This window comes from Erigeron canadensis, chromosome 6 (assembly GCF_010389155.1).
Source record: "Erigeron canadensis isolate Cc75 chromosome 6, C_canadensis_v1, whole genome shotgun sequence".
Classification (NCBI taxonomy): domain Eukaryota; kingdom Viridiplantae; phylum Streptophyta; class Magnoliopsida; order Asterales; family Asteraceae; genus Erigeron; species Erigeron canadensis.
The window spans coordinates 26,918,691-26,990,779 of record NC_057766.1 but is presented as its reverse complement, the minus strand read 5'-3'; the positions used below and the strand labels follow the sequence as shown (position 1 = coordinate 26,990,779).

General features: G+C 34.7%; 5 protein-coding genes and 2 pseudogenes across 5 annotated transcripts in view; 3 read left to right on the top strand and 4 right to left on the bottom strand.

Moving 5' to 3' along the window:
- The window catches only part of LOC122604594, a 6,218-nt gene extending 5,806 nt beyond the window's left edge, over positions 1-412 (top strand). Inside the window, exon 3 of the mRNA XM_043777473.1 lies at positions 1-412. This exon is cut by the window's left edge and continues 10 nt beyond it. Coding sequence (XP_043633408.1) covers positions 1-393 — 393 coding nt within the window. The 3' untranslated portion in view covers positions 394-412.
- An 11,591-nt stretch (positions 413-12,003) lies between these two features.
- Positions 12,004-14,262, bottom strand: LOC122604593 (annotated as a pseudogene).
- A 9,045-nt stretch (positions 14,263-23,307) lies between these two features.
- On the top strand, positions 23,308-32,591 carry LOC122604592 (annotated as a pseudogene).
- A 119-nt stretch (positions 32,592-32,710) lies between these two features.
- On the top strand, positions 32,711-42,658 carry LOC122604591 (disease resistance protein Roq1-like). Its single transcript, XM_043777472.1, has 8 exons — positions 32,711-32,895; positions 33,031-33,139; positions 34,334-35,313; positions 36,741-37,848; positions 37,966-38,256; positions 41,124-41,500; positions 41,651-42,002; positions 42,113-42,658. Exons 1-8 carry the CDS (start codon positions 32,711-32,713, stop codon positions 42,656-42,658), a joined length of 3,948 nt encoding a protein of 1,315 aa, XP_043633407.1.
- An 11,332-nt stretch (positions 42,659-53,990) lies between these two features.
- Positions 53,991-55,489, bottom strand: LOC122604590 (UDP-glycosyltransferase 91D2-like). The gene has a single exon (XM_043777471.1). It carries the CDS (start codon positions 55,425-55,427, stop codon positions 53,991-53,993), a length of 1,437 nt encoding a protein of 478 aa, XP_043633406.1. The 5' UTR covers positions 55,428-55,489.
- A 688-nt stretch (positions 55,490-56,177) lies between these two features.
- Positions 56,178-61,357, bottom strand: LOC122604072 (probable glycosyltransferase At5g03795). The gene is made up of 6 exons (XM_043776973.1): positions 61,002-61,357; positions 60,620-60,901; positions 59,463-59,749; positions 58,752-58,984; positions 56,602-56,759; positions 56,178-56,456 (listed from the first exon to the last, which is right to left on the bottom strand). Exons 1-6 carry the CDS (start codon positions 61,167-61,169, stop codon positions 56,355-56,357), a joined length of 1,230 nt encoding a protein of 409 aa, XP_043632908.1. The 5' UTR covers positions 61,170-61,357; the 3' UTR covers positions 56,178-56,354.
- A 1,205-nt stretch (positions 61,358-62,562) lies between these two features.
- On the bottom strand, positions 62,563-70,602 carry LOC122605702 (dynamin-related protein 3A-like). The gene is made up of 20 exons (XM_043778660.1): positions 69,987-70,602; positions 68,826-69,108; positions 68,723-68,751; positions 68,539-68,640; positions 68,317-68,385; positions 68,161-68,220; positions 67,971-68,081; positions 67,647-67,695; positions 67,417-67,526; positions 67,228-67,320; positions 67,028-67,120; positions 66,809-66,946; positions 66,543-66,656; positions 66,342-66,440; positions 66,206-66,248; positions 65,965-66,113; positions 65,716-65,862; positions 65,568-65,620; positions 65,275-65,374; positions 62,563-63,007 (listed from the first exon to the last, which is right to left on the bottom strand). The coding sequence occupies exons 1-20, from the start codon at positions 70,317-70,319 to the stop codon at positions 62,954-62,956; spliced, it is 2,229 nt and encodes a 742-aa protein (XP_043634595.1). The 5' UTR covers positions 70,320-70,602; the 3' UTR covers positions 62,563-62,953.
- Between the last annotated feature and the right edge of the window lie 1,487 nt (positions 70,603-72,089).

Below are 72,089 nucleotides of genomic sequence, written 5' to 3'. Positions count from 1 at the left end.
ATAGTCATAAAACAAATTGCCGATACAATTTTGGATAGATTGCTCCAGCCGTCTATTTCAGATGATGGCCAGCTAATTGTCGGAATGAGGACTCGATCGCAAGAAATGATAGCTCGTTTACAAATGGGATGGGTGATGTCCAGATGGTTGGATTATGGGGAGTTGGTGGCGGTGGCAAGACTGATATCTCTCATCAGTTTGAGGGTACCTACATTATTCCAGAGGAGTCAAGCCATTAAATTTTTTTTTTTTATAAAAATTATTAGATTTCGGCGCCTCACCTCAAACATAGCCACTAAGCCTTGTCGGGTGTCCCACTTTTATTTTGTAGTTTTCCAAGGATTTTCTTACCAAGTGCAGTGGATGATTTTTTCTTCTTTTTTAATAAAATGATTTAAGTATTGATTCCTAACGTATCATTTTTTTACAAAGGCTATCTCTAATATTAAGGACGTTCTTAAACATCCTTGAGTTGTCACATCATATCTTTACAAATTTTTATATATTTATATAAATCTTTAAAATCCTATAAATTTATCTTCAACCATACAAACATCCTTACATATCCTTTAACTCCACCAAAAACAAAACAAAAAAAATATAAGTAAGGGCACTTAAGGGCATGCCTTTGGGTAAGGACATGCATTAAAAAATCTTTAGTTTTGGATAAGCTTCAACCGCAAAGGATATCCAAGGACAGCCAAGGGCTCCCAAAAACATCTTCATTAGAGATAGTCTAAGAGTCGTGTGGATCCTTTCCTTTCCTTCTAGCATAACGATAAATTTAACCTAATTTATATGTTTAAAAATTAACTTAATTATAAAATGATGAAATTTGAAAAAATCAGGAGACAGGGTTAAAAAAGAAAATTAATAGAATTCATGTGTTAAATTCTTAGAAATTTTGGATTGATTTTTAAGCTATGAATTAGGTTAATTAATATTTTCCTTCTTATTATTGTTCCTACTTTCGGTTCTAGCACCTTTTTACCATTAACTATGTCATTAATTGATTATTAGTATATCAAAATTTATGTTTTTCATATATAAATCATGTCAAAACAGCTTTAATGTTTCATTCTTAAGTTTTATTTTGAGGAGATAAGAAAAAAAAAGGTAAGAAACTTTTATTTTTTGTATTTTTGAGTTTTTGTTTTAAAAGAAAAGGAAGGGAAAGAAAGGGAAAAAAAAAGGTGTTTTGATCCCAAAACTTTCTTATCACTTTTGGCAAGATTTGGAAAGAAAAGTGGTGAAATTATTATTATACCCCTCAAACTTATAAAGGTTTTAATTAATACAAGGTTATAAATGTAAAATTGTATCTTTTTATCCTTTCTTTTCCTTCACTTCTAACTCAAGAAATACATTCACCTCTCAACTTTTTTTTCTTTTCTTTCAACTTAAGAATGCTTTTTTTTTTATATAATTTTCTATCATTTTTTCTCCTATCTAATCTTCTTCTTTCTTTTCTTATAATAAAAACTCGAAAATACAGTATAACTGGTGATAAGATTCATCTGACTACAATAATAACTACAAAATGAATCCCAGTACTCCTTTAAAATCTTTTGTAAGATTTTTTTATCTAAATATATTGTAAATCAACCTTTATTTTTCCTTCTCGTTACGCTATCATTGATCAACTAATAAATACTTCATTGTGTTTATGTTGATGTTTATGTAAACGCTTAATGTAAGCTTTACAAAAGAAAAAGACAGTGTAAAATCACATAGGATAAAATTCATCGCACATTTATGGTAAGGCCTTATTTGGTGCTACAGAAAGTGAGACATTTAAGTATTTAACTTACAAGTTAGATTTCTTTAACGAAGCGCGTAACACAACCAGGTCAAACAAGGTACCCCACTACCCATTATTAGCGGCGACATCGCCGCAAATAGTGGGTTCCACTGACAGACTGCAGAGATTCAACGCGACTGTTTCACGTGCCATGGACCCCACTATTTGCGGCGACGTCGCCGCTAATAGTGGACCCCACTGACAGACTACATAGATTTAAACGCGCAGATCTTTCTTTCCTTTCATCTATCTCTTCTTCTTCACACCTCCGAGCCATCTATCCCCTCACCTTCTATATCAACAATCCGGCCACCCCGGCTTCCGGGCTCCTACTCTGGCTATTTTTGAGGCAATATATCCTTTTTATTTGCATAATCCGGCCATCTATCCCCTCATCCTCCTTATTAACAATCCTATTTGTTTGTCCCACGTTTTTCGGGGTCCCGACCTCCATTTTCAGACGCGGTATTAGCGGCGACTTTTTTCCGGCGAATAAGTTAACTGGCGAACCAGTTTTCCGGCGAACGATTTTTCCGGCGATATCCGGCGAACCAGTTTTCAGGCGAACGATTTTTCGGCGACCCAGTTTTTCCGGTTTTCCGACTACTCATTTTTCCGGTGAACCAGTTTTCAGACGAGGTAACACTCTTTAGCTTGTTGTTTTTATTTTAATATATAAAAATGTTATAAAATTGTTATAGAAATTATTAATTATAGAAAATAAATGTTAGAAAATATATGTTTGTTAGAAAATATATGTTGAAAAAAATGTTATAAAATATATGTTAGAAAATATTAGTTATAGAAATGTTATAGTTTAATGTTATAAAATATATGTTTGTTATAGAAAATATATGTTAGAATAGAAAATATATGTTAGAATAGAAAATATATGTTAGAAAATATTAGTTATAGAAATGTTATAGTATTATAGTTAGGAAATATATGTTTGTTAGTTTGATTGTAAGAACTTTGTAGAATATGATTGTTAGAAAGGTTATGTTATTATAGTTAGAAATGATATGATTCTTAGAAATTAATTGATTTTTAGGAATTATTGGTAGTTAGAATTATTGTTTAAAATGTTATATTATTATAGTTAAAAATTATATGATTGTTAGAAAATTTATGGTTATTGTTAATATGATTGTTAGTATTATGTTAGAAAACACATGTTAGTATGATTGTAATTGTTAATATAGTTGTTATTAGGTTAATATTAATGTTGGAAAAGAAGGTTTAAAAAATAAGTTGCAAAAATGTGGTCATTATAGGTATAATAAGTTTGAAAAACAATTTTGTGTCCAAAATATGTTAATTTAATTTGCGCCTTTTTTTGACATTTATGATTGTTTTTATTATTTTATAAGTTGTGTATATAACTTATGTAGGTTAAAATGGTTGCCCTTCACGGCAGAGACGGTGGCAATGACCCTCCAAATTGGGGGTGGAATCCAGAATGGGGCTGTAGGCGTACGGGTGGTAAGTATATATTGATGTATTAAGCATATAAATATTATATATATATATATATATAATATGTATATATATTTGTTATTTTATTTTGTTTTGCAGGTATTAGCACAGGGAGAGTTGTCGTTGTTAACAATGATCTGGAGCGGGAGTTTCAGAATTTCGGACGCCGTATATCTCTTATGTTTAATAACGATCTTAGTAGGTGGCAGGCCATCGGGGACCACGCCAAATGGTACAATAGCTATTTGGGGACCTATGTCGCTACCGACCCACATATTTACGAGTCGTGGGATCAGGTGCCTCAGCCCATCAAGGATGGACTTACTGAATGGCTTCTGGTATAAAACATATTTTTTTACAATTTAAATACGTCATTAAAAAAATAGGGTAGATGCTAACTATTACTACAGAATTGCAGAGACGGTTCTACTTGGAACCCTATCTAGATCACTCAGAAACTCACCCCTTACGAGAGGCCGTGACTAAGATGATTCGTCAGGATGCCCTGAAGAACTACAGGGACAAAAAATCAAAATTCAAGAAGACTTGGTTCACCGACAGGGATGGGTCACAGAGACTGGCAGAATTGGAGGGTCAACCGCCGTATGGAATGCCTCCACAGGTCTGGAGTTATCTACTGCGTTACTGGACCAACGAGCACCGGATGATTGCTGCCCAAAGAAACACGAATAACATGCATGGACAAGATAATCTTGTCAGTACTCACGGTCGGCAGTCATACGCTCAGCGTGAATGACGTTACCTTGTAAGTTATACGTAAATATTTATATCCACATATGTATATATATATAGAGAGAGAGATATACACATACATATATATATATATATATATATATATATATATATAACTTTGATTAATGTATATATAGGAAGATAATGAGGGGCGATGTGAGGAGCCGCCTGAGTTTTATTTGCGGGCCCACACGAGACAAGATGGGACGGTGTAGGCTGCAGCTATGCCCATTTATGTAAGTTCTCGCACAACACTTAAATTCGTAATTTTTTGTAAATTTCTATTAAGTATAACTAACTGGTAATTTTTTGTAATTTTTTGTTCATGTGGTACAAGAACGGCTTGTTGATACCCACCATAGATTTTTCCAAGTGCCCAATACCCCGCCTAGTACGCAGACATTTGTGGACGCTTTAGGGACCCGATCAGGACATACTCGTGTGGTTGGGCGTGTCATTAGGGGAACACGAGGACTGAATGTCCCCCTGCCAGTGGATATAGAGGAACCTCTCCCAGCCCAGCAGTCACAGTCCTTTAACGTGAATGATATGTTCGCCCCGGTGAGCCCTTGGAGCCAGGCATCCCAGGCTGGGCCTAGCACGTCACGGGCCCACACATAGCGGTTGGGTACTGATAGTGATAGTGATTAGTTTTTATTTTTTATGAACTTGTTCGTTTATGTTTGTATTCATGGTTTAACTTAAGTTCGATTTCCTTTTATATGTATAATTTTTATTAAAATTTTGTATTCATGGTTTTGCATATGTTCAAGTTTGAATATGTATTATTCTAATATAAGTTTATATTTGACTATGATGCTTTGTCCGTAAACCATCGATTAAATTAGATAATATAAAAAATATGTACAATAAAAAAATACACAATACTATACATCTTTGATACACGATTTAAAAACATACAACCTATATACAACATCGAACGAATTTAATCATTTATTACAATAGGAGGCCCAGGTGGTACTCTTGGTATGTTTGCATACATCCAATATTGATACGCTTGTTCTTGATTTGCGTACAATGATGCTAGTCGACGTGCAGGACCGGTTGCGTGGAAATCCCATAAAGGATTCTTGTAAGCCATTGGGTACTGGCCTGCTAATTCCACTGCAACAAAATGGTTTTCGCCATTTATGAGAGCAATAGTTATCGGTTGCTCGAATAACAGTTCATCCAAACCGTGATGCATCGGGAATACTGTGCGGGGGTCACGTAGGCTTATGCAGTTGATTATTATACCCAGCTTATTGGCAAGGAGGATATGGAACCACACTTTACTCATCCAATGATCTCTGGGTCGGCTTCTTTTATAATAAGATGTTCGCATCGCCTCTAACATGCGGGTGCCCTCAGTTTGCCCAAACATTCGCATATACCCATCGAGGTCAGATTCATACTTCGCGAGCATCTGCGTACGAACCCAATATGCACCCATCTCCTCATCTAACCCCAAAGCAATAGAGGTAGCTCGAAATCCACAATTACCATCTCCTTTGACATTCTGTGCGCCGACAACGTACGAGTGTATGTACAATGGTAGCTCATCTAGTACCCATTCGTAATTTTTGGACAGACTTGTGTTATACGGTTCCGCAACATACCCAACCCAACTGGCCGAGGACTGTGCCTTTGACTTTGGATCTGACACCCAAAGTTGACCCCATAGGACGGGTCCCCGAAGCCATATAATTTATCGAAAATGTAGGACGTTTCCCCGGCGCTATATACTTTTCCGACCCCGTAGGATTGGGTTGGGTCCCCGAATGTATATATATCATCAAGACCTGGATATGGGTGTAGGTTTCCGAAAAAGTCAGGATTATCTTTGACCCACTCTGCCTCGGAGTAGGACTGCTCCCCGAACAAGTTTCGTCTCTCGGGATGATGACAGGATTGGGACGGCTCGTACATACTGTGTCGCGCACCCTTTAGGTCATCAAAATAATCATGTGTGTTGTCGAACCGTGATGTGGTGGGCGCGTACTCACTTTGTCTGGCGGGCTGCGCAGGTGGGGGTTTGTTCAGATCGGGCACCTCGTCTTCCCTCGGTTGACTGGACTTGGATTTTCGAAGCCCAGATGGGTTTTTGTTGAGATCCGGCACCTACACCATTAGTAAGAATCAATTACCTAAACTGGGGTAGTTATATATGATGTATTTCTTTAATCAGCTCGAAAAATTTATGATATATTTTGTATACCTTTGGTGGCTTTTGTTTCGACCCGACTGGTCTTTCGTGTGTGCTCTTCTGAACAAGAGGATCTTTCACTAGTGTCTTACCCGGCTTAAACATGTTCTTAATCTTTGACAACCAATGTTTCTATAACACCCGCCACTTTGACCGCTCAACGCTAGTGAACTCGTGTGTGATGTAACTGTAATAAAGACTAAAAAGAAAAGTGGTAAAAATAAAAAATAGACAGAATAAGACTAATTCGTGGAATAATAGTCTAAAAGATGCAAAAGTGGGAAATAGACAGAATAAGACTAATTCACTGGGTATTAGTCTATAAGTGCTGGAATCTGAAACCATCCCCACCCCCCTTATCTTTGACTTAATTCCCACCTCCCATTCTTTTCCTTATCTCTTATTCTTACACACACACACACTCTCTCTCTCTCCATTCTCCCTCAATCTCAAGAACACACACACAAAACACACACTAATCATTTCTCTTCATAAATTTCGGATCTAAGGCTCTAGAAAACATCAAAATGTTAGAAAATTGTTAAATATCATTTCCCTTATCTTCAAACTTCAAGTAATATGGGTATAAATTAGTGTTCTTCATCTCTAAAGCTCCAAATCCGAATCTGAAGCTCTGGGTTGTTTTGGTAAGTTACATTTCACTAAAATCCATCATTTTATGTTTATTATCATGTTTCTAGGCAAACCCAAGTGTTCATGAGTCAAATTGCAAGTCAAAAATGAAGTGGGTCAAAATTAGGGTTACAAAATGGGTAATTTAAATCAAATTCAGATTTAAGCTAAAAATGGTTGTTTTGAATCAATTTTTGAAGTGGGTTAAGTTTAAATATGTTCATACAAGCTGCAAAATTGAGTTCCAAACCTCCAAGAACCAATTATATGTCATTTAGGGTTTTTGTCAAAAGTCAAAACGGGTCAAGAAGAATTGTGCACAAATTTGACTTCTTAAATCGAATTGGTGATATGGGTTATGTTTTGTTATGTCTAATTATGAGTAACAATGGATAAATTAAGTTTTGCTTCTTCACAAATCGGATTAATTGACAAAACTAGAGTTTGTGGAGTGTTTGGTTACAAGGTTATAGCTAGTTGGAAAATGTATAGGCTTCTTTTGAAAACGCCATAACTAGTTCGTTAGAGATCTTTAAGAGTCAAACCTTATTGTTGGGGTCAATTGTAATGTGTTGTGATGATTTTAGTAGGTTGAGATTGTTGAGGAGCTCGGGATACTAAGTTACTTTCTTGCTTACCTTCACAATCCTTAAGCACCTAAAGTGAGTTTCGTAGCTCCCTACTCAATTGAGTTTCGGGCTAAAAAGTGTACAACTTTGTGTCTTGACTTGTTTGAGTGTGCCTTTATATGTTGCTTTGATTTTTGACATAATTCAATTGTGCATACGCTTGATCCTCTTGATTGATATCATTATTACTTGTTCTTGCTTACTATGTGTATTCTATATACCTTGATATCGTTCAATATGTGAATACACATGTACGGGTCTCTGATGGACATGGTTGTTATGGAAGTATTGATTGAATTATGGAATTACATGTTGTGTGACGGTTTTGGTGAATGTGCAAGTATGTGATTTGTTGTATGGTTATTTTATATGTATGTTTGGTTGTTATAGGTTAGTTGTGTACATATGGAGGACGGTAATGCCTTTGAAAGGTTGGAGATGTGGTGGGAAGGCTGCGGGTGACCCTATATATAAGCATCAAAGGCCTTTCAAAAGTAGTATCGTATGAAGTACATACACATAGTGTTATTGGTTATATGGGTACAATGTGGTGCATGATGTGCAATTGGGTACAATGTGGTGCATGATGTGCAATTGGGTACAATGAGGTGCAAGATGCGCAATTTAGTACAATGGGTGCAAGTGCAATAAATGAGTATTGTACGTATTCGCGTACAATGTGGTGCATGATGTGCAATTGGGTACAATGAGGTGCAATATGTGCAATTTAGTACAATGGGTGCAAGTGCAATAAATGGGTACTATACATACTTGGGTACAATGTGGTGCATGATGTGTAATTGGGTACAATGAGGTGCAAGATGTGCAGTTTAGTACAATTGGTGCAAGTGCAATATAATGAGTACTGTATGTACTTGGGTACAATGTGGTGCATGATGTGAAATTGAATATTTGTGCCTTTAAGGACTTACTGTAAGTGTGTTCCTTGCTCATTATCCTTGTTCATATTGTGAATGGCTTAGGCGTTAGATCCTTGTCATTTGCTCCTACGAACTCACTAACTTAGTGTTGATCTTGTTTAGTACATTTTTCAGGTATTCGGGTGAAATCAGAGATGTGATGGCTAATTTTTTGCTTTTGCTAGAGCCTATCCTGGACTTACATGGATCCGTGATTCATTGCCCTCCTTCATGGTTTATGGTTAGAACCATTATCTTTTCGTTGTATGGTTATGTAACAGCTTGATGGTTTCATGTTTTGTATGTTCTTTATACCTTAAACGTTTAGTGTGAGTTCACTGAATCCTTTTATCTCATATAGTTCATATTCTACGATAATTCCATGCATACGTTATATCTTTTTGGTAATATTTCGAGCCTAGCTCGGGGTGTTACAGAATGGTGGCCCATGCGTGGTCGTAGAGAATTAGGCGGTTTGACCTAGACTACGACTTAAGAATAATCTCTTCATATAGCATGCATGGTTAGGAATTTTGAATGCAACATGAATTGTATGAACCTTGTAAGTGTACACTAAGAGTTCGTAGGCAGGATCGTTATACATAATGATATGAGTACAATTGAACAATGTGTTGGTTTGAGATGAGTACTATGTGATCAATGTATTGTTTTGTGAAGAGTACAATGTGAACAATGTGTTATGTTGTGGCAAGTACAATGTGATGAATGTGACAATATGAGTACAACTGGGTTGATACGGATAATGTGTTGTGTATGATGGCCAAGTTCATGAGGTCAATGTGATTATTTGAAGTCAATGAGGTCATGTGCATATTGTTGGATTGAGATGATTTGAATTGATGTTGTTTGATGATTTAGGGCAAAATGAAGTTATGGCGTTTAACATGGTATAATATTGTGGCAACCCTAAAAGAGCGTGATCAATTATTTTATGGTTACCCGGTATTATAACAAGTTAATGACATCACGGATTGCACGCACTTGGCTTAGGGTATAATAAGGAACCGACATGCTTTATGGAAGTTGATTGGGTGGAGGGTTAGCCGCTGGTACACCCTGTATACATACTCAGTCAATAACTAGGAAGCATGTCGAATTCGGATTATACTTTGAACCATCCGTGTTAGTTACTTAGATCGTATAATGTAGTGAATATGACTACTTGATTTTGATAGTGGACAATTGTTGTGAACTTGACATGAGAACTTTGGTATATTGTCTTTAGCGTTGTGATATGAGACATGTATGAAATGTTGGTATGACAACATGATATATGATAGTTACTTGGATAACATTTATATGTTGGCCTTAGCGTAAAGACATTGAACATGTGTATTGTGTTGACATGAAAGCACTAAATACTAGTACGACTAACACGAGAACGATTGTGAAGTTAATCCCCGTGTCATAAACTCTAAGGCTATTACTATGGTTAGAGATTTGATGATGGAATGCTGTTTTGTATGATTGAGTAACATATATGTTATGCATGTGTGATGCTTATGTATGTATGGCCCGTAGTGGTCAAGTTGATGTTGTAAATGCTTTTGTTGTGATTCGACTTAAATGTGTTGATATGCACCCTTAGAGAGAGTCAAAGTTGTAAGTACCCTAACTCTCATATATTATAAATGGTCGATATCCCAACATTAACGATGTTAATTGTAATTGGTGAACAATGGGAATGTGTTGCCAAATGGTATGTGAACTTAAACATGTATGAGACATTGTTTAACTTGGTTGTATGCAGGATAGGAGATAATTGGTAATGTATGTGTAAAATGTATTAATCAACGGAGAACTATATGAATCGATTTAACATATTAGTTATATGGAAAAGGTATGAGAAACTATGTTGTTAAGCGTGATTTTTATGCATGATGTAGTGGAAATAGAAAATGCATGTGTAAGTGTGTTAGTCAACGAACACTTTCATGAAAGAATTGGGTTACTAGTTTGATAGCTTGGCATGTATTAATTATGTTGTTAGGCTAAATTGTATACATAAGATAAGCGGATACGGCGATGCATGTATAAATATGTAATCAATGGATAATTAGATGAATAAGAACGGTAGACATGTTTAATACTTTGAGTATTCCCAAGCTTTATTTCTTAACTTGCTTGTAAAAATGAATCGGTAATGATTGATAATTCATGCATATGTTGTACTTAATGTACGAGAAACCGTATGTATGACTCGGTATGCGGGATTAATTGATAGAATGTACAAAAATCTTACCTCCTAACTTAATTATGTGGACGAATTGTTAGAATATGCGGTAGAACGAATATGGTTGCCATGATATCCAAATCGTTAAAATGCTTATATTTAGTTGCCTAACTAATTTGGTGAAATAAATGGTTAGGACTTGGTAATACATACGTCAAGGTATTGGAAATCTTGGGCAATTGTGTGTATAGGTTGCCATGCTAGCCTAGTTATTTGAACATCTCAAAATCTTGTTTCCTACCTAGTTAGGAATTGAAGATGCATGCATAAATGTAAATGGTTCGTGAACAATTGTATGTATAAATCAGTAGAGCATGTATGGTCATATATGACGTTGTGAACGACTATGTATGGGTTGCCCTCCCTAGCTTAATTTCTAGCATATGTCCATGTCTTGTTGCCTAACTTGTTCGTTGAGTAAGTGATCAGGAGTTAAAGTTGCTTGCGTAGATGTAATTCACCCCATGAGAAATTATGTGTGATATTTGACATGATGGTTAGGTTACTCGGCTAGGTCTCATACTTGCCTACTATATAGAATACATGACTTAGTTGGTAACATGTAAATTATAAGTATAGTTGTATTATGGTCTTGAGGACCTTGTGGTATTATACTCCTCTAATATTAAACATATGGACAGTGCGAGTGTTAATGAAGGTGACATGACAATAATCGAACGGCAATGAAAACAACCATTGTGTAAATAACGAGGGCGACATCGAGACTAAATGATTTATCTTGAGCATCGATGCAACTATAAACTTTATTGAGTGAGGACGAATGATCTAAGTTAGGCTAACCATAAATTTGAAAAAAAAAATTGAAATCTAAAAGTTTATCCAACGTTAAAATTTTGCACACACGAACGTCGCAGAGATGGAGTTGAGGGTAAACGGTATTGAGTGGTACATATACACAAATCCAATGTGAAAGTTGATCTAATAGTACGCCTAGATTAACGTGGAACTGAGAGTTCATAAGCATGGGAACAATGAGCCAGCTGAGTGCCATAGTACGAGTCACACGTAAGATGTAAGAAGCTCGAGTGTTTATAATTTGCAATTCTCAAATCTCCTCGACCTTAAATGGATCGCTAGATCGTTGTCTATTACACGAGTGAGGTGCCGTCAAGATTGGATGTCGTGGACATGAACCCTCCCATTGCTAGACAGATGGCCTAAAGTGGGAGCAAACCCGTGATTTCAGTGGATGAGCCGCCAACCAATGGGTGCAACACGTCACGAGTGCGCTGACTATATGTTAAATCGTCATAATAAGTGTTACCTAACTACAACTAATTGAACCTAATATTAATCCGTGTGGGAAAGACTTAACCGCGATAAAGCTTCGGTTGTGAAAGTGGTGTAGTTGGTGCACCTTGAGTTTCCTCTGGAGTAACAGGCTTCTCCAAGGTAACCTGATTAGTTTTGAAGCAATTGATCAACCTCTTGAACTGTTTCAATTCTCCGTTCATTTTCGATTTGCTTTCTCCTCTCCTTTGCAGTTATTGCTGAAGTACCTGATGCTCTATCTTTTGCAAACAATTGTCGCAGTTCATCATAATGGCATATTTCTTTTGTCTTCCACTTTGCAGCTTCGGGCTTCTCCTATATATACTCAAACGGAACTCGAGTTATAAAAATAAATAATGAACATTGATAATAATTTGTTTTGATTCAATCCTACCCATTTAAACCCCTACAGCAGTACGTTTATGACAAGAAACAATTATGATGGGAAATGCAAAAACACATAATAAACATACATAAAGCATATGTGTGTTTTTAAAACATTAACAAGAGAGATAAGACACACGTATATTAGAAGGTAATCATGAGATGTTTAGACATCAGCTCCCAAAATTATAGGCTAGCTAGTAATAATGCATTACTTAAAGATAATCCAGCAGTACCTAATGGGTTTGAAAGGATTATAAGTAGCTGCAAATTTGTACGTATATGTCTATTAACTTACATTGATGAGTTGATCCCAGACCTCATCTTCGGCCTCAATTAATCTAGTCTCTGAGTTCCATGCAAATCCGATTAATGAAACCCCCCTAAAAAGATCGTAACATTGAGAAAAAGTGATCTTTTAATGTTTTCAATCTGTTTTTCAGATGCTCTTTTTTGAAATCCTTGTTCAACTTTGCCGTAAGATCATTCACCATATTAGTGTATGCTTGTGGTGTGAAAGACCCATCAATCCTATTGCCCTCGTTTTGTTCCTTAAGCATGGCTTCAATGAATGCTTCGTCCATCTTAGCGGTCCATTGAAACCTCTCTTCCTTCACAGTAGATCCGTCATTCTGTTTTTTAGCCATGTTTAATCTGTGCATAGTAATCAAGCATATTAAAGATAGATATTTAGTCTAAAAAGATTAGTTAAAAAACATCCACTAATATAAATGGGACCAATAAAAAAATAACAATCAGTAGGTAATATATAAAAATGTTATAAATCCAAACAACTTTCAATACACATGTTCCAAATGCAAATAATACTAACAACCTGATTAGACATATCAATTTCATTGTTTGGGTCAGACAAGTATGCATTCCACATTTGAGTTGCAATTGAGTTTCTTATTTGTTCCCCTCCCTCATCTATTTCTCTTTGAGAGTGATGTACTTCTTCTTGTTGTGCATCTAAAACTTCACGTGCCACTTCATCTTCAAGTTCTTTATCAGGATCCACTTCTAGTAAAAAGTTGTGTAAAATACAACATGACAAAAATATGTCTGATTGTGTCTCAGGAGGATAAAAAGGTTCATTTGAGCTTCTTATTATAGCAAATCTTTTCTTAAGCACTCCGAACGCTCGTTCAATAGCATTTCGTAATGCTGCATGACGAAGGTTAAAGAGTTCCCGCGTATTCTGAGGTGCACGAGATGAGTACTCTTTCAAATGATACCTAACGCCTCTATAAGGTGCTATGAGTGTGCTTCTATGAGGTAAACCACCGTCAACCAAATAAAACTTACCTATAATCATAGAAACATAGTAAAATAAGTTTCATAATATGACCTTATTAATATTTAAAAAAATTGGGCTGAGTACTACCGTCAGGAATAACTAGCTTATCATCTCTACTAAGGGCATCTTTTATTATCCTCGAGTCTGATGATGTGCCTTCCCAACCACTCAAAACATATGTGAACTTTAGATCAAATGTACATGCAACTAACGCATTAATTGTTGGATAACCTTTTCGACCGCGAAATCTAGGCGCATCTTTATTTGACACTCTCACACGAACATGTGTTCCATCAATTGCTCCAATGCAATCCTTAAAAAAGGGATAAAATCTCTTTTTGTCTTGAATCTCTTTTTCAACAACATCACCCGTAGGTTGTCGAATGTATTGATTTTCTAATGATATTATTGCATTCAAAACTCTATGAAAATCTCTATTGATGGCTGATTCGGAACGACGATATAACAAAGACACTGCACTTATTCTTACGTCATGAGCTACCAAATGCAAAAATCTAATAACTTGTTCTTCAACCGACATACGTTGAGTTGGTCGAAGACCACCCTCGTTTTTCAACTTGTGACATAATATATTGAAAGCGTTCTCACTCATGCGAATATGCTTATGGTATGAGCCACTTATGAAGAGCTAGTGAAATAATTCTTTCCGTACGTTTTTTCCATTTAGCATCATGTCTCGATCACGTAAACGGTATGTGCCACGGAGTCTACGATATACAATAAAAACAGCTACAACACAAACCAAGTGGATTGCGGCTAAATGTTGAAGTGTCGTCATTAGATTTACTGATATTATCACTGTAAGTTATTCACACACCATAATGAACCTTATAAGATATAAATAACAAGGATATTGTATCTACGATATATATGGGGTAAACTGTGATCTTCAAAAGAGAAAATCAGACTAATAGATAAGGTTAATAAAAACTATAAAAGCATATTGATCAATTGCACATATCATCATCATACAAAGTTATTGCTTACAAAAAACTACAAAAGCTACCCAAATTAATGCAGATTCGTATAATTTTAAGTAAACAGCGAGCATCCACAATTTACAATTGCGATAACTAAACTATATACATATATAAATAACGATATGATATGAATGGTAGCTAATTGAAGACATAAATTATGAATAGATAATAGTAAACTAGTTTTTTTCTACCATTAATTTCTTGCCGATCAAAAGCCACATGAACAATTCTAATGATGATGAAATATTAATCATAAAACAATAAAATCAGTAATTATATTTCTTAAAATGAATATTAATGATTAACATTTAACAAGATCATATATTTATACATAATCAATGGAGAAAAAATATGATACCTTGAAAAATCGGTTTTGTTGTGAGAAAATAGCATATGAATAATATTAATGAAAGAAAATTAATGAAAAATAATCATATATGTAAAAAAACAAATGTAGAAGATGATTGATGATATACCTGAAGTTGTTTTTGGAGGAAGTTGTTTTTGGAGGGAGTTGTTGCCGCGGGTTTGATAGACGTGTGAGAGATTTTTGTGAGTGAGGTTTTTTATAATAATTTTTGAGGGATAAAAATGTCATTAATTATGTAGTCTAGTAGTTATCTTCTCTAATCCTCTCCAATCACCTCAAAATTGGGCAGAAAAATAGTGGAGCAAATACAACTGAGAAGTTTCCCCACATATCTTTTCATCTCATTTCTTTTCCACACCATATAAAACTTAAGAATGCAATTTTTATTTTTTTCCTCCCAACTCTTTCCCTTTCTTTCTTTAAAAAAACTTAAGAATACAGTCTAACAGAAGTGACTAATCTAGCCACGAAAAAGGTTACATTATCAAAGGGTGATCATCGACCAAACATTAGCCCTTTATAACCATCTGCAAATGATATATATCTCCATAGTTATCAACTCGGTATTTTTGACTCAACTCAAAATCTGATTTTTTTAACTCATGAATCGAAACGTGACTCGAATCGTAAGAGTCAGGATATTTAATAATATATAGTTTATAATTATAATTATATATAAGTTTTGGGTTTTGTTAGTAACAACCCTTAGGGTTGTCAGTAAAAACTAATTGGGTGTATTAAAATTTGTACCTTGCTGTTAGAAAAATCAGGGGACGGTTTTTAATATATAATGTACAAGTTTTTAAGCATGTAATAAGTTGTTAGTGACAAGGTTGTCATTATCATTTTCCATAAGTTTTTATTGTAGATATATAGTTTGTATTGATATATTACACTAAATATAGTAAACATTATTGCAATAAAATTAGATTTAAAAGCATATTATCTTTATAAAAAAAAGAAAGAAATTTAAAAATAAAAAATTATTTTGTGACTCGTGACTCGGAACACGACTCGGACTGACTCGCAAACAAAACACGAGTCAAGCTACCAGTCAGAAGCAAAAACGAGTCATCCACCGATTCGCCTTGTTTTCACTTGATTTTGACTCCACGAATCGACTCGTGGCTCGTACGAGTTTGACAACTATGGATATCTCCAACAACAAATGCTTTAACCATTCACTGGAACACCAAACTGAATTCGTGGGGAATTAGACTAAACCGCCACCTACCCGTAATAACTTGGTTTCTCGAAATTTGTCGAGCCCAAATGCAAGCCCAAGTGAGAACCCAATACAAGAAGGGCGACCCACTCGTACCATCAAAATACCTGCACGTTTTAGAAAGTAATGCATTAGGTCTAGTTTATGTCAGTTGTTCTTTGAAGTAGTCTTTATTCCACGTTTGCATATTGCACGTTGCATTATAGGGAGTTACAATAGGATAGCGATAGTGGCACTAAATAAGGAAGACATGGGTTACAGCCTGCATATTTAAATTCGTGTATCTGTGAAGAGGTAAGGTATACCTTACCTTAGATTATGTATGGAAGAAAAGAGATCGGGAATTGGGATTGTCAAGAGTGAATCCTAACCGAGACCTATATATATATAGATATATGTATATGTATGGCGAGAAGGAAGGAATAAAAGGCAGCCAAGGGAGGAAAGAGGATCGAGAGTAAGAAAGAGCCGAGAGCTTTATATATATGTGTATATATTACGAGAGTGAAGGGAAAGAGAAAAGACGAGAGAAGGCCGGAAGGAAGAGGAGAGAGAAACGGGAGTGATATATATATACCGAGAGTCCTTGGAGGAGAGAGCTTATGTGGGCCCCAGCCGGGAGTAACAAGGTGGGCCCGGCCGGGAGTAACAAGGTGGGCCCGGCCGGGAGTGAAGAGGAGATCCAGGAGGAGTGATCTGGTCCAGCCGAGACAAAAGAGAAGAGGGAAACGAGAGTGAAGAAGGATAACTTTAGTCAAGAGTGATATATGCCGAGAGTGATATATATATATATATATATATATATGCTTCTCTCTTAACCTAGCATGTTTCAAGAAATGGAACAATTGGGCCGAGCCCAAAGCCTACCTTTGGTGGGAGGAGAGGATTGACCAAAACTTATTGATCGAGAATGGGCCAAGAATTTACGAAGGATCATTTATAAATATATATATATATATATATATATATTAACAAGGTCGGTCCCGAGCCTTCCCAAGGCAAGTCTATGACAAGGATTGTCTTAGGAGACACAATATGGCTATGTCCATTCCTGTATTACACCCGTCATGTCAAGATAGAATTTATTAATCAGATTCTCGAAGGTTTTATTCCTCGTACATTCCTTTTAGAATCGAAGGTCAGGCCCATTTATGATAACGGCCTAATGTACAATATAACCCTAATTGGATGCCTATAAATACATGTAATCGTTGGATGCCAGATTCATAATTCAAGATATTACATTCAACATTCATTCATCATATTTAAACGCACATACATTCTCTCTCAATATATATCAATCATCATCAAAATCATCAATATCATCAACATTCAATATCCTTCAGCGATCGATACATCTCTCTGGGAAAACCATCATTCACCTTAGGTTCGTCAAGAACTTAGTAAGTTTGCACTCTTATTGAGGAGATTATGATGATTTTCGTGATTAAACCCTCTTTGTGATTGAGCTTAACAATCCATGCTCAAACAATCTGCATTTAGATGAATACTAGATTTTAAACTCGTGTTCAACCCTGTTAATATATAGATACCTACCAAAAAACGAACAAACTACTTATATAATAATATATTTAGATAATGATTATTAGTATTTTAAATTTGTAGGTAATCTAAATGATGACATAGGCGATTTAATTGGTTAATAAGTTATTAGTTCAACTGTCTTATAATATATATTAATTATAATATGTATTAAGATTAACTGTCTTATAATATATATTAAGATTAAGATTTAGAAAATTGCCCAAAAACTTCTGTGTGTTTCTCTCTTCTAATTTCTTGGAGCTTGACCCACTAAATGGATTGCTTTTTCATGTACCATTGGACAACACCAAATGGCCCAATCCATTAGAGAATGAAAATTTTGGACGGGTTAAGTAAGAGTCAATAAGAGATCAGAGCGAAATAAGTAACTTTCAATGCGGGTGCACGCACAGGCTGACCTTACTTTTGACCCACTAAGCCATTTGACATGTAAACTCTATGCAAAACTGCGAAAGGAACAATGTTATCATGTTTTCATCAAAGATGTAACAAAGTATATAGATACCTACCAAAAAACGAACAAACTACTTATAATCTGAATGTCGGAATGAATCAAAATCTACCAAATGGTACAGTTATACACACTCACGAACTACAATATGCAAAACTAAAGACTACGTAGCATTCATCGAGCAACAGATGGCAACAATCTGAGTTCATGTAAACAACTAGTAACTCATAACTATAACTCACAAACTGAGATGAAAACTGACTCACAGACGCAGATTTCAGTTCACAACTAAACCATCCAAACACTATGTATTTCCTTTCAGTCATTTCAACAAACACTTTCTATGCACTCTTCTCATTCAATAATCAATTAATTAAAAAACCGAATCACTTCTATACAGTTAATGACACACGAATCTGATACAGTGTGTGTGTGTGTGTGTGTGTTTCGTTGGGGTGGGGGAGGGACGCCGGAGAAGTCTGTGTGTGTGGGGCGCGCGCGTGTATGGGATGGGGGGAAACGAAAAGGGAGTGGGGGAGGTACGAGAGTGTGTTACTGTGTTTCTTTTTCTCTAAAAAGACTTTTCTCTAAAAACCAAAAACAATTTGCAAAAAAAAATAGGCCGACTCATTTAGATGAGGAAATTAGTGATGACTCATTGAGTTAGTAATTGCTATATCTATACTCATTATTAAAAATTATCCTACCCCTTGTTCAAAGTTTACACTATTTGAGATATGTGATATTACCTTTTTGCCCTTGCTTCACTCCTTCTCTTTGTCTCTAATCTTCATCTCTTTCTCCAACAATTTGAATCTCTCATCTCCTAATAAATATTTGCCCATTAATAATAAATATTACCCAATATCTTTCATCTCCTAATAAATATTTCTTGGGGTAAACACAGCCTCCTGCTCACTCTTCAAAATTGAAATCACTTCCATTCCTTATGCTTTCAAATTCAAATCTATCATCATATTTTCAAGATTTCAATTTCAAAAACTATTTTCAGATTTATTCCTCATCATTTTGTAGTTTTAGTGTTAATAGCTTGCTGATGCATCAACATTGGTTTGATAAGCTTCTGCATTTATTTGTACAGATAGTAATTTTTGTTTAATATGTTAAAATACATTTATTTCTGTATTGTTTGGCCGTACTTTATTGATTGCTCATTTATACCATTTTCAGTAATCATGACATTGGATGCCCTATCAATGGTATCCACCGCAACGCGCGGGTACCATGCTCGTATAATCCTAACCAAAATATCTCTTCAATTCCAATGTTCCACACAACTGAAATTTAAGATATATGTTTTGCATTTATATCATGTTTAAGGTTGTAGAATAAGACAAGATTATTTGAGATATCTCTACTCGCTATTAATAAAGCAAATTCTCCTCACCTATTAAATATATATACCTGTCTTTAAAATACCTTATTTGTCCTTGAACTTTTTTTTTCTACTTTCCTATAAAGCAAAAGGACCCTTTTTATTTTTAGCAATTTCTGTCTTTAAATTACCAAAATTACCCTTGACATTTATTTTAATAATTAACACTTTAAGCCTTTATTTTTTTAAATATTCCACTATCATCTTTACATCAACCTACACCATTTAAGACTTATACCGCCACCACCAGAAATAATATCGTTACCGACAATAATAGACCGTCGTTCCTACTAACGCCGCCGCATTGCACGGGTACCATGCTCGTTGAGATCCAATACAAACATTGAGTTACTATATTGAGCTGACTCATTGCCTGACATTGCTTTCAGTTCCCACTGAATCGTCAATTGGAAAAGAATAGATGGGCCAGTAGGATGGTTTTGACCGATTAGAAAGAAGAAAGGGTCGTGGCTGTAAAAGAAAGAAAAGGAAAAAGGCATCTCTTTTGTCAATTACTTGAAAGTCACAAGAAAAACAAAAATCGTTTTGAATTTATTGTTGAAGATCAAGATAGAAAAATCAAAGTGAAGATATATTTTTCGCATTGCTTGACACCAACATTTTGACTAAATCCCCTCACTTTTCAATTTATATATTTTTTATTTTTAGAATTACCTATATTTGAAAGAACTTAGTGATTAAGTTATTGTTGATAAAGACGTTTATTTCTAGATTAATTATATTGTAATTTCCAATGGACAGAAGATAATTCCGAAGAAAATTCAATAATTGTATATGGTTGTGTATATTACCACAAACATGTAAATTATATACAGACCGAAATGTAGCCGGTAACATCTTATTTAGCTGACATGACAGCTTAATTAGTAATGCCGTGACAAATTAGTTCTTCATGAGTTATCGTTTTTTTAAGAACAAGTTTATTTCATAATAAATTAGATTTATGTCCGCGCAATACGACGGCAGTCGGGATAGTGATGGCGGAGGTGTTGGTCGTGACGGTGGTGGGGTGGCAGTGGAGACGGTGATGGGGGCGACGATGAGGTGAATGTAAAAGTAATTGATATTAAATGTGGTATTGTAGATCTATACAATAAATTATTTCATTAATGATATTATAGGTTTATTAGATGAAGATGTTTAAATTAGTGAATAAAGAAGAAAGGTATTTTTGGTTTTTCAAAACAGAAAGTTTAAAAATAAAAATGGGTGGTTTATTTTTAAATAGAAGGGTACCTGCGCAATGCAGCTATGATGGCGGTGACCGGTGGTGGTAGCGTGCGGCGGTAGCGACGATGGTGGAGGTGCCATTGGTGACGACTATGTAATGGCGGCAACAGTGGCAGTAACAATTGTTGGCGTGCGGCGGTAAGATCGACGGTGGTGGTGGTGACGGTGTTGGCAACGACGATTGGTGATGATGATGGAGGCGACAAGTAGTGTAAGTTATTGATGTAATGTGATTTTGATGAATTGTGAAATATTGAAACTTAAAATTCAACAAAATGAGAATTGTTGTATAATATAATATAGATGTAGATAAATAATTAGATTAGGCTCTGAGTGTTAATTTGTGTGGGTTGAAATTGTTAGGGGCATTTTGAATATGTTCAATGAATGAATAAGAAAAATGATGAATTTGTAAGGATAAATTAAGTATTTTAAAATCTTAATTAAATAATGAGGGAATTGAGTTTGTTTTAGAAGGTTTTGTTACATTGCAACCCCAAGTACACTAACTAGTTATTAATGTATCCTATCAAAGTATAATTTTTTCATGAGTATCATTTTACCTTTTCTTTTTTGTCTTTTAGCTTATTACAATCTTAATCTTTTTAACTTATTATAATCTTATCTTATTATCTTAATCTATACTCAAATCCTCCTATTAATTATTTATATCTTTTAAATACCTTATTTGCCCTTAGACATTTTTTATTCCCATAATACCCTTTCCTCCCTAAAATTAGGCACGTTCCAACCACTGTCCCTCTTTTGTAACCCGCAATTTTGTTAACGCTGATATGGAAATTACTAACATCAACCGCTCCCACCGTCGCTGCATCGCGCGGATATCTATCTAGTACTACTTTTATGCTTCTGGATAAGGATAGAAACTTCGCCGAAAGTCTCCCGATGTTATATGCAATGTGCTGGAAATCCGAAAATGAGGCAAGATTCATTTTTTTCCCTAGACAAGTATTTATATTTTTATTTCATAACTTTGAAACTATATTGTTTTATAAAATTTCAAATATTTAGTTTTAACGTGCATGTTTATTATTATTATTTTTTTCATATTTCGATGTATTTTTGTTTTAGACTAAGTCCGGTTAAATAGTAATATACCTTTTATGAAGAAATTATAATGTATAACTTTTATAAATAAAAAAAAAGTATTTAGAACATAACATTACAAGAGCCGTTTTACACACTGTCAAAAAAATAAAAAATAAAAAATAAAAAAATTATAAGATAAAATTTATTAAATATAATAACTGAAAAACATAATATGTTTGAAAGAATTATACTAAACCTTGTTTCTTTTACAAAAGTTATTTTTTTTTATCTGGCTATGGCATTAGGCTTTGACTAAATTCACATCGAAATGTTGATAAGAACAAAATTTACAACCGTATGTTTGAAATTGTATTGAATGTTATGTTCTAAAAGATATAATAAATGATTTAAATATGATGATCTATATATATTTAGAAAAAAAACACTTTATCTTTGAATGCATTGAAAAATATGTAATATAATATTTTTATTTAGTTCTCTTTAAAATATTTTGGAAAATGTAATATAACCTAACTCATATGTCTAAAAATCAATCTAAAACCTTAATAATTTGACATATGGATTTTACTAATTATCTTTCTTAGTCTTGCCCTTGATTTTTTCACTTGCCATCATCTTATGATTAGGTTGATTTTAGGCATACAAATTAGGTTGATTATCATTATCCAAATATTTTACATACTTTATCCCCTTAATATCAATAATTAAATTACACTATGAGTCCTTTATCTTTTTAAAATATGTCTATTAACCCTGTACATTAATTACTTTTATATCAATTATCTACATCACTCGACGTTGTCTCCCCATCAACAGTCATCCTCACTATCATAATGTTGTCGTCGTAACTACCGCTGCAAGTGATACTATAATAGTATAGTAACGTGATAAAAACCAACTGGATTGGATCAGTGATTGGAGCTTTTGTCTTTCTACCCATCATGGCTGAAAGTTCTTTTCTATATATGGTAAAACCTCATATTAATCTCTTTATGTTTAATAAGGATAAAACTGTCTAAATATTCTCTTATAAAGCATTTTGAAGTTTTATTTATGGTATGTCTTAAAAAATTAAGCATACTTTTTTTTTTCTTCCAAAAAACCCCTTTCATTATATATATGGTTCTCAAAATGGTCCCCCGTATACTACAACGCTGAATTACCGTATATATCTTTATAACAAATTGTCATTCCTAAAATAAAATTCCGCCATAAGATGCGGGTATTATGTTGTGTATTAATAATTGGGGGTTATGGTTGGGTACTAGGTGTATCAATCTCAAACTCCATATTAAAAACTAAAAAATCAAAGTATTTTACCGATTCCATGACATCTTCCTCGTCATCCTCTCCCTGTTCTTCTTTTTCATCATCGTCTTCTCAGTCTTCTTCTGCACCCGCTTCTTATGATGTATTTCTAAGTTTTAGAGGAAAAGATACCCGCAAAACCTTTGTAGATCATCTTTACTCCGCCCTCGTACAACGGCTCATCCACACTTATAAAGATGACGAAACACTTCCTCGGGGTGTATCCATCGGTCCATCCCTCTTAAAGGCTATTAAACAATCACGTATAGCTCTCATAATATTCTCCAAAAACTATGCAAATTCTTGTTGGTGTTTGGATGAACTCGAATATATCATGAAATGCAAAGATGAGTCTGGTCTAATCGTTATGCCCGTCTTCTATGACGTGGACCCCTCTCAAGTAAGAAAACAAAAGGGGAAATTTGGGAAAGGATTTGCTAAACAAAAGGCAAACAACATCACCAAGATTGAATCATGGAGAAAAGCACTTGTTGATGCAAGTAACCTTTCTGGATGGGAACCCAAAAACGTTGCTAACGGGTAATTTATTTATTTATTTTAATGGTCAAATTCATATTAAAATTTTCCTGTACACTATTTTCATCACTATCATTATCATCAAGTAAAATGATATGGTTTAATTCCGAGAATCCAACATGAATTGAAAGAATTAGGTCAAATACCCAAAGTTCTTATTGAATTGGGATAAAACTGAAGTATAAACAACAATTGAATTAGGGTTTAAAATATAGAGAGAAAGAGGGCAATTCCGTTACAAGGAATTGAGTGAATAACAACTATGAGCTGATCCCTGTTTTAACACACTAACTAGTGAAACCCAGCTAGTGACTTGTTTTTAAATGTCACGTGCTCTTCACATGTAACCTCCAGACTTGTATCAATTCACCCCCCAAGACATTCTTGTCCTCAAAAGGATTAGCAGGAAAGTCGTATAATTCCCAAGTAGCATCCTCCGGAGTTCTATTTGACCATTAAGTCAACAAATACACAGCTTCTCGATTGCGCAAGTTACCCAATTTTCTGTCGAGAATAGTCATAGGAATGGCAGTAATGAAGCCATTTACATCACAATTGGTGAATTATCCAGGTGCAGAACTGCATCCACCTTAGAATCTCCAACAATGTAGGATACATGAGTGGCAGATGGCTGACCATATATCACTTCATAAGGGGTAGATTTAATAGAAATATGAAAACTGGTATTACACCAAACCAATATTGAGCAAAAGTTAACCATTTAATCCAACCTGGCTATTGGTTTTCCACTCGTCATACATCTTAAGAAGCATTCTAAAGATCTAGTGGCCATTCGTTTGTGGATAGTAACCAAATTGACCTTCTTAAGATAAAAGCTTGAATGGCTCCTTCCAAAAACTACTCACGAAGACCTAGTCTGTGTGTCTGACAATGGATTTTGGCAATCCATGCAATTGATAGATGTGATCTAAAAAGAGCCAAGCTACACTTGCAGCAGTTTATGGATGTGACATAGCCACCAATGGAATCCATAGAGATGTCTTCTCATATTCTGTTGGGTATGGGAAGAGGTTGGAGCAAACCTGGATATGCTGCCAAATCTGGCTTACTGTGTTGGCATACATCACAAGTTCTAATCTACTCCCGTATATCTTTCTTGAGACCCTTCCAATTGAACAAAGCTTGTCAATCGATTCACTGTAGCGTCAGCACCAGAATGCCCTCCCTAAAGGTTGGAGTCTAATATTAGGATCGGTCTCATATACCAACTTGCCACTTCTTCTCAGCTAACCTTGTAGCCAAGTATTTATGGAGACTTTGCAAGATTAACTATTAAATCTCTTATCAACTTCTGTAACTGATCCTTTGTCCAGCTAGCTTCAATTTGTACCACTGAATTAAAAGAGATACTGGAAATAGTGCACAATTCCCCACTCGGTTCGACTCTAGATAATGCATCAACTACCCTTTCGTAAGATATTTCATTTTCAAACCCAATAATATTGGCAGTCACTTGATAATAAAGGGGTATGTAACTCTCTGTTCCATTAGGTATTTAAGACTAAAATGGTCAGTTTTGATCTTAAAATGCTTACCTAACAAATACCCTACCATTTTTCTAAAGTATGGATCACGGCTAATAACTCCTTTTCCTAGGGGGAAAATGAATAATGTTTTATAGCCAATGCCTTGCTCAAATAAGCTATAAAATGTCAATCTTGCTGCAACACATCTCCAATACCCTTATCGGAGGCACCAGTTTCAATCACAAAGTCTGAAGCTAAGTTAGGTAAACTCGGGACTGGAGCCAAAATCGTAGATTGCTTAAGTTTAACAAATGAATTCCAATCTTCTGTTGATCAAACAAATGAATTCCTTTTGAGTAGTTTTACTAGTTACTGCCATTTACATTGTTATACTAGTTGGTTGTTATACAAGATGATTAATACGATTACGAGGGTAACATATATGGGGAAAGTGAACATGGAGTTGTCCCCCATTGAAACTTAGATAGGGAACCCCTCACGTCTTAATATTACAATCATTAGAAACATGGGGCCCAAATCATTGGCTTATTTTGTTAAAAAATCTGAAAGGACAATGATATATCATCATAAATATTAGCCTAAAAGCTCTCCTGAAACCAGAAGATGGTTTATATATATATTAAAATATTAAATGTGAGGGGTTCCCCATCTAAGCTTAGATGGGGGACAACCGCACTTCCCAATATAATATATATATATATATTGATATTAGTAATAATTTATATACCATTAAATAATAATTTATGAAGTTTAATATTAGTACTTTGTGAACGCGAGTAAATGCTAATAATGCACATGTACATCCAATGTGCAGGCAAGAATCAAAAGTCATAGAAGAAATCACCGATGCAATTTTCGATAGATTGTTTCCCTCTATTTCAAATATTGATGATGGCCTTGTTGGAATGAGGACTCGAATGCAAGAAATGAAAGCACAATTAGAAATCGGGTCAGGTGATGTACACATGGTTGGAATATGGGGAGTTGGTGGTGGTGGCAAGACTGCTCTTGCAACATCCGTTTATATGGAAATCTCTCATCAGTTTGAGGGTAGCTGCATTGTGGAGAATATTCGAGAGGAGTCAAGCAGATATGGTTTTAAAAAATTGCAAGAAGACATTTTATCATCTATTTTAAATAAAAAGGTGGAAGTACCCAGTATTACAGAAGGAAAAAACAAGATAAAAACTATGTTATGTCATAGAAAAGTGTTAATACTTCTTGATGATGTTGATAAACTTGACCAATTGCAAGCTTTAGCCGGATCTCATAATTGGTTTGGAGGTGGAAGTCTAATAATAATCACAACTAGAGATGAGCATTTGCTAAGAGCCCACAAGGTTAACCAGGTTTGTCCTGTAAGATTATTATCAGATGACGAGGCTAGTCGGCCTTGAAAAAAACACGCATATAATGAAAATAACCCAGTAAAAGATTATAAGAAGCTTTCATTACGTGTGGTTTCCTATGCTTCTGGGCTTCCATTAGCACTTAAAGTTTTAGGTTCTTTTCTATATGACAAAGACGAGAAGGAATGGATGAGCGAGTTAGATAGATTGAAAGACATCCCCGAGATGGAAATTGTGGAGAAGCTCAAAATTAGTTATGATGGACTTAACACTGTAGAGAAAGAGTTATTCTTGGACATTGCATGTTTCTTAAGGGGTTGTAGCACACGTGGTGGAATGGAGATACTTGAAGCTTGTGGATATCACCCTTGTATAGGTGTAAAAATTTTGAGAGAAAAAGCTCTCGTAACCATTAATAGGAACGGAAGGTTTGATATGCATGACCTAATTCAAGAAATGGGACACTTCATTGTGAGAGGTGATAATCCTGGCAATCCTGAAAAACATAGCAGAGTTTGGAAACATGAAGAAATCAGTAACATGTGTTCTCGTGGTGCAATAATGGTAAAGTACTCAGCTTAGTAGCTTTTAAAACTATGTATTATAATGTGTGCTGAATAATACACACATGTAAAATTAAAGATATACTCTAACTAATGGTGCACATTGTTTTCTCCATTGTTACAGGAAAATGACAAAATTGAAGTGATAAAATATTATGATCATGACCGTGTTCAATCATCACGCTTGTGTATGATTGTTTCAAAAATGAAACAACTAAGGTGGCTTTCAGTGAATATAATAGATGATAATTATGATGGCGGGCCTAGTTTTCTTTCAAATGAGTTAAAGTATATTTATTGGAGTAACTATCCTTCAAGTCGATTCCCGGACAGTTTTCAACCAGTGAAGTTGGTTGTTATACGATTGTATGGCAGCTTGCAAAAAGAACTTTGGTTGGGTGACAAGGTAAGTTAATAGTTCACTTCATTAACATATATTCCCTCGTTCCCGTATTTATTGTCTACAATACCATTTGTGTTGTCTGATTTATTGTTCACTACTAGATGGATCCTCACCCGTTGGATTAAAATCAAGGGTCAAAATTCAAACTTGATCTTTGAATCACCTTTGATTTTAATTCCTCCAACTTGACTTGTCTAGTTGAAAGAACCTGAGAGAATTCCCATCCCTACTAGATATGGATATCATAGTTAATTAATTTTGTAAATTATCCCTAAAGTTAATTTATAGTTACAATATTGAAGGAAAACATTATTTACAGTCAAAGGGTAAAAGATGTCATTATGATAACTTAAAATAATTGTACTCTTTATGGATGTTTTCTTTTCTTGTGACAATTATTTTAGGACAGAGGGAGTTTAATTTTGGATCATAAAGGATTGACTCATTTTGACAGTAACTTCGATTTAAATGTATAAATAGAACCGCTAATTTGTTACATTGAACATTGGTGTAATGCAACTAAACTATGTTACCAATTAAGCACAACATCGCAAGTGGTATCCAGACCGGCAAAACATATGGGCCCACTAGAGGGACTTTTGGGAATAAGGACCTAAATTTGGATGGAAGTTTCGAACCCAAGGTGATCTAGTATTCGAAGTAGGGGAATGCTAAGGTTTAGTATGTATTTAGGAAGGCTTTAGTCTATTGAGGTTTACTGGGTTTTCGTTCATTGCTGAGTATTCATAGATGGCATTATGGCAATCACTACTTACACCTTACCTCCTAAAGTAATAGTTATAATAGAAGACCACATACTCAGAGAAACCTAGTCTCAACTCTCGGCACCTCATCATACATAAAAAACCAGTGTGCGCTCTAAATTGGGCAGTGTGCAATGGTGTTACACACCGCCTAACAGAAAATGTACCACCTCCCAAAACCTGCCTAGTCGGCATCAACTTGTAGTCTGCAGTTAAGCTCCAAGCACATCTACCTATAGATCTTCTGACTAATACTCAAGGCCTATCTCCATGCCGCATGGAGATAGGGCCATGCCATCGTCTCATAATGACCGGATTTAGTAGTAATCTATTCTCTCAAGATACTATCAACTCGATCCAAGATACCCAACTGTGTCAAAATCGGCCACTCCATGATTCTAGGTGCACAAACCCGCCTTGCTATGATACTTTGCCTACCAATTCTTCAGCTCTATTCTCTTCTCATCAGACTCACCTGCCCCTGACGGGCATTTACACCTTTCTGCCCTCATCATTATTCTGGCGGCAGAAGTGTTATCTTCTTCACCCTCTGACATCTGATTGTGTGCTGAGATGGGCCCACATCATCATTTATCGAAGGGCTCAGGATGCTGATCAGCTGCTAGAGAACTAACAATTGGAATTTTCTGCAAAATAGATGAATGAACATGTTACATATGAGCTGATAACCAGTAACAGAAAGCTGCAGGCCTACTGTAATGCATTCTAAGGTATATGAATGCGGCGCATTGAGATTCAAAATGTGTCGCATTCATGGTAAAAACACATCAATGCCCAGCATAGGTATACCCAATGCGTCGTTTACGACATAAACACCACCTAAAAGCATCGCATTGAGACACAAATGCGTAGCATTCAAAAATCAATAAGGCGTCGCATAGATTGCTTAAATGCATCGTATTCAGTCCTATTAGGGCACGAATCGCATTGGGTGAACCCAATTGTTCAGTACTCTGTCTTGATTAAAATAAGCCAAATGCACAAATTTATCACATAATAGCAAACAATTTACCATCCTAATTTATAATTCAACAAAACACAACATGCTTGAATTATGTTTCATAACCTAATAGCCCTAACCTATCCAAACGCTTATTAGGAACAAAAACGACAAATTTCGATCAATTTCATGCAGCCTAATCCCATTTAAACTATAGCAGATCATATTCAGCAACAAAGCATGTATGAAACATGTGACAAAACTAGATAAAATACTAAGCTAAAATTCCAATGCTCGCCGAATTTTTTGAAAAACACAAATACAGTTTAAACGTCCCTAAGTTGGTTCTAGCATACATTAGCGCTATTAATCCGATTGATACACATTCATTTAGATAAAAATCCCTGAATAAGAAAGCCTATTAAAAAAATATTAAAATAATAAATTATCACGTATGATTGTGTTTGTTTTTGTGCGTCTGATCGCCAATACAGAGAGGTAGATGTCCATATTTTGGTAAATGAAAAAGGTGATGAACAAAAATTTATATTATATATATATGTTTGTGTGTATATTAGCTACCGCTAATCGAATGTGGCGCGTGCGCACAAGGGTCAGTATTAGTTCTTGAGTTTCTAAGAAATTATGAGGTCCTAAACAAACCTTCTGCAATGCACAGGCTCTCTCTCTCTCCTAGACAAAGTATAAGGTACTTTAAAACAACCAGCAAGCAACTTAAAAACATGGGCCAATATAATAGTAGAAAAAACCAAAAAAGTAAACAATGGTTTGGGATCTTAATGCGTCTCGTCTTGGTGCACTTTTGCTTCCTATGCTCGATCTGCTTCTTTTGTGGATTTTAAACCACAATTATGTATAGGAGATGTAATGCATTAATTTGTCTCTGTATGAACTTGTAGCATCTACCTCATTTGAAAGTGCTTGAACTCTGTGCAATGAAAAACCTACTCAGCACACCAGACTTCAGGGAACTTCCTTGTCTTCAAAAGTTTATTCTGGATGACTGTTTCAAGTTAGAAGAGATCAACCCATCACTTGGAAACCATACAAGTCTTGAATACATACAAGTATCATGGTGTAACAGGCTTCGAACATTTCCAACAATTGGCCGAATGGAAAAACTCAAGACTCTTGAAATAAAAGATTGCGATGTGATTTCTGAGTTCCCGAAAATCCAAGCAAACATGCGAAGCTTGGTAAAGTTGTCTTTGGTGCGGATTGGGATAAAAGTTCTACCCTCATCAATTGGAGAACGTTGTACCAACCTTATTTCATTGAACGTGGATGATTGTTTTCAACTTAAGAGCATAGAATTCAACTTGGATGTCTTAAAACATTTAAGTGAGTTAAAATGTCGTCATTATTATAGAATTAGTACGCTGATGTTCCATCACTTTCCACGTTGCTTAAGAAAGTTGGATCTCAGTGATTTTGATTTCAGAGACGGAGAAATTCCATCAGATATTGGTAAATTATCCATCTTGCAAGAGCTAGATCTAAGCAGGAATAAATTTACTCGGATAGATTTCAGCCTCTCTCAACTTACTCAGCTTAAACTTCTCAACTTGATGCTTTGCGAAAGGCTTGTAGAATTGCCCCAGCTTCCATCAAATTTGGCTGTTCTCCAAGCAAACTATTGCAAATCAGTTACAACTATTGGAGACTGTCACAAAGATTGTAAAAGGTTATGTCGAGTCTCACTTATGTACGGGAGTATTGTGATTGATGGCGGCAGATTTCTAGACTCCGTGCTTCGGGTAGATCTCTTTCTAATTTTTTTCATTTATTATATCAATCAATTGGTTGATTTCTATATCTATAGACGATTTTTGTGATAATATTATAAGTTAGTAAAACTGTTTTTGATTAATTAGGGAAATCCTATTGAAGATAACTCTATTCTTCAATTGCAAGGCCTTGAGATTCCAAAGGGGTTTACACCCCGTCTTTGTCATGGAACTAGATGTACATTGCAACTTCCAAACAACTGGTGTAATGACTTCTGTGGATTCTTAATGTGTGCTGTTTTCACACATGGATACCTCCACACGCCTGTAGAGATAAGTATGAAACAACCAATGAGTGAGGGTTTGGATTCTCCGCAAAATGATGTGGTTTGGGAGGAGGGTATTGAAGATACTAGTACATGGGTGGGGTATATATCATTTGGTTCATTGAGAAATACTTCTTGGTGGGATCATACATACAACGCCCTCTCATTCTCCATTGATGAAGATGAATATAAATTTTGTAGTGGGCTTGGAGTTAGGCTCATTTCCAGGAATGGCAAAGATGGTCTAAGAGAAACATTTACAGATTCTTCTGAACTTTCAGATTATAAACCTAACTTCAAGATTCTACATGACTCAACAGTTGCTTTAACGATTTCTGTTAGCTAGTGGGGTCGATAAACTCACGCATTTAAGTGGCTTCACATGTCGTCATTGTTATATGTTGAGGTTCCATCACTTTCCACGTAATGTAAAAGTTGTATCTCTTCTTGATTGCAAAGATGGAAATTATTCAGATATTGGTTAGTTATCCATCTTACAAGACTTGATCTAGGCAAGAATAAATTTACACCGATAGATTTCAGCCTCTCATAACAAATGTAGCTTAAACTCCTAAAACTTGACGCATTGCGAAAGGCTTGCAGAAGTGCCTAAGCTCCTATCAATTTTAGCTATTCGGAGCAAACATTGCAAATTACTATCAGTTACAACTTACAACTGTTGGCGATTGTCACAAAGAGCGTAAATGGTTATGTCGAGTCTCACTTATGTGCGGGGGTATTGTGATTGATGGCGGCGCATTACTAGAATCCAGGCTTCAGGTAGATCTCTTTCTGATTTTTTACTTTTTAATATTAATCAATTGATTAAGCTCTATATCTATACACAATATTTATGATAATATATTAATATTATAAATTAGTAAAACTGTTTTTGATTAATTAGGGAAATGCCATTGGAGATCACTCTATGCTTCTTCTACTGCAAGGCCTTGAGATTCCAAAGGGGTTTATACCCCGTCTTTGTTATAAAAGTAAATGTACATTGCAACTTCCAAATATCTGGTTTGATGACTTTTGTGGATTCTTAATGTGTGCTGTTTTCACTAGTGACCTCAACGAAGCTGTAAAGATAAGTATGAAACAACCAATGATGAGTGAGGATATGGATTCTCAACAAAAATGATGTGGTTTGGGACGAGGGTATGGGAGATATTAGTACATGGGTGGGGTATATTTCATTTGGTTCATTGAGACACACTTCTTGGTGGGATCATACACACAACACCCGTTCGCTCTCCATTGATGAAGGTAGATATAAGTTTTTGTAGTGGGCTTGCAGTTAGGCTCGTTCCCAGGGATAGCAGAGATGGTCTAAGAGTAACATCAACAGATTCTTCTGAACTTTCAGATTATAAAACTAACTTCAAGATTCTACATGACTCGGCGTATGCTTTAATGATTTCTTTTGGCAGGTTGGAGGATGATTGGTAAGTGTTGATTAGTATTGTAATTATAAGAGCCATGGAATAGAGACTAGGCTTGTTTGTTAGTGTTTTTGGAGTGAAATTCGAACTATATTTTGGCTGTGTTTTTGCTTCAGAAGTGCTTTTGTACCATGACAGCTGTGTTCCTCCGTTGTTGCGGAGTTCGAAGCTTTTCAAGAAGAGATACCGTTATTACAATCTCAGAATTGCTACGCTTTTGTATTTGATTATCTACCTTTCAAACTCGGTAATATCCTTTCCGATTTACAGTTGTAATTTCTTGTAAATTCAGTTTGAATTTTAAATTTGAATGGAAACCATGTTTAATTGATAAATATAAAAATTATTAGGTTATAATAATCAGACTTGTATATAAATTGACATAGTAATTTGTTCGATCAAAATGATTTGATTTGCTGTTTGACTGAAAATGTTGGTATAGTTCCTTACTAAACACTACCTTAGCCTTAATAGTTAATACTTAATATATACTTTTTGAAAAATGATATATCTTTCATATTAAAAATTTATCTAAATTTTATGATAAAATGTACAACAACAACGGTATCCAATCCCAGCCTAAGCCTATGCCGGGGTATGAGGGGAGGTATGATGTAGACAGTCCTTACCCTTACTCAAAGGTAGAGAGATTGCTTCCAGATCCACCGAGGTGGAAGGGACCTTCGGCCCGGGGTGAAAAAAATAGGGTTAGATCCACCGGAGTAGAAGACTTAACCGGGAATAATCTCGATCTCAACCTCTCAATCTCAAAGCTCGATCTCAGCCTCCAGAAACCAAACTCAGATTGGATCTGAAAGTTTGTTACCGTTAAAGGAGAAGAGAGAGCGCACACGTAGAGAGATAACCAAACTTTTATATAAAATGTACAATTATGTAAATCACCCTTTTAAGTACAACCTTAAAAGTCACCTTTAACTACAACCTTAAAAAGCTCTGTCTAGCAAAACACATACTTTTATATAAAAAGTTAAAATTACACCGAAAGTTTCTCAATTGTCAGATGAAATGTTATGGAAAGCATAAATCACAGATTTCTATATCAATATATTCTTATAAAATCATAAACAGAATATAATTCTTCATTATGTTGTCGTTTTACCTTTTATTTTTTAATCTCCTAACTCTTTATAATGCTTTTGGATAAAGAAGATTAAAATTGCTTGTCTCTCAATTATTAGATGCAATGCAATGTGCTGAAAAGCATATATACATCGCATGTTTAGCATTATTTCACTCACTCAGATAATCAAAGCAAATTACTTTACAAATTTCTCACCTTTTGATGACATCTTCATCTTCTTATTCTTCTTTTTATGATGTATTATATAATTAACTCAAGAACAACTTAATTATTTCATTTCCTCCCCCAAACACACCTATACCTTAAACTTTCCTAGGTTGAAATATCTGATGGTTTTAGTCCTTTGAAAAGGATATTCGATCTTTATACTTGAACAAAACCCATTTTAATCTTAAAACTTTATATTTTGCAGAAGTAACTGCCATGGGAAATTGTATTTCAGTCAGTCGGATAAAAAAGCAAAGGAGTTTACCGATTTCAAACCTTTCAATGGCATCTTCGTCGCTATCTTCTCACTCTTCTGCACCCGCGTCTAATTCACCGATTCCAAACCTTTCGATAGCATCTTCGTCGACAATTAATATTTCTCAATCTGCATCCGCTTCTTCTTTACCGCTTCTAAACCTTTCGATGACATCTTCGTCGTCATCTTCTCAATCTGCTCCCGCTTCTTATCCACCGCTTCAAAACTTTTCGATGGCATCTTCGTCGCTATCTTCTCCATCTTCTGCACCCACTTCTTATTCACCTATTCCAAACCTTTCGATAGCATCTTCGTCGTCAATTTCTCAATCTGCATCCACTTCTTATTTACCGCTTCCAAACCTTTCGATGGCATCTTCTTCGCTATCTTCTCAATCTTCTGCACCCACTTCTTATGATGTATTTTTAAGTTTTAGAGGAGAAGATACCCGGAAGACCTTTGTAGATCACCTCTACTCCGCCCTCAAACAACGCCTAATCCACACTTATAAGGATGACGAAACACTTCCCCGGGGTGTATCCATCGGTCCATCCCTCTTAAAGGCTATCAAACAATCAAGTATAGCTCTCATTATTTTCTCCAAAAACTATGCAGATTCTTCTTGGTGTTTGGATGAACTTGAGTTTATCATGAAATGCAATGTGGAGACCGGGCTGATCGTTATGCCCATATTCTACGACGTGGACCCCTCTGAGGTAAGGAAACAAAAGGGGGATTTTGGAGAAGGATTTGCTAAGCAAAAGGCAAAGAACATCACCAAAATTGAATCATGGAGAAAAGCACTTGTTGATGCAAGCAACATTTCTGGATGGGAACCCAAAAACATTGCTAACGGGTAATTTTCTTTTATATGTTTTTATACATAGAAATATAAGGTACTAAAAGTGAATAAAAGTAAAAAATATTCTGTTTACCGGCATTGTACTATTTCAGTGCCAAACCTTTGAAGTCCGCTCTAGAGAGGTGTGACAAAATGTATACACCGAGTCCGGGTTGTGAGTACGTAGCAATACCCAAGTTGGTTGGGTGTTGTCTACAATGTGACCTTTATGTATATGTTCATGGTGTTTAGACAACCATATAAGTTTTCAATAGACAATTAAGTTCTATCATTATTATTGTTATAGTTATTATTATTATTGTTATTTTTATTATATTATTTAAGAACCCGGTCACCCAGATTTATAAAAAGTACGAATTTCCAAAAAAGTTTCAACTTAATAATAAACTCCGTCAAATAATTGCGGAAGAGACTAAATTCCAACTTAGCCTATTCCTAAGGAATCATTAAACAAGTTAAAATGATGTTACTAGCATCATAACGATGATTAAAGAAAAGGTACAAAGACAATAGTCAATGACAATACAAGTCTACCTTAAAAAGATACTAAATGGGTTTAACCCAAATCTAAAAGCAAATTTTTATCACTGACATGATGTATAAATCTCTTGGTGGTCCATCGGCGTCTTTATTGCTAGGTTTAATCAAATCTATGAGCAATTTGTTAAACTCCCGGAGTGGTTAATCAAGTCACCTGGAATCACTCTATATCTCATTGTTTTGCTCGCATAAGGGTATCATGACTACATCTGCATGATCTCACGTGGCCATTATGGGTTAAGCTTAACACATTTACACTTTACCTCTCGTGGTGCTCAGGACTTATAGCACACAATTTATTTATTTTTCAAACGACAAACTAATCTACTTATTTACCTAAATTACACGAGTGCCTAAGATGAAACCCAAGAGTCCCCCCCCCCCCCCCCCCCCCCCCCCTCTCAAAAAAAAATAAAATAAATAAATAAAATAATAATCCCCCCTTACAAATGTAATAAATATAGTGTATATCAGCGTGCCTAGATACGCAATCAACAATCACACACCAACTCATCTAACACGTGCATATCTAGAATTTATAAATAATCTCCCGCGTATATTACATACCCAACATACACATGAGATGGTTTACCAAACATAAAATGAGGTTAATTATCAAAATATAAGTTTTGTTGTATGCCTCGTGTGTCCAAAAAGCTTCACAGACGACAAATAAACGATTATTGTGCTTGCTATGTGTAAGACAACCTAAGATCATCATATAGTCAACATACAAAAGCAAAAATGACTCACAGGCCATATATACGTAGCATACTCTTAGTATGCGTCGCATATCCACTTGTTTCTACCTTCTGGATTTCAAATAAAAAAAAAACCGATTTCACATAAAATCTCTCTCTGACATGTTATACAATGTGCAGGCATGAATCAAAATTCATAAAGGAGATTGCCGATAAAATTTTCGATAGATTGTTTCCCTCTGTTTTAGACATTGATGATGGCCTTGTTGGAATGAGGACTCGGTTACAAGAAATGAAAGCACAATTAGAAATGGCGTCAGGTGAAATACGCATGCTTGGAATATGGGGGGTTGGTGGCGGTGGCAAGACTACCCTTGCGACTTCCGTTTATATGGAAATTTCTCATCAGTTTGAGGGTAGCTGCATTGTGGAGAATATTCGAGGGGAGTCAAGCAAAAATGGTTTAGAACAATTGCAAGACAAGCTTTTATCATCTATTTTTAAAAGAAAGGTGGAAGTACACAGTATTACAGAAGGAAAAAACATGATAAAAACTATGTTACGTCATAGAAAAGTGTTAATACTTCTTGATGATGTTGATAAACTTGACCAATTACAAGCGTTAGCCGGATCACATAATTGGTTTGGAGGTGGGAGTCGAATAATAATCACAACTAGAGATGAGCATTTGCTAAGAGTCCACAAGGTTAACCAGGTTTATCCTGTGAGATTGTTATCAGATGACGAGGCTCGTCTGCTATTTAAAATACATGCATATAATGAAGGTAACCCAATAAAAGATTACGAGAAGCTATCATTACGTGTGGTTTCCTATGCATCCGGGCTTCCATTAGCAGTTAAAGTTTTAGGTTCTTTTCTATATGACAAAGACGAGAAGGAGTGGATGAGCGCGTTGGATAGATTGAAAGACGTTCCCGAAATGGAAATTGTAAGGAAGCTCAAAATTAGCTATGATGGACTCAACACTCTAGAGAAAGATTTATTTTTGGACATTGCATGTTTCTTTAGGGGGATGAGTATGAAAAGCAAACATGATGGAATGGAGATACTTGAGGCTTGTGGGTATCACCCTTGTATAGGTATAAAGATTTTGAGAGAAAAAGCTCTCATAACCATTAATAGGGATGGTAAGTTTGATATGCACGATCTGATTCAAGAAATGGGACACTTCATCGTCAGAGGTGAAGATCCTGACAATCCTGAAAAACATAGTAGAGTTTGGAAACATAATGAAATTCGTAACATGTGTTCTCGTGGAGCAATAATGGTAAAGTACTAAGCCTGTTAACGTTTTAAATTATACGTGCACTGTAATACAAACATGTGCTAAGTTTTCAAAATATACTCTAACTAAACATGCACATTGTTTTCTCCATTGTTACAGCAAAATGACAAAATTAAAGCGATACGATATTGTGGGGATGATCATCGTGGTCATACATCTCCTTTTTGTATGATTGTTTCAAACTTGAAACAACTGAGGTGGCTTAAGGTGTATATAATGGAATACAAGTATGACGAAATTAAAGCGCCTACATTTCTTTCAAATGAGTTAAGGTATATTAATTGGAAACACTATCCCACATCTCCATTCCCGGAAAGTTTCCAGCCCGTGAAGATGGTCGTTATAAAGTTGGAATACAGCTTGCAAAAAGAACTTTGGATGGGTTACAAGGTAATTTGATAGTTCCCTCATTAACATATGAGACAAGTATCATCCTTTTTAATTAATTTACCAAAATCAAGCATCAAGTGCTTGTACAACATCTCATCAAATTTATATACGAGTAGTATGGTAAATTAATCAAAATAGATGAACTATCCCTTTTAACATATACCCATATGTATTGTCCATTATACTATTGAACAATGTTATGTTGACAAACTAATTATTATAAACAAATTTTTACAAACTCAATTATCATCAATGAAATGAAGAAAAAGAATGAAGAGAGAGATATTTGTTTTAAATATAATTGTACCATCTAATTTGCTACTTAAGTTCATAAAAATTTGTTTATAATTAATTTGTCAAACATATTGCTCTATACTATTTTGTGTTTTATCTCAAAGTTATTGTTTACTCCTATATATAGATAGTGATATACCCCTAATTTAAAGTTAACTAATAGTTATATCCATGGAAAACACTAACTATCGTCAGAATAGTAAAAGATGTTATTTTGATGGCCAGGCCATTTTGATACCCAAAATAATTATTGTATTTTTTTCTTTTTGATAACTATTATTTAAGACAGAAAGTATAAGTTTAGATCATCAACCAACTGGGTTGGATCAGTGGTTGGAGCTCATGCCTCTGGAAACAGAGGTCATGGGTTCGATCCTCATGCCCAATAAGGCTGGAGGTCCTTTTCTACCTATGGTAGAACCTGGAAGCAGCCTCTCTACCTTTGGTAGGAGTAAGGCTGTCTACATATCAACCTCCCCCATACACCGTTGAAGACGGTATTAGGACCCAAAACCCGTGGAAGACGGCATTGGGAGTTACTTTAGTATAAGTTTAGATCATAAAGCATTGTAATATTGACTACAACTTTATCTTAACTGTGTATATAGAGTTGCTAACTTGTTACATTGAATATTGGTGTAATATAACAGTTAAACTATGTTACCAAATAAGCATAACTCCAAGTTATACTTACTCTCCCAAAACACATGAGCCCACTCAAGGTACTTTTAGGTATAAGAAGTTGAAGCACTGGCGCATTTTAATAAGGGAGTTATATGGAGCTATTCTTTGTGGTGTGGATAATTAATTAATTACTAATGTCAAAAAGGTACTTGCGGGTTTGAGTCAAAGGTTGATTATATACTGTTGTGCTAGATGCATATTGCAAAATCATTTTGTAGTTGAAGCCAGTTAGGCTATTTTCGCTTTCAAAGGAATTGGAATATTTACACTCCATTCTTGAGTTTTTATTTTGAAGGATAAGAAAGGGAAAGGAAAGAAAACTTTGATTTTGGTATTCTTGAGTTTTTCTTTTGAAGGAATAGAAAGTGAAGGGAAGGAAAAGTGAAGCAATTTTTATCTCAAAACTTTTCAGCCAAAAATGGCATGATTTGGAAAGAAAGATTTATAACACATTAAAAGACTACATTAGAACCACCACAGTATCTCTCCACAATCTGCTGTTGTTGCTAAATTACTGCTGCTTAACGTTGATGTTGCTGTCATTTGGTCACCATCAATTGTGTATGTGTGTTAAACTATGTATGGCTGCTTGAATATGCAAAAGGACAGTGTCAAAAGGATTGCTCATGACAAGTTTTTGTTGAATCGTTGATGTGCTATCATTATTTGGGTTTCTAATTTAAAAGTTGACTTTTTTTCATTTATAATCGCTTGAAGATTAGTGTTCTGGGTAGATATATGGTTTTATTGTTTTAGGGGCTTTTATTTTTTTTTTCTTTTTACTCAACTAGAAAATATTAAAAAACTTTCTTTTTTGTTTTCTTTTCCATTCAACTTGAGAATGTGTTTTTTGTATATAACATTTTTCCTTTCTTCTCCTATCCAATCTTTCTTTTTCCTTCTTTTAAAAAAAACTTGAGAATGTAGTGTTAAGGCTATGTCTGATTTTGAAAAACGAGTTTAGATGATATTTTAATTTCCAGAATAGTGTTAGAACAAACCTTCCCCGACGCACACACTTTCTGATACGTTTCTCATGTTGTACCCCTATGACTTGGTACATACTTGCACGTACATGTTCCCATGCACGTTTATGTTTACTACGTTACATAGCAAATGGAGTAGTTTTTATTTTAAGAGTTTTGCTGAACGTAGCCTATAGGCTGTAGTTAAGTGGAATTTTGATATGAAACAATTTTTTTTATGCATGTTAATTAAGTGTAACCTTAAAGGCTGAATTTAACATTTTTTTAATTTTATTTAGCACCTTTTATCTAATGTTATTTTATTAAAACATGGGTCAGTTATGCAATATGATTTATGTGTACTAGTTTCTACGAGTAGTTGCATATTTAGTTTTTCTATAAATATTAGTACTTTGGCTTTTGGAAGCAACAGAAAAGAAAATTCAGTTATTTTCTTTCTCATTGAACTTATCCTGTTCCATTTGAACAGAAATTGAATTCAAATTCGATTTTTGGTTTTGTTCTCGACAAATATATCTCAACCTGAAGAATTGGAAATTCAACCCGATAATAGACACCCTACTACATAGGTCAATTTTTAATAATGAAGGACGATTGAAGAAGGATGGTGAATATATCTTCCATGTTAAGGAGTTGAAATCTGTAATTGGAGGCTGGTGAAAAATCCAACTTCAATTCCTTCATTTAACGGAATATGATATCAGTTCAGAATTGAAATCTATCTCGTAATGTGTTTTCTTGTTGCACTTTTCTTCCTATGCACAGTCTGCTTCTTTCGTGGATTTTTTAAACTACAAGTATGTATTTATAATTAAGAGACGTAAAGCATTAATTAATTTATGCCATTGTTGTATTTGTATGATATTCATTAACTGTGTAATTTATCTGTATATTAACTTGTAGCATCTACCTCATTTGAAAGTGCTTCAACTCAGTAGGATGGAAAACCTACTCAGGACTCCAGACTTTAGGGGACTTCCTTGTCTTCAAAAATTTGTTCTGGAACGCTGTCCAAGGTTAGAAGAGATCCATCCATCACTTGGAAATCATTCAAGTCTTGAATACTTAAAAGTATCAAGGTGTGACAGGCTTCAAATGTTTCCAACAATTGTCCAAATGGACAAACTCAAGACTCTTAAAATAGACGAGTGTCATAAGATTTCCAAGTTCCCGAAGATCCAAGCAAACATGAAAAGCTTGGTAAAGTTGTCGTTGGATCATATTGGGATAGAAGTTCTACCCTCATCAATTGCAGAACGTTGTTCCAAACTTGAAACATTGTACGTGGGTCCTTGTTATCACCTAAAGAGCATAAAATTCAACTTGGATGCCTTCATACATCTCCGTTCGTTCACATGCCATTATTTTTGTTTAAGTAATATGACGTTGCGTGCTATGAATTTGTCATTGTTCCATCACTTTCCACATAGCTTAAGAAAGTTGGGTATCAGTTATTGCCACTTGAAAGATGGAAAAATTCCATCACATATTGGTGAGTTGTCCACGTTACAAGAGCTAGCTCTAAGAGGTAATGACTTTACACGGGTACATTTCAGCCTCACACAACTTACTCAGCTTAGATGCCTTGACCTGTCGGATTGCGAAAGGCTTGTAGAATTGCCCAAGCTCCCATCAAGTTTAGCTATTCTCGAAGCAGACCAATGCACATCACTTGCAACTGTTGGAGATTGTCACACAGATTGTAAAAGGTTATGTATAGTCTCAATTACGTATGGGGCTACTATCACCGATGGCAGCAGATTACTAGAATCCATGCTTCAGGTACATCTCTTTCTGATTTATTACTTTTTTAATATAAATCAATTTTGATCTATCTATAATAATATTTATGATAATATTATAAGTTAGTTAACCTGTTTTTGATTAATTAGGGAAATCCTATTGAAGATCACTATATGCATCTTGCAGTGCGAAGTGATGAGATTCCAAAGGGGTTTATACCCCGTCTTTGTAAAGGAAGTAAACGTACCTTGCAACTTCCAAACAACTGGCGTGATGACTTCTGTGGACTCTTAATGTGTGCTGTTTTTTCACATGATTTTAACCTCCACACTAACACGATAAGTATCGAACAACCAATTAGTGATGAGGGAATGGATTCTGGACAAAATGATGTGGTTTGGGAGGAGCGTATGGGCAGTACTAGTACATGGGTGGGGTATATTTCATTTGGTTCATTGAGACACACGTGTTGGTGGGATCATACACACGACACCCGCTCGCTCTCCATTGATGTACTTTATTGTAATTTGCTTGGAGTTAGGCTGGTCCCCAGGAATAGCAGAGATGGTCGTCTAAGAGAAACATCTACAGATTCTTCTGAACTTTCAGATTACAAACCTAGGTTCAAGATTCTACATGACTCTGCGTATGCTTTAAAGATTTTTCTTAGCCAATATAAGAAATCATATACGTGACGGCGCAATCGAGACAATTAAGCATCGTCTCTCCTTGAATGCGCAACACCAAAAAGCTTTGGATTCTTGTAATGAACTGGTGAAATCGTAGAGAGCCAAGAGACTGGTCAATACAAGATGTTCTCAATTTGAACCGTCTGAGAAAACCGAAATAACATATGATTTCAAAGAATATCAACGAGACTAGTGCCCTTGCGGGATCATATCATGTTGCATCCTACAACTGGATCACTATCAGAAGCAAAAAAGCGACCTTAATGGCATTTGAATCCTGAGTTTTGTTATGTCTAAACGACCTTTTTGTAATTTACTGTGACTTATTTGCATTATGATCAGTCATATATTATCGGGATAAGTGTCCTCGAATATAATGAACTATGTAATTAGCTACTCGAGTGTTTATTGTATGTAATGAACGTTGGTGCCATGAGGAGCCTAGTAGGCATCACCACATTAAAAAATGCTCACAAAGCATATATGCTTAATTTACAATCGCTCTTATAAGGCTATCTCCAATGCTAAGGACACCCTTAAGGGTCCTTGAACTGCCACATATATTCTTACATATACTTATACATCGTTATAAATCCTTCAAATCCTAAAATTTTATCTCCAACCATACAAAATCCTAAGATATCTTTACATATCCCTTTACCTCCAACTAAAAACAAAAATATATTAGGTAAGGACAAGTAAGGGCACACCATTAGGTAAGGGCATCCCTCAAAAAATCCTTAATTTTGGACAAGCTTCAACGATAAAAAGGGCACCTAAGGGCGCCTAAGAGCACCCTCATTCAAGATAGTCTAAGAAAAGGAAATCATGGACAACACCTGTTCAAGGTATATATTAAAACTTTTACATATTAAAACTTCAAGGTATATATGATCTTACATAATATCTTACTACATGAATATACTACTTCTAAGAAGTTACATCTGATTAGGTATGCATGTAGAGCAGATATAATATATACTTGCATATTTCAACACAAAAATAGGGTCATGCTACAGTGTAGAACATATATATTTGGAAAGTTCACTGTGTCAATATTAGAAGTGTAGGGTTCCTATTTAATAGGCGATTAATCGAAGCTTGAATAATATATATATATATATATATATAGAGAGAGAGAGAGAGAGGGGTTAAATAGAGAACTATTCAATTATGAACATATATAATATCAAGTATAATTTGATCTGTTCATATGTGAATGAATATGTTCACATATATCTATCACAAATGAACATCAAGTTATAATATAGTGGTTCTCATGGTTTTTCCAATTTAAATGGTTCTCACATGAACCTTTACCTATATATATAATATATATATATATATATATATTCGAGCATGGTACCCGCACAATGAGCCAGTGAGTCAGCGATGACAGTGGCGGTGAGCCGGCGACATCTATTGGTGTAAGTAAAAGTATATTTGATTTAAAAGGGGTTAATATAGATATTTTATAATATAATGGATTAATGGTGTAATTTAATATTAAGGGTTGATGGTGATTTAAATTATTAAGAGTATTTTGGTCAATTCACATGTCCCATTTATAATTTTTATATAGTAGTACGAACATGGTACCCGCGCAATGCGGCGGTAATGACAATGAAAGTGATGTGGTGACATCAACGGATGGTGACGGACAACAGATGCATCAAGTGGTGTACGTATTTGATTAAAATTATTTGATTTTGAAGAGAAGTGGATATCATTTAGAAGATAATGGAATGGTTGTGTAAGTTAATTCATTAAGGGTAAAATAGTAATTTTGCATGTCCAAAAAATATTAACTTTTCAACATGGGGGCATAACTTTTATATAGTAGTATAGATGAGTATATATATATATATATATATATGGAGAATTGCATATATATCCAAATCTAACACAAAAATTACATATTTCCCCACTCAAAATTTTATATTACAAATATACCCAATTTTATTATTCAAATATACAAATATATCCATTTACATTTATTTCATTAGTTACAATTTATATTATGACAATTATACCCTTTTTTTATTTGAAGTTAAAGCCTACAATTTATTTTTTCCACGATCTACCCCCAATTGGATTTATTTGTTGCAAAAAAAAAAACACAGTAAGTTATGTGCAGATTTGATTCCAAAAGGAATGAAGCAAGTTTCAACAAACCCCCTCCTCCCCCTCCCCCCCCCCCCCCCCCCCCCCCCCAAAAAAAAAAAAAAAAGTTTAACACCATTACCGGGAACATCACCAACCAGAAAAACTACTTGCTACCTAGCGGACTCCACCCACACCATCTTGTCGACCGCACTCACTCGCCCTACCCCGCCAGCTTCCGATTTGCCTCCCCCCTTTCACCACCTCCCGTCGTCACCTACTTCCCATCGGAAAAATACCACCGGAAAACACCTACACCACCGTTGATTCAACAAATCGTCAGCACACAACACCCATTGATAGCCTCCACCCATCACCACCAGCACCACTACCATTTTCAACATTGATAAATACAATCTACCACTCTCACTATTGGATTTTAAATTTTTAATAGCACACAATATTAATAAAGTGAGATTCGAAGAGAACATAACTCTATTCAAAAAAATGAAAAAGTTTGGAAATAATAATAGTGATATTGCAGATAGAGTCAAAAAATCTAGAATAATAGGGATGAGATTTTTGCTGTGCCATTTTGTAGATAAATAAGGGGTATATTTGTCCAATTTATATCAAAATATGAGATTGGGGATTTTTGTTGTGCCATATGGACTCTATTTCTTTTTCTAAATGTATGCATAAAATTAAATGTGATTTTGTAAATGCTTCTTGATTTGGACTTCATTTATTTTTCCAAATGTATACATAAAATCAAACTCGATTTTGTAAACTACGAGTTCTTAATTGCTAATCAAATTTGATTTTACATGTATAATGTTAAAAATCAATGCAAAATCATTCTTGATTTTATGCATATATTTTAGAAAAGTTCCATTCTAAAACCTTAAAATCTAAACCCTTGGGGGCTAAAAGCTAATCCGAGGGGTAAGTGTGATTACGGGGGCCTGCAGCCAGGGCTAGCCGGCTAACCTTACAACTTCAAACCCTAAACTAAAACTTTATCACGGGGGCCTTTGGCCCCGCGCTTGAGTTTAGGGTTTGAAGTCGTAAGGTTAACCGTAGGCTAACCCTACGACTTCAAACTTAGTTACTAATCAAATTTGATTTCACATGTATAATGTTAAAAATCTATGCAAAATCATTTTTGAATGTATGCATACATTTTTCATTCTAAAACCCTAAACTCTAAACCCTTAGGGGCTAAAAGCTAATCCGATGGGGAAGTGTGATCACGGGGGCTGAAACGACTCGACTCAATTTAAGAAAAATACGATTTTTTTTTTTGTTTTGGCCGTAAATTTATGGTCCATGGTCGTAAATTTACGGCTTAAATTACAACTAGCTGTAAAATTTGCACCGTAATTTGCTCTTGGATTTTTTTCGTCCCTGTTTGAAAACAACTCAAAATTGCAAGGGCCGTAAATTTACGGTCCCATGTAAATCAATGGGTCGTAAATTTATGGTCCGACCTGCATGTTTCCATTTTAGCCAAAAATCCATATTTCACTTTCCATGCTTCAATTTCTTTAAACCAAAACACCAAAATGAGTAAAATCATATATTGCAACATAATTGATAGATCCAAAACCTTAACCATTAAAATATACATTAAAACGACCAAACGGGTCATTCGCCCGTAGTTAACAAAAGTGGCAAATGGACGATTTAACCCTTTTTAGTTACATACATCATTTAACAAAACTCATGACTTTCAAAACATAATAATATACTTGTTTTACCAAAAACAACATGTATCAAGAGCCAAAATGTACCAAGGGATTGTCTACAAGAATTACCCAAGATGTCAACCTTCCAATTCTTCAAAACCTTCCACTCTAGCTTTACCCGACCGGTTTCTCGCTCTTGCTACTACTACCAACTCCTAAAAATGTTAAACAACTAAAACGTAAGCAATAAAGCTTAGTGAATGCATATGGACATAATCAATATCAAGCTATGCAAAACTAAATGCATACAATAAACTAAGACATTCATATAACCATCAAGTTACAACCACAATACAAAATCAAGATTCTCTACTTGGCCAAGTATACATGCTAGTAGTTATCATTCCGTCTACTAGTCTTGCACAATATCAAATGTTTGCTAGTAGGTATCTCATCAACTACTAGTCTTACTCAACCACAAATGTTTGCTAGTAGGTACATCATCTACTAGTCTTACACACACAAATTCAAATAGTTGCTAGTAGGTACATCATCTACTAGTCTTACTCAATACAATATACAATTAGGACATAGGAATTCATTCACCTATGTCCTTCATATCATAACTATAAACACATACATATGCACTCACCTTGAGTATTGGTAGATGACACTAAATGGTTATTTGATCCCATAAAATGTTCTTCACCACCTATAAATAATTCAACACATTTATCTTATAAGTTCAATAACTCAATCCTTTCATAATCATCTAACTAGTTTCACCATGCTCTAGTATCATGGTGTTTGGCTATTCCAAAATCTTTAAAGATCAAATTCTCATAAGGTAACTTCATATTTCATCTACTAGCCAAACACCAAAACTATGAGGTTCTAACTATGGGGTTTTCTTATTACCAACATACTTACCTCAATCAATTTATCAAATTCTCAATCAAATTTATTAGGGTTTTACTTAAAACCTCAAACAATAGAAAACCCCAAATTATAATGTTCAAGAACCCTATTTTCATAAATAAAAACCCTAGATTATAATTCGATAATTAGGAAGAATTACTTACCTCCAAGAACAATTAAACAAGATAAAATCTTCAATTTCTCTTCTTCTTCTTCTCCTTAAATTCGGCCATCACCCCAAAATATAAGCCCTAACTCTCAAATTTTTGCTTCTTTATATATATGGATGATTATTATTGTTATTCACTTGAAGTAATCTTTGATTGATTGATTAATTTACAAAAGTTGTTTAATTCACTTGAGATGGATAAGAAAAAGTGAGGTTAAGAGAGGTTAAGGATAAGGAAAGAAGAAATTAGATTTCTATCAAGTGAGTTGGCTGGCATCTCCCCACCCTATGGCCACGTTTTTGTTTTAAATTTTATGGGTATAATACCCGTTATCCACTAATGTTCCAACTAAATTAATCCTTTATCTAGAAACAAAATACTAGGAATTTAATTAAATGTTAAAACTATAAAACTTTTCTAATACCTTAAATATCGGGGTGTTACAGGGGCCTTCGGCCCCGTGCTTTAGTTTAGGGTTTGAAGTCGTGGGGTTAGCAATTAGGCTAACCCTACGACTTCAAACCCTAAACTAAAGCTTAATTGCTAATCAAATTTGATTTCACATGTATAATGTTAAAAATCTATGGAAAATCATTTTTGATTTTATGCATACATTTTAGAAAAGTTTCATTCTAAAACCCTAAACCCTTGGGGGCTAAAAGCTAATCCGAAGGGGAAGTGTGATAATGGAGGCCTTCGGCCCCGCGCTTTAGTTTAGGGTTTGAAATCGTAACCCTACGATTTCAAACCCTAAACTAAAGCTTAATTGCTAATCAAATTTGATTTCACATGTATAATGTTAAAAATCAATGCAAAATCATTTTTGATTTTATGCATACATTTTAGAAAAGTTGCATTCTAAAACCCTAAAATCTAAACCCTTGGGGGCTAAAAGCTATTCCGAGGGGAAGTGTGATCACAGGGGCCTTCGGCCCCGCGCTCTAGTTTAGGGTTTGAAGTCGTAGGTTTAGGCTAACCCTGAGACTTCAAACCCTAAACTAAATCTTAATTGCTAATCAAATTTGATTTCACATGTATAATGTTAAAAATCTATGCAAAATCATTTTTGATTTTATGCATACATTTTAGAAAAGTTGCATTCTAAAACCCTGAAATCTAACCACTTGGGGGCTAAAAGTTAATCCGAGGGGGGGGGTGTGATCACGGGGGCCTTCGGCCCGCGCTTTAGTTTAGGGTTTGAAGTTGTAGGTTTAACTTAACGGCTAACCCTCGACCTTCCAACCCTAAACCCTAGAGCGGGATTTAGTAGGGGATGCATGTGGAAAATCAAATTTGATTCGGAGGGGGAGGGATGCATTCTAAAACCCTTAAAAAGATACCCATTTCGGAGCGCATGGAACTCATTTGTTTTGTCTCAATGTGTGCACAAAATCAAATTTGATTCTGTATAGGTTTTTGAAACCGTATGCGTAAAATCAATTTTGATTTTGTGTAGGTTTCTTGCTATGGACTAAATTTGTTTTGTCTAATTGTATGCATAAAATCAAATTTGATTTTATATAGTTTTTTCACACTGTATGCGTAAAATCAATTTTTATTTTGAATAGGTTCTTTGTATGCAACTTATTTGTTTTGTCTCAATGTGAGCACAAAATCAAATATGATTTTGTATAGGTTTTTGAAACCATATGCGTAAAATTAAATTTGATTTTGTGTAGGTTTCTTGGTATGGAACTCATTTGTTTTGTCTAAGTGTATGCATAAAATCAAATTTGATTTGTATAGCTTTTTACATTGTATTCCTAAAATCATTTTTGATTTTGAATAGGTTTCTTTGTATGGAACTCATTTGTTTTGTCTCAATGTATGCACAAAATCAAATTTGATTTTGTATAAGTTTGACACCATATGCATAAAGTCAAATTTGATTTTGAATAGGTTTCTTGATATGGAACTCGTTTGTTTTGTCTAAATTCTCTACACGGAATCAACTTTGATTCTATACATAAAGTTGTATAAACAGAAATCACTAAAACTATCAACACATAATCAAATTTGATTGTAGGCATATAGTCACAAACACACAGGTAACTATAAACTCAATAAAAAATTAAATTTGATTGTACAAACAAAGTTACATATTCAAAATCTCTAAAATCTCAATACATACTCAAATTTAATTCTAAACATAAAGTTGCAAAAGTAAAAATCACTAAAATATCAACACATAATCAAATTTGATTATAGACATATAGTCACAAACACATAGGTAACTAAAAACTCAATACATAATCAAATTTGATTGCACAAACAAAGTTACAAAACACAAATTTAACAAATTAAAATTTTAGAATACATCTATGTACAATCAAGTATGATTGGCTGTACAATCAATAAATACGTATATAATCAAATTTGATTTAGTACATACACTTTGGTTTAGACATTTCATCAAACACTTTGTGGGCAAAACTTATTATCAAAATTTTAAACAACAACAACAACCAAAGATACAACTTTTTATCATATGAAAAAACAAAAATAAGAAAAAAACCTACAAATCATGGATTAAAATGGTTTGTTTATCCATTTTTTATATATAAAAACATAAACTACATAAAATATCACTCTAATAATATCTAAAAATCATTTTCCATTTGTTGTTGTTGCTAGTGGTTTGAGATGAAGATCTATATTGTAGTGGTGGTGGTGGCGGCGGTCCGATATGGTGGTCACCGTCCAAGGAGGTGAAGGGAGGGGGGGAGAGAGAGAGAGTGTGTATGTGTGTGTGTGTGTGTGTGTATGTTTTGATCAGGTGAAAAGAGAAGAAGATAAATAGAAGATAGGGTTCTTTTTTTGGGTAAATTACGAATATACCTCTTTGTGTTTTATTTTTAGTTAGGGGTAAATATTAATCTCAACCATTTATGGGAATGATCTAAGGGCTAAGATTAAGCCCTTGAGATCCATGAAAAATTAATGATGTAAATGAACAAACACCATATATATATATATATATATATATATATATATGTGGGAAGTGAAGATGGTTTTGTTAGGCATCTAAGGGCGCGTTTGGTTCACGGAATGTTTTTGGATGGAATGGAATCTATTGAAGGAATTGGAATCTGATGGAATGGAATTTGATGGAATATTTTTCATTTTTTGAAGATTTAAGGGAGAGACGGAATGAGATTCCTTCCTCCATCCTCATGGAATGGAGATTCCATCAAATGAGGGAATGTTGACATTCCAACGGAATGATATTCCTTCATCATTGAGCAACCAAACGCACTAAGGAATGGAATTCAATTCCAATTCCATCAAATTTCATCAGAATCTGCGAACCAAACGCGACCTAAGTTGGGTGAAATCTCTCTCATATGTTAATTTTTTTTAATATAGACTTTCTATATTTTGAGAATCATTTTTTTTGTAAGAACCATGAGAACTCTCAAATTATGTATTGGATCACATGTTTTTTTTTTGTTCATTCACAAGTGAAATGATATAAAAAAGTATGTTGTAGAAAAACTTTTTAAAAAACCTTCAAAATAGCCTTTCGTGAACTTGTGAATGAATATGTTCACTTTTTCGTTCACATGTGATCAAACGGGTATATATAAGGTTTTGAAAAAAACTTTCTACTGCAACATATATTTTTATAACGTTTTACATATGAATAAACAAAAAAAAAACATGTTATCCAATACATAACTTAAAAGTTCTCAAGGTTCTTAAAAAAATGGGTTCTCAAAATAAGGGTCTCCTATGTATATAATAGGGTAACACTCCGGTAAAAACACTTTTAAACAAGAACGGTGAGAACACTTAAAAACATCATTTTAATAAGTTAAAAGTCCATAAAACTAAGATAGTGTATAACTAATTATCATTATTTAAGTGTTTAACAACACATTGATCCGTCAAAATCGAAAAAATTAGGTTTTTTGTTTGATGCATCATTTTGATTTATATGCATCCAAGATGGATGCACAAAACAAAAAATTATGATTTTCTCGATTTTGAGAGACCAATATGTTGTTAAACACTTAAATAATGATAATTAGTTATACACTATGTTAATTTTATGGACTTTTAATGCATCAAAATGAAGTTTTTAAGCGTTCTCACCGTGTTCTAATTTTAAGGGTGTTCTTATTTGATTTGCCACTATATATAGGGTTACACTCCGGTGAGAACTGTCTTAAAATAAGAACGGTGAAAACACTTAAAAAACATCATTTTGATGCATTAAAAGTCCATAAAACTAACATAGTGCATAACTAATTATCACTATTTAAGTGTTTAACAACACATTGATCCGTCAAAATAAAAAAAATCACGTTTTTTTGTGGATGCATCATTTTGAAGAATATTCATCTAAGATGGATACACAAAACAAAATTCATGATTTTCTTGATTTTGACAGGTCAATATGTTGTTATACACTTAAATAATGATAATTAGTTATGCATTATGTTAGTTTTATGGACTTTTAATGCATCAAAATGATGTTTTTTAAGTGTTCTCACCGTTCTTATTTTAAGACTGTTCTTATTTGACTGTCCCCCTATATATATATATATACACACCAAATGTCCGCGCAATACGACGGTGAGATGGTGAGAGTGATATGTCACAGAGTGTGATAGGTCATAGAAGGTGATCGATGATATGGGGTGATAGGTCATAGAAGTGATCGGTGATGAGGTAATCTACCTAACGGGTATGGAATGACCTCTCTAATGAAAGAGCATGAAAACTTAAGAACACTCATATAATTTTTATAATTTATCGACGTACGGTTTTGACATAAAGATGTTAAATGAATTTGAAGAATAAAATGATTTATGGATGAGTGAGAAAAAAAATGAGTGGTTGAAATTATAGGATATTATAGGTATATCAGGTGATGCTATTCAAACTAATGAACAAGAGAGCGGAGTAATTTAGGTAGATCAAGCTCTTTTTTGAAAAAATAATATGATGTAAATGCTTTATAAGGTAGTATAGATTGATAAACTAACAGAAGGTGGGTTTTTTCTTTAACAGCTATAATTTTAACCAAAGTTGCGGAAGTCACTAATTGCTCTCAGGTCGGTCGACGAGTGAGTTGGGAGTACTCGGATGTATGCGGTGAGTACTTGGGCTCAAAGTGGTCAAGTCGGGGAATACTCGGAATAATCGGTTAACTCGGGTCGACACGACACCCTACCTTGTAGCAAGTACTCAGAGAATACTTGGCTCTACTCGGTGAGTTTTACAACAGGGATTTTAATAAGGTTTAGTATTAGTGAATGTCACTAATTATAAACGAATGTCGTGAAAAAACTAAATTTGTATTTATTATATGCCATGAAATTTTCGAATCTTGTGCATTATATGTATTTAGATATGTGTGATAACCATATGTATTTAGATATGTGTGATAACCATATGAGTATGCTTCGATCAAGACGATTAAGAGACACTAGACTTTTTATACAGGCTAGACACCAAGTGTAAGACAATGAAACGATAGATAGGAAAACGAGACTACTCTCCACGATGTCACTGCGTAGAATCAAATTTTGATGCTTTCATAACGACCACCACCAACAAATTTCGATGGTTTGTACTAGGGGTGAGCAAAAACCGAACCGGAAAACCAAAAACCAAAAAAAACCGACAAAACCAAACCGAAAAAACCAAAAACCGAACGAAATCCATTGGTTTGGTTTTCATTTTCTAAAAACCGAACGGATCGGTTCGGTTTTCGGTTTCATACGCCAAAAAACCAATCAAAACCGAACCGAACTAAATATATTTTAATTTATTTTATTTTTATATCATATTACATTTATATTTATTACTTATAATTTATAAATATGTTAATAATTTTATCTTTTTATTGTACAAATCTATACAAATTGTATATTTTTAATAAAAACGTGCAGTAAAAACAATTCGTTTTATAAAAATTATATAAATTTTAACACCTGAAAAATATAATTACTTAATAAAAAGCTTCTCTATATTTGAATTTTTATATCATATTTTTTTCTTAACAATTGAAAGTTAAATTTATAACATAATATTTAAAAAAAAACTTAAAAAACAAAATTTATTAAAAAACCGAAACCGATCCAAACCGAACCGGAAAACCGAGAAACCGAACCGAACAAAAACCAAATCCAATGGTTTTGGTTTTCTAAAAACCGAATGAATCGGTTTTAGTTTCGATTTTAGGCAAAAACCGAACCAAACCGATCCACACTCACCCCTAGTTTGTACACAATTGCCTGGATAACTAGTGAAATGTCACGTATTACTAGAATTTTGCTAGATGCTTCTTTTATGTACTATTCATAATATATCCCTTTGGTGGGTAGTTGATAATTAAGTACATGAAATGACTATACAAAATTACAAATATTAAAAATATAATAATAATAAAATTTCATAGCTTAAACCCAATCTTATATCGTAAAGCAAAATCTCAAAATTTAGCACAATTCACACTCGATGATATATACCTGCATCACACCTTTGCTTTTCCAAATAGTTTATGAAGTTGTCTACATACTTTTTGTGTAGTTTCTTGTCACCAAAGATTCGACCCCAAGCCATAGCATTAGCCTTGTAGATCTTCCCTTCATCAACAATAACTGAAGCGAGCGATCTAGCTACCAAGTCCCTAGTGAACGAGCCATCTTCCTCATTTCGTGGCACCTCGATTCCCACTTGTTTCTCCACCAACACTCGAGCATTTAGACCTTGGTCCACCAAAAACGGTAACATTATCAAAGGGTGTCCAAACATTAGACCTTCCACAATTGACCCCCAGCCACAATGAGTCAAGAAACCACCCACGGACTCATGGCTCAATATCTGTGACTGAGGTACCCAGCTCATCAAAACCATCCCACGATTACGAGTTCTTTCTATGAACCCATTTGGTAGTTCCACCGAATCAGACTCAATGGAACCTGCTGGCTTTCTAAGCGCCCAAAAGAATGGCAGCCCGGAAAGCTCTAAACCCAAAGCTAACTCACCAATCTGAGTGTTACTCATCATAACCTCACTTCCTAACGCCACGTACACAACATGACCTGTTTGTTGACTGTCAAGCCAGTTCTTGATAGTCATCCATGTCTCATTTTTCTCATCTCCAGCAGTAGTACCTGTTTCGGGTGGTAGTAACCCAACAGGAACCACAGGGATGTGGTTTAGTTCTTCTGCAAGAGTTAGCCACTGTGGTTCGAATTCATAGCAATATCTTATAAACACACATTCAGAACCCTTGATAACCATCTGAGAACGATACATATCTGTAACCCCGGAAGCATTAACCAAACTACTGTTCACCGCCCACTTAGCTTCATGTTTGCGGTAGCATAAACTGTTCGGGAAAGGAATCCAAGAAGGCGGTGTCAGGAAATCATCCACCGTTTTTTGATCATCCGAACCATTTACCACCTCCTCTGGCAATGGTCCAAAAAAAGCTAAGAACCATGCGTTTATAATGTAGAAAAGGGCTCGTGAGATACCAAGGCCAGCGGCAATTTGAGGCAACCAATAAGGAGCAAAATCATATATAATCCAGTCAGGAGACTCTTTCTCAAGAAACCGAGTGACTTGTGGCCGAAGACCATCGAAGGCCTTCTTGAGGTGAGGGATATCATCTGTACGGACATCCATAGTGGCTTCTGCATGAGTGGGTAGCTCGTTAACATGTGGAAGTGTGAGTTGAACTAAATTTATAAGTGGTTCGAGATCAGAAGGGAGTGTGGGAAGACGTTTGATGTTTCTTGTAGTCAAAAGAAACGAGACTTTGTGACCCTTTTGTGCTATAAATTTGGAAAGTTGAAGGAAGGGGATGATGTGACCAAAAGCGAGCCATGGGAACATGGCAACATGAAGTTGCTTACGGTCATCGGTTGTGGGAGCCATTGATGGAAATGATATTGGAAAATCTGAATAGCCTTCTGTTTGTATTTATATACAACTTATAAGATTGCGAAGGAACAGAGTTCATATGAATGTACCATTAATTGTTTCCATTCATGTATTCCTATTTACATGTGTTGGTGACTACTCGACACGTACATTCATATAGTTTAAATGTGTTGCTGACTACTCGACACTTGGCGGCTCAGGCAGTCTAATAGCAACAATGGATATTTGATAAGGATGAAGTCATGAAGACCGTGATGTGTTTGGATACATGTTAGTATGTTCATATGTTCACTTAAACCCAAACCAAATCCATTTGATTATTTGTGTTAAAAAGTTGAACCATAAACTAACAATATATCTGAAGGTACATGTTAAATACGAGTATAATGGTATATTTACTTATTACGAGTAGTATTTTAAATGACAATATTACTTGGTGCAAACCCAATCCAATTAATGAATGTGTTAGAGATATTGATACGTTTATGCATGAGCCCATTTAGCAACAACCCAAGTGCGCGTATTTCCACATCGTGTTAGCATCATGAGTCGTCTCAGAAATTGCCACCCCTAATATTACACAGATATGATATGATTTTAGTACATATCATTACTCCAGACACAAAACATCAGATTGGTGTACATGTAGCATGTTTACTGTAAAAAGCGTTCACAGTATTACCATATTAGTTTCTAAGAGTTCAATGGAAAAAACATCAAACAAAAAAATTTAAGACTATGCTCTGATCAAGTACCATATTTGACAAACCGTAGTTTACTTTACAAAGGGATTAGAAAGAGACATGAGCCTGCTGGTACTACTATCACCAGTAAAAAAAAATGAAAAAATGTGTACAGTAATCTAAAAACAACAAATTGGAGCCTGTATGAAGAGCAAACCTGACTTGCCCAACTTCTGGTTCAGTATTTGATGACAGAATGGCGTAACCACAGATCGTACATGACCATATGGAAAGCATCATACGGGATGGGAGGTGTGTTCCATTGGAAGTGCTTCTGAATCTGCATGGAAATTATACTTTCTTTAGTACTGTAATTTCTAACAGGATCACAAAAACTACACTAAACAGAAAAGTACAAACTCTACGTTTTCGGTATTATTGATATTACAAAACATATATTGAATCACATAAAGACATATTCTGACCTTTACTAAGTTGTTGTGAAGGGTGACAAATTGTTCATTGGATATGTCCTTGAGGATTTGCTTCAAGTCATAAACATCTTTTTCCTTAAGTATGACCGCAAATTTCCCCCAATCAAGAATGTCATTGAATGGCAGATCATAGTAGTTGGACAGAATAACTGCAAAAAATTACCTCTTGACGATTAGACAAGCAGCAACAAAAGCAAAAAAGACCCTAAGTACAAAAAAAGCATTCCAGCAGAGCATATAAAATCCCTTAGAAGATAGTGGCTTCATAAACATTGTCTTAATGTTCACTACTTTTGTAATAATCAGCCAGACACTAGAGTCTCAACGTTTAGAGTTTTATCATGTTTAGATCCCAAGTCCCAACAAGCCCATAAACGCATCTTCTTGTATTTCTGGCAGTTGCAGAATAGCAGAGATTATATAGTTGTAGTCTCAAAAACTACTGTATGTCAGTTAGTTGACACATTTTCCTTGCTTTTTGGCTTCATTTTAGCATATGCTGATAGTAAGAGAGAGGATACTTATTTGGTGGTTTATCAAGTCACCTAGTTATCACCAGATGCAGGGCAGCTTATCCAGCACTTCTTTGAAACACTGTTTGTTAGTTACACATGGGTTGCTAGTTGCTACAAATGATTAGCCATTACATCAGTAAGATGTGATAGATTCATTCTTACAGACACATGTATAAGGAAATCTATACGGAGAAACCACTTTGGTTTGTTGCTTGAGGGACTCAGGGAAGTATGGGAAAATTAGTCCCCTCTAAATTTTTATAAACAATTTGAACTATGGCTCTTGTGCTTTGGTTGGCGAAGTTTATATGACTAATCATCTGTAGATGACAATGTCATTAGTTAAAAAGTGATGCTACGCAAAGGTCATCAAAAGTTATATATTCAAAACACTTCCTGGGAGTAGCTGTAAACAAGAAACAAGAAAGGCATCTTACTCAAATGAAATATGTGCCTGAATTTTTAAATAAGATAGTGAAGTTAAGTGCTAGATGATGTGGTACTCTGATGCCACCAAATCTGAAAGTACAACGGTGGGACTTGTCTCGGGATCCTAAAAACCATATGTAACTGAACCTGAACCATCCTACAATAATTCTTGATTTGACATCACATATTGCCGTGAGTCAATTGCTTTGGAAACTTCATAGTCCAATTTCTTTCACCTTACCAAAGAACCAAAGAAAGTTCTAATTATTAGATTAAACTTTCATTGGGTTTCATGAGGGTTCATGTATATGGTTTGGTCTCTTCTGTAACTTCCTCATTGGTTTGTTTTTCGGTATTCTTTTATATTTTGTATATGATTTAGTGGGTTTTCTAATAAGAGTGCTAAAACAATAGAAAGCTATAGTTCTGAAACTTTATTATGGTCCATGAAGTTTATAAGATTCACATTTTAACGCTGGAATTCTGAATCTTTATTTATAATTTATATTTACTTTGAGCCCTATAGTTTAATAGCTTTATGCTTTGTTCTATGAAATTACAAGATCACCCATCTCATTTCTGAACATATCTATTGATTTTAGTATTCGATTCCCCAGTGATGTATCAGTTGTCATATAGGGTTTTGCATCATATAAAATGACATCATAGAAATAGATATGGTTGGCTCGTGAAAGTTAATAAGACTTACAAGGAAGCTTGCTTGAACTATTAACGGAGTTCAAAGCAATGAGCAGGAGCTCAAGGACTCAATGTTTACCCTTCTAATAATTGCCTTAACTATTAACGTACCTCAAAAAGGCACAGTCTTTTACATAAGAACTGAGAAGAAGGCTCAAGCATGTTAGAAATTAGTCTCTAAGTTACAAAAAATAAGACATACATTGCTTATTGGATGCAAAGGTTATACATTAACATGATGATATAGACTTCATATAACATTGAAGTTAACTGTTGTGATTTAGTTTACCATGATCATAGATTTTTTAAGTAAAATCCAACTACTAATGATTTGCAAACAAACCTAATGGACATGAGGGTATCAAAATTGTAAGCTAATGTTAGGTCAATGCAACAGGTCATTACAAAGTGGGTCAAATGGCAACATATCTGATATTATCAAATGGAGCAATATGTGATTGTACTTATTACATACAGAAAGAAGATGCAATTACCAACCTGGAATACACCCATAATGGATTGAATCTGCAATACGGGCACTGTTCACCTGTGAACCACCAGGGCAGATACAGAATTTGGTTCTATAAAACCTCTTTTGATATACAAGATGCCCGGTAGCTCTATTTATTCTGTTGTTTGAAATGTCAAGTTCTGTGTCATTCTCCCATGTGCGTGCCAAAATCACTCGAATCTTGGAGTTCCTATGACCCGCCCAGAAACCAAGTGTAGTCCTGCATTGTATATGTTAGTTCTTAGTGATACATCTAACGACAGAAGTTCAATAAAACCAGCATTAGAACTGATATTATATACTGAGAACACATATATTAATACTAGTCATATGCCCGCACGATGCGGTGGTGTAGTGGCGGCGAAGGTGTTGGCGATGACGGGTTTGGTGGCGCACGTCGGTGGTGGTGGTGACGGCGGTCGTCGCGGCGGTGAGTAGTGTAGGTTATCGATGTAAAGGGGTAGTGTAGTTATTTTAGGAGTTAAGCGTAGATATTGTAAATTAATTTCATTAAGGGTATTATAGGTATTTCAAGTATATATTATAGGTATTTCAAGTGGAGATGTTTAAAATAGTGAGTAAAAGATGGGCATTTAAGGGTTATCAACTACTTAGTTGAAAAAAATGGAGGGAACAAATGCTTTATAATGTAGTATAGAAGTATAGATATATATATAGATATAGATCAGTATCGGAACCTGTTTTCAATGTCATCTCCACCGCGTGGAAGAGCAAAGGGCTGCAGCACTTGAGGAAGAGCAATATCTTTGTGAGGAATAAATCCAACATCATAACTAGGGGAACACACAGCTCGTATGGAATTCTTTACAAGAAGTGGAAGTCCCTCAGTTGCCCTCACGCCAACATCATGGCATGTGACAAAAAAATGATCTGCACCCAGGGTTCTGTTCCAGTATGGATACTTTGAAATCAAACCATCCACATAATTCTGTACTATTATAGTCATGTTTTCATATGAAGTTCCCTGCAATGTCATTGCCAAAAGATCACAAGAAGTATAATGTAGCATAAATATCAACAGAAGTGATGCTTAACAATAAAAATAAAACTACCGTACACAGAAAATGTGGTATTAGTACCAGAAATTATTTAGCAATACACATTACATCAAGTTACATATAGTTTCCAATAAAATTTGACTTCATTTCTTGCTAAGTAACAATCTGCTCTTTTTTCTTTTAACGGATTAACACATAAACTGAGTTCCAAAAACAGTTGAAGTTCACTTAATTTAAACTTGGTATATAAATTATCTGCCTTACATCTGGTTCTATGTAACGTTGTTAGGTCTGGGAAGTTTCAATACCCTTTTACCCAACTCTTGTTTTACACGTGAAAGGACTCATTTTGAACTGATCGTTACCCATGAAAACTTAAAAAGACTCGTAGTAATGTTCAATAATCATCTCTCATGAGTTAATTCAATAGGGAAAAAAGTCCTACTTATTCTCCATACAATATTACACTGAAACAAATTCAGATTACATGATCCTGCTAAAATTTAAAAATCATGATCCAAGTTACCTCTCGTTTTAAGATTATTATGATATAGAACAGTTCAACAGATTTAAGACATTTATCAACTCCTAATTCTTTCAACAAACTTTACACCATACAAAAATTTTGCTAATTTCACGACACACACGTTTTTTTAAACTATTGAAACCCAATTCTTTAGTATAAAGTTTTCCGCACATCTTTTGTTCCGTTAACTTCTACATTGTATCTAACATCTCCCAATCAAGCTACATTCTACAATCTCACATATATATATATATATATATATATATATATCTAAATACACAACTTAAAAAATGCACACAACACAACATACCTTTCCACGCATCTTATGACACGAAATCGGAATAAAAAACAAATCCGCTTCATCCGGATCATCCGTCCTAAACCTACTCTCTCTAATATTCTGAAAAAAATAACCTTCACTAGCATACTTCCCAGTCAACTTCCTCGGCGTCTGATAAAACGTTTTCGGATCGCCGTCCGGATAAATATAAACCTTAAACCTCTTCTCCATTTCAGCATAATTTAACTTAAACACTTGAGGTGTATGATACACATCACTAAACTCACTACCTAATTCCAATTTCACATCACCCTGTCATAATAAATCAATAAGTCAACAAAAGTCAAACTACTGAACAAAAAACAAAAGATCTGAATATATATATATATATATGTATATGTATAAAGAGTACCTGAGAAAATGAAGTGGTTGTGGGAGGTGGAAAAGAACAGGTCTTAATAAAAGTAGGAGATAATGAGATATAAGTGAATGTAATTAGGGTTAGGGCTGATAAGATTAAGAGTAATTTTTGTTTTGTTAATAATGACATTATTATTGATGATGATGACGGTGCCAACATTAGATTAGATTAGATTAATTTTGTGATTAGTGTGAGTGTGTGTTTTCCGGTGACGGTGACGGTGACGGTGACGGTGACGGAAGGAATTTTGATGAAAGGAGAGTGAAGTGTAGATTTGGAGGTGAAGAATGAAAGAGTAGAAGAGTTGAGTGTTGGGAGGATGCAGTCGTGATCTGGTTCTGTATAGAATATTTGTGTTTTTTGCAGAATATTAAGTGATTTTTATATTATTTCCTAACAAAATTACATGATATGTCTACCTTTTTTAAATTATTGTTGGTACTATTCTTTCTATTTTAGATTTGTTTTAATTTATATTTTTTTATACATATATTTAATTTTAAGTTGTTAGAATTTTTAAGTTTTTATAACTAAAGTAATGTTTATAGTTTTATTTATATATTTTATATTATATTTATATTTATATTTATATATAAGAAAAGTGATAACGGATATGTTATGCACCCATGATTTTAATATTTTAATATTTTGAATAAATGTTTAAGCCCTATGATTTTTATGTTTTAAAAAAGGTATGTGATGGGTTTTTTACCCAACTTAAGTGTCTATCAGACTTATATTCATTTCCCATATATATATTTATTATTACTAAACGGGTTTCGGCGCAGTGTGAAAGCCTCGATCTTTCTGAACCGGAAAGATAAAAGTCCGGCTTTTTTTAATTTATTTTAAACATAAAAACGAAATTGTAAAGATATGCATTAAATAGGCAAAAAAAATAACAGAAGTAGCTCCTTGGTCTGATAACAAGGATTGTCCATTTATTGTTGAGGATGTTCCAATTTCAAATCTATGTATGTATTCTTGTTTTGTTTACAATTAATGTTTTAAAGGTATATTGAGTATATCAAATCTACGTACGAAACCTAAACCGGTACAAAAGATTACGGATGGTCTTAAAGATGATAATGACATTGTCACTTTGTCAGTCTTTTAAAAGTTTTAAACAATTAGCATGTTTATATTTAATATAGTGGATAGATGATATTATATTGTCTACAAAAAAAAAAGGCAGTGGAGTTCTACAGAAACTGAGCTCTCCTTGGATAATCTGACCAACAAAACCTCCGTTTACCGACAACCAAGTACAAAAATGGCAGTGGAGTTCAGGGACAACAGTAGCTATATGATGGAAGAGGAAGAGGTAGTAGTAGCTTTAGCTTTACGGGTTGCCATCAATTGTCTACATTGGTTGTGGTTGTCTTGTTGATTGTGGTGATCACATAGAACAGTCGGCAATAGTAGCCACCAATGTGATTAAATGCTCAACTATGAGTGATATAATCTTTAAACGACTTATAACGTATTATATCGCTCTATCAATGGCATGGAGAGAATAACTATTTTGTTCAAACATGTAACAAAAGTATATAAAAACCAAACAAAATTTGATTGATTGAACTAATCAACATGTGTCTTGTTACAATAAGAAATTGAATGTGTTAAAGTGTAACGTCTGTCTTGTTTTGTGTGTGTGTGTTTCCTAAGAACTGAACAAGAAAACGTTAAAATTTGATCTAAAACCTACACGAAAAAACTACTCTCTCTGGCATTATATATGTTATATGATATGATGCCAAAATCACACTTCCGTTGCAGTAAGCAATAAATTAGTAGCTACTAGCTACCGCAAAATTTTTATAATCTCCCACCTTTGGGTGTTGGATGCGCTCCTTTGAAATCACCCATACTGTGAATAAATGATCGAATAAAGTCACTCCTAGTGAGAGTTGCTTCAGAAAATGTCCTGTAACTCGCAGAATTTACTGAAGACCTCTTTCGACTGTTGTAGCTTCGATTGGCAACTCATCTAAAAGCTAATCAAAGAAAAAAAGAGAAACATAGACACTTTAGTAACAACGGGATAATAAGATCACCAATATGCATTCTAAAGCTTGTGCTAGGTCCGTTCAACCAGTCACTGGAAAATACTTTCATTAAGGAAATGAAGGCCTTCAAAAAAATTGAACTAGGGAGATGAAGTTATCAATCAAAGAAAAGTTTGGTTACAACTTATTGTAAATGGATTTTTAAACTTAAACATAGAGCACAGATTTATAGACGAATTAAGGCCAAGTTGTGAAATGTTCAACTGAATCATTTGAAATACACTATAAAGAGACAATGATGTTCACGAATTTTTTGTACGGATGCGACATTTTTCGAAGCATGTGGTGCAACTACAAAATGTTGATTTAGAAATCGTAAAACTACGAAAACCGGTATCTTCGACACTGGTCTTAGGTATGTGCCCACAAAGCCGGTGTCTTAGACACCAGTGTTCACTTCTTACAACTAAAGCCGGTTTCTTAGAGTACGGGTTTCTGAGTGCTTTGTCAAAACCGGTGTCTTAGACACCGGTCAACTCCCAGCCAAATACTTTAAATAAGTAGAAGCAATCTGTCTAAATAAAGCAAATAACAATCAACAAAACGTAACAAAAATAATAAATGAATGTCTCTCAGTAACATGTATCTCATTGGAATAGTCATTAAATTGTATAATAAAACATTTATTACGATCTTACTATGTGTAATTAAGTTCCTCTTCTTATAAACATTGGAGTATATTTATAGCAAATCAAGGTGATCATCGATGCCTGATCGACACTACCCGGCCCAATCAAGACAAGAGCCACACCTGAAGCATCCATTCGATCCTGATGCAAAGTTGAAAGTCCAACAACATTGATACTAAAATTGTCAATGTTGTTTTGTCTAACTTTCTAAATAGTAGAAAGATTGACTTTTGAAGTCAAAGAAACCAAGTTAAAATTTGCACCAAACGAGCTAATTCGTCTCCCTCGAACCAGCTACTACGGTACCCGATAACTACTTTACTTCTCAACACGGATAGACTATACCTTAGTCTAACTATAATGCCACTTGAATGAACTTGAGCCCTCCACAATTAACCCGTAAACTATATCGAAAATCCGGAAAAATACTCGAAAGTATTTTTCATGCGAGCATGAGAACTTTAACGAAACTTCACGAAACTCAACACACTACTTAATGGATCATAAACGAGCTTATAACAACTTTTAGAACGAAATTTTAACATACGGCTTTTATGCAAATTGAGATTGAAGTTTACGAACAATGTTTCGAAAGTTTTTAATGTGATCCAAAAGCTGTCTATCACCTCTTCTTGCTTTAAGTGGCACGTCTACTCCTTGAACATTGTTGAAAATAGCATATGAACGATGTTTTTGTATGCCTTGTAACCATAAAGCTCATTGTTTATTGGTTCGGATCTTGGTTGGAAATTTGCTTCCAATGTTGAGTGATGTTTGGTTAAGTGTTGGAAAATATATGAAAGTTTATGGGTTTGAATATATGACAGTTAGTATGTAAAAGGTGGTTGAAAATGTTTTGCATGAAATGCATATAAATGGTGCAGCTTGTGAATTCATAAGTCACGAGTTATGAATCCAAAATATAGTGTTCAAAAGAGTGTCATTAATTTCTAATCAAATAATAGTGATCAAGTTTGCTTGTGAATTCAAAACATTGTCATGTGGCTGTTGGACTCTACACGTGGTAAGACTTGACAGCAAGCAAAGCAAAATTCAGAAACCCGTACTCTTATATACCGCCTTTGGTTATAAAAATAGAGGATCGGTGTCTTAGACACCGGCTTTGACAGGAACCATGCCACGTACACCCAGACCGGTGTCTAAGACACCGGCTTTGCCCATGAAAACTTAAAACCGGTGTCTAAGACACTGGTCTTCGTAGTTTTACAAATTCCAAAAACTAAGTTCGTATTTGCACCAATTGCCTCTAAAAAATTAGCATCCGTACAAAAAATTCTGATGTTCACACTTATGTCTAAGTTCTACATTGTTTGGGTGTAGTTGCCTCAAACATATTTATAATATATAACATAATATAATATAATATAAACACCAAAAGTTGCAATAATAGCTATGTCAACTTATGTGATTGTACAAGGTGGAGTATAAGGTGGCCACTTTGACCTATTTATTGGATATGGAGTGATTAGGGCAGGGACTAGTTTATGCTTTCTATGGAGCATATATGCATATATAAAGTATTTGATAACAACTTAATGAACTTACACGTGAGGCCTCTCGAAGAGCCGAGAGAGTTTCTGCAGCATGCCTTCTCTTCAAAGATACTTCATCAGTTTCTTGTAGCAAAGTCTCAAAAAGGCTCTCCCTAGTCAAAAGTCAAATAGATAACAATCAGTTCATGCTTCCACAGAATACTTGAAATGTGTAAGATATGGAAACCAATGCCAAAAGTGTTTAGAAGATTCACGGAAGGTTTCCGCTTAAGATCATTCCAGATATATAATCTTCTTTCATTTAGCAAAAATTCAAGAAACCAAATAGTCTTCCCCTTGCTTCACCTGTACAAATTCTCAATTAATACATTGCGTAGTTGTCTCTTTGTGTGGTTCACCTGAACACAAAAATAAGTTAAAATATAATCTGTTAGAAAATTAATTGAAGAGTCGAAGACTATCTCGCAAACTTTATCCATGAAACTAGCCTCACCAAAAAATGCATAATTGCTTTGGGAATAGAATCCTGGATGTTTTTTCTAACAATGGTATAGTATGATTCCAGTAGCTGTTTGGTAACTAACAATGCCACAGTCTCGTGCTCTGAGTGCATTTCTGATGAATTCAACATTAATGGTGGCTGGCAACATTTATTTATTCACACAAAAAGTATAATGTTAATTCCAAAAGGTAACAAAGAACAAACGGGATTTGGGGTAAACAAAAGATCAAATGCAAAAACCTCTCTAAGATGTATTATAGATGTAGCACGCTCCCTATGGTTAACAACTTCATGGTCAGAGTTGCTTCCAGAGGTATCTATTGCAGGATTATGAACCTCCCTTCCACGGAAAAGTGACGCAATTCTCCAGTTTGAACTCCTCTCGCCTCCTTTGAAATCCAAAAATAACTATTTTCAGATACACAAGATGACACAGTACAATCGTATTTGTTAAAAGTAAAGAAAAACTGTTATCTCTTACCAGACGATCCATTTCTCTCGATACCTGCAACTGATCGAACTCCCTACTCGTGAGCAGCAACATAAGAAAACACTATGTGCAGTTAGTAAATTACCAAATACATTATTCTAATGCAAAAATCTAAACACGAGATAACCTGATCAGCAACAATTCCATTTGCTTGAGATCTAACCACAATAGCATTTGATACTTGATTGCTTCTAGAAACGGTGACCGCATCCAAATCTACACCATCCTGTACAAATGTCCGTGTTACACTGAGCCCAGGTTGTGTAGAGCTCCGTCAAGAAAGAAAATACAAAAATATTAAAAAAAATAGTAAAAAAGGCCAGTATACCCTTGGCTTAGGCAATAATGAAAGCAGTCTGTTGGATCTGATTTGATTTAAAGCAATCTCCACTGCTTTATTTCCTCCAATGAAATTAGGATGTGATGTGTTGATATAGTCAGTCTGCACTATACAACAATGCCATAACATATTGATATTTAAGACAAACATGACGTCATATACGGGAAAACTTAAATTAAATAAATGTTGACTTCTTTTAAGGGAAGATATCCAATGAAGCTAATTTTTCAAACTCAAATTCTTGATCAACATACCTCCATGTCAACTATGTGTCTAATTATTGCCTGTGAAGGTTCAAGACCTCCATGCAAAAAATTACCAACGATCTCATTAATGTGTGCCTTAAGAAAAGGGAACCGTTGCAATTCACGCACTCGACAGCTATGGGTCATCTGAAATATGACTTTAATATTAATTTCCTCAAATCGCAATGTTAACTGAAAAAAAGTTCACATGAAACTGAGAGATCCAACCTTTACTAATTCATTGTATACAAGTCTAGCACACTGAAGGCTAGGATCCAACAAACGAGCTATCTGCCGTCGCACCAGAACTTGAAATGGAACCTGCAAATATCAGAGAAACTTGTCATTAATCAACAAATCATATTAAGGAGGTCAACTTTTACAAGAATTGTATTAGAGGGTCGTATCAATAAGAAAAAACCCCATACCTCTGGCACAAATAAAGCAGAACTAGGACCAGTTGCGTTGTGAATTGCAGTGCATATATCTTCATCAGTTAATCCCTCAAATGGATCAACCTCCTGTGGTCGACATGTTTATACAAATGAAAAATCTGTATTCACTTCGAATGAAATGACGTCAGGTTTCATACACCACTCTAGATTAAACAAGCCTACCTCCAAATGATCCGAAAATATTGACTGGAAGATATAATGAATCCGTGCGCCACCATACACCTCGGATGTCAACTTGTCTTCATTTCTTCCATCCACCAGGGACACAAAATCTGGAATGAACGTTTTTAAGAAGTTATGTTTGAGAACATGCATACCTACTGGAAATAACTACATACATATATGGTACGTGCATGCATGCATACATCATAACGTCCAGTGATACTTCTTACCTTTGGAGTACTTCAGAAGAATGTCCAGAACTAATGATCCTCGATCAGACTGAAAACAAATACATAAAATCAATTTGTAACTACATACTCACTAGAAAACAGAAAATAGATATCCAGTATAAAGTAAGACATTCATAAATGTAGTTTATAGGTAAACTGCACATAAACATACATGTATGGACAAAAGTTATAACCACGAATGACCATCACCTTATGGCAATTAGAAAGTTTCAAAGTCATTGATTTAAGGGTAACATGTTACATTTAGATGAAGTCTAATTTTACAATATGATATCAATGGGTTCAAGCTACAATGCTACATACTTCTTTTGGCATGTGTCCATAACTCGAATGCTCCTTAGAAGCAAAAGCTAATTTAGACCGGATGCTAGATTTCAAATCTGGAAGCATTTGGAAGATGTGTTGCACAAAAATCTGAAAAGAAGAACCATTAAACTTATGCAGCCCAACAACTTATGGACATAGTGAAATCGAAATCAGTAGAGATTTATACTTGATTCAGCTTCTTGGCCAATTGAGGGATGCCACAGCAATCAGCAACACTATTATATACCTGTGTGATAAGAACATACAACAAACTGTCAATATATATATATACACATATATGCATAGATATAAAAGTTTATGGGGTTTGCAATGAGAAAAATACTGGATGACTGTTAAAGAAAGCCTCCTCATATGCAAGTGCATCATGTACTCCACGATTGAGCTCGATATCCTGAAGCATAATGTAAAATGTGGGCTTACAGAAACAAAGTCACTCTAATACACGTAATGTAGAAAATTCAGCAATCAATGTACACAAAATATATTTAAAATGGAATTTGTCAAAAGCATAAACAAGATACTCTGATGTATTATAATGACTTACCTCTTGACTTCGATTGACAACACCAATATAACCAAGACGAAGAGGAATTGTTTTTCCAAGCAAAAGATTGCAGGCATCAGTACCTCTATCCATAATATCCAGCTGCACGTACAGAAAAAAACGCAAATTCACATAAAAGCAAAGAACATGAAGATGTCTCATATGTAAACTCAACCAACCAGACCTTTGTAATCACGCCAATCGTACGATTACCTGAATATAAGGAAGTATATGAGAGCTTGAAAATTAAAACATTAAACATTATGTAGTGTATCTGATACACGTACCATCAGGATCAGCAATGCCTGCTATATGAAGTGCATCTGAATTTGCCAAATCGGAATTCGCAGGGGTAATAGCTAATATCAGACAACGTGGCTGCTTGATGTATGACAATATCATTTTACGAATTTGTGCCTCAATATCCAATGGCTGATCACCCACAGGAACCTTCGTCATTCCAGGCAGATCAACCAATGTCATGTCCAGAACTCTGTGTGAATAGATTTCCAGGTAAATCTGTTTGTTTGACACTCTTTTATTCCCTCCGGCTTCCCTCTCAGTTTCAGCCTTCCAAAAACCAAGATAAAAAAACTGATATTATCCGTTGTGTAATGAATGGCACTTTACAACCAGGTGATCTTATGCATGTTTGTTTTTAATACATTAAGTGCTACGTGGATAAAGTTATTGTCTATATAGATCAAAGCAAGTATTGAAGAGTTACTGACTTTGTGGGTAAAGGTCTACACTCTACAAATATGGTTTTTTTAGTTCAGTCGTTCTTTATGGATTAAGTCAAAAACAAAAAGACAACTTGTTGCCTGTTTGCCTTCTATTTCCATGTAAAACGTTATAATTAAGTGATGAAAAATAAAAAAGACCCCGTAGCTAAGTATATACAAGTTATACTCAAATGATATGTATATACAACCTTAGCAAAGTATACACAAATTATACTCAAATGATATGTATGTCCGTTACTTAGTCTTCCGAGTACACGATAGCTCAAAAATCAATATATAGAGTATTTCCAATACCTTATCACAAACATTAAACTTTCTACCAACAATTCTTAAAATTAACTAATCATCCACATATTACCCTATTCCCCGTAACTATTCACTATATCCAATGCAACCACTAGTAGCCCGACAATGGGGACATGCAACATAAAAGCAAAAGTCTCGAACTTTCAAATCCCGTCTCACGTCCCTCTTTAACTACAAGATTTACCCTATTCCCCAATTATACTTTTATATAAAAACCCGTAATTATTCACTTTTTTCCGTCATCAAATGCAACTTCTAGTAGCCTAGGAGTGGGGACATGCAACATAAAAACGAATTAACTTTTAACTACAGGCTCTAACTAACAACAATTATAACCAATATAATATAAAAAAAAAAAAAAACATAAAACACCGGTATAAGAATAACCCTAAATACCTGAATTTCATCACGAATTTCTCGAAAATCGAAAAACTTTTTTCCAGGCAAATGCCTGAACTCCCCATACTCTTGTTCTTCACCGTCTTTTTCGGTCCGTACCAACTGCAAAAGCAACGGACATCTAGTACAAATATCACAACCCCTAGGTAAAAAATCACGGCCAACTAAAGCTTCTAAAACACTCGATTTGCCGCTACTTTGACTGCCAACAACAGCCACTATTGGTAACTGTAATTCGGAATCGGTTTCGCCGATTTTTAACAGAACTTCACGGAGCTTATTTACCACTGGGATCACAGTAGACCCCAATGGGGGTGGCTGAATTGACATTATTATTTTTCTATTTAATTGATTGATTAATGATGGGGTTTGGAAAAAGATGTAAAATTTGTAAGAATTTTTATATATAGATATAGGTATTTATATTTATATGGGGGTTGTTTGGATGGATTGTTTGGCAAGAAAGAAAGATTGATTGATTTCTTGTTGAGAAATTTATATAAATAAAGATGATGATTTTGTGGGGCTTGTGTATATAACTGCTAATAATAACTGAATTGGTTTTGCTGATATGGGTATCCCGGGAAATTGAAATTTGGGATTTCTTATAGGGTTGTACCCGGGTGGTAATATGGGTATCCGATTTAATAGAATATCAAGGGTGCAGTGGGAAAAGAATATAAAAAGTGGTAAAGAATATAAAAAGTGGTGTAGGTTGGAGGGTCTTAATAAAATAAAGTTGATAATTAATTAAAAAATATTTAATCCATTAAGTTATCAAAAAATAAATGTATTGATTTACTGGTATAAAAAGTGGTGTTTGGGCCGGTTTACATGGTTTGGTTTGTTCTGGTTAAACAACATGCTTAGTCTGGTTTGGTTTAATATATGTTGAAACCGGAAATGCCGGTTTGGTTCAAGATTTAGTCAAAACTGGACCAAACCGGACCACAAACACCCCTAGGTTCCACCGGGTCGGGCTCGGTTTTTAAGGCTTGACCTGAAAGTAGAAGAGAAATGTGAAGAAGAACAAGAATATGACTTGCTAGAAATGTAAGCAGATAGATCGAATCTGTTAGACGAAATCTTTTTTACATGATATGTTTGCATATTGTAATCTCATTAATGACAATGTTTATGAACAGTGCCACGTGCCACGTGGTGCTGTTCTATTGGTCCACCTGTACCCCGCGTTTTTTCCCAGATTTTGTCATATCGGATTCCGTTAAGGTTATTTTTTGTTCAGTTTTTCTTGATTTCCTACATAGTTATTTTTTCTTTTGTGTTTTCTTTCTATTGGTCCACCTATACCCCGCGTTTTTTCGGATTTTGCCATATCGGATCCCGTTAAGGTTATTTTTCTTTTGGTTTTTGTTGGTTTATTACATAGTTTTTTTGCTTTTGTGTTTTCTTTCTGTTGGTTCATCGTATACCCCACATCACTATTTAGATTTTGTCATTTTGGATCCCGTTTGGGGTTTTTTCTTGGTGTTCATCATAGTCTTTTGGCTTTTGTGTTCTGAATTAATATATTGGAAACTTTTACACAATATTTTATTTTTCCTTTGTTATTTCTATTTTCGTTAAGATTATTATTTATCTTTTGGTTTTTTGATACCTTTTTTTTCGCTTATATGATCTCTTTTATTGGGTCATCATATACCCCGCATCACTTTTTAGATTCTGACATTATGGATCCCATTTGGAGTTTTTTTTTTTGCATGGTTATCAATAGTAACCATGCTTATTAAAACTTGACACGTGGCATCGGTTATAAAGTGATACATTGCACATTTCTTATAGTTTGGATTTTGCCACATTGCAACCTGTTCGGATTTTGTCACGTCTTTTTCTTTTTTAGTTTTGTTTTTCTTTTTCGGATTTTTTATTACGGGTTACTTCTTTTGTTTTTTTCACACTTTTTATTTGTCATTCAACCTTATTGTGATACACCCTCTACCGCTACTTGCATTTTGCTATATCGCATCCACTTGATATCTGAATTAATATATTGATATTTTTGTCATATCACATCCCGTTCAGGTTTCTACTACGGGTTACGTTTTGGTTTCTTGCATACTTTTAAACAATCATATTAAT

Bases quoted from the DNA above. Each gene is read 5' to 3' on its own strand.
- LOC122604072 (XM_043776973.1), bottom strand. From the start codon at position 61,169: ATGTTGGCACCGTCATCATCATCAATAATAATGTCATTATTAACAAAA. The intron at 60,902-61,001 runs GTACTCTTTATA...TTATTATGACAG, and splicing joins CAACCACTTCATTTTCTCAG to GGTGATGTGAAATTGGAATT. The intron at 56,457-56,601 runs GTCAGAATATGT...ATTTCCATGCAG, and splicing joins TTCACAACAACTTAGTAAAG to ATTCAGAAGCACTTCCAATG.
- LOC122605702 (XM_043778660.1), bottom strand. From the start codon at position 70,319: ATGTCAATTCAGCCACCCCCATTGGGGTCTACTGTGATCCCAGTGGTA. The intron at 67,527-67,646 runs GTAAGAAGTATC...CGTTCATTCCAG, and splicing joins TCTTCTGAAGTACTCCAAAG to ATTTTGTGTCCCTGGTGGAT. The intron at 66,249-66,341 runs GTTATCTCGTGT...GCTCACGAGTAG, and splicing joins ATGGAATTGTTGCTGATCAG to GGAGTTCGATCAGTTGCAGG.
- LOC122604590 (XM_043777471.1), bottom strand. From the start codon at position 55,427: ATGGCTCCCACAACCGATGACCGTAAGCAACTTCATGTTGCCATGTTC.
- LOC122604591 (XM_043777472.1), top strand. From the start codon at position 32,711: ATGAAGGTAGATATAAGTTTTTGTAGTGGGCTTGCAGTTAGGCTCGTT. The intron at 35,314-36,740 runs GTAATTTTCTTT...TACAATGTGCAG, and splicing joins CCCAAAAACATTGCTAACGG to GCATGAATCAAAATTCATAA. The intron at 42,003-42,112 runs GTACATCTCTTT...TTGATTAATTAG, and splicing joins TACTAGAATCCATGCTTCAG to GGAAATCCTATTGAAGATCA.